The 72089-nt window shown below is 36.7% G+C and overlaps 4 protein-coding genes and 1 pseudogene across 4 annotated transcripts; 4 read left to right on the top strand and 1 right to left on the bottom strand.

The window, feature by feature from the left end:
- The first annotated feature begins 4469 nt into the window (after nt 1-4469).
- LOC111013503 (uncharacterized) lies at nt 4470-11121 on the top strand (annotated as a pseudogene).
- A 19933-nt stretch (nt 11122-31054) lies between these two features.
- LOC111013515 (D-isomer specific 2-hydroxyacid dehydrogenase family protein) lies at nt 31055-43393 on the top strand. The gene is made up of 11 exons (XM_022287969.2): nt 31055-31191; nt 31279-31427; nt 38630-38757; nt 39998-40142; nt 40235-40362; nt 41011-41082; nt 41564-41678; nt 41770-41876; nt 42522-42563; nt 42678-42890; nt 43090-43393. Exons 2-11 carry the CDS (start codon nt 31316-31318, stop codon nt 43162-43164), a joined length of 1137 nt encoding a protein of 378 aa, XP_022143661.2. The 5' UTR covers nt 31055-31191; nt 31279-31315; the 3' UTR covers nt 43165-43393.
- A 9296-nt stretch (nt 43394-52689) lies between these two features.
- EMB1644 (Small nuclear ribonucleoprotein family protein) lies at nt 52690-55758 on the bottom strand. Its single transcript, XM_022287925.2, has 8 exons — nt 55422-55758; nt 55214-55255; nt 54964-55005; nt 54552-54650; nt 54356-54433; nt 53860-53899; nt 53581-53745; nt 52690-53019 (listed from the first exon to the last, which is right to left on the bottom strand). The coding sequence occupies exons 2-8, from the start codon at nt 55214-55216 to the stop codon at nt 52997-52999; spliced, it is 450 nt and encodes a 149-aa protein (XP_022143617.1). The 5' UTR covers nt 55217-55255; nt 55422-55758; the 3' UTR covers nt 52690-52996.
- Nucleotides 55759-61707: 5949 nt separating this feature from the next.
- On the top strand, nt 61708-63195 carry LOC148208119 (uncharacterized). The gene has a single exon (XM_088120111.1). The coding sequence runs from the start codon at nt 61708-61710 to the stop codon at nt 63193-63195; it is 1488 nt and encodes a 495-aa protein (XP_087976237.1).
- A 3003-nt stretch (nt 63196-66198) lies between these two features.
- Nucleotides 66199-66591, top strand: LOC148208118 (uncharacterized). Its single transcript, XM_088120110.1, has one exon. The coding sequence runs from the start codon at nt 66199-66201 to the stop codon at nt 66589-66591; it is 393 nt and encodes a 130-aa protein (XP_087976236.1).
- Nucleotides 66592-72089: the final 5498 nt, after the last annotated feature.

The following is a 72089-nucleotide window of genomic DNA, read 5'->3' as shown; positions in this document are numbered from 1 at the left end:
TGATTTGATTATTTTTAAAATAAGTTTGTTTTAAATATGATTTGATTTTTTTTTTTAAAAAAAACAAGTTTGTTTTAAATATGATATTTTTTTTTCTTTAAAACAAGTTTGTTTTAAATGTTTTCTTTTAGTTTTAAGGAAGTTTGTTAGAGGAATTTCAAATCTAAAACAAAATAATTTTTTATTTTATTATTATTATTATTATTATTATTATTATTATTATTATTATTATTATTATTATTATTATTATTCTGTTTTAGTTTTATTTTATTTTATTTTTTTTAAACAATTTTTTTAAAATAAAAATTTGTATGATAAGAATTAAAACTAAGTTGTATCATGTGGTGTTGGCATAGTGGTAGGTTACTTAGGAGTAATTTACATGTCTTAGGTTCAAGTCTTTGCTTGCCTAAATAAATTTTTTTTATATCACTATTTTACCAAACAGCTATTTTAGATAAATTTTTTTTTAATATAAAAAAAACTTTCGTTTTTATAAGATTTCAAATCTTAAAACATTTATATAAAATATTAAGTAATATCTTAGGATGTTGGCAGATTGTTAAGAAGTTTGTATAAGGACTATCATGTCACAAATTCAAGTCTTGATGGGCCCTGCACTAAAATTATTTTTTATTTATTAATTTTTCTTTTCTACTAAATAATTATTTCGAAAATCCCAATGACAGAAATTGGATCTTTCTAATATTCTCGAGGTGATAATTTGTTTTTCTAATGGTCTTTGCGACACTCATGCTTCTTGGTTCATATTTTATCGTAAAATATTAACCAATAAATTTGGGACATTTAAAAATCAAACACAAAAATATTTTTCTTTTTGGACCAAAGTATAATAGGATAATTTTTGACAAAATATGGTACCGTTTTCGAACGGGTATCGTAGGGTGCTAACACCTTCCCTACGCTCAGTCGACTCCCGAACCAAAAATCTGTTTTCGTAGACCAAATTTTTAAAATAGGTGACCAATCACACCTCATAGATGATTGGTGGCGACTCCAAACCCTAATCTTGAAAGAGACCCGTCAGGGGATGACGTCGGTCGCTCCGCGTTGCGATGACGTTGCGACAGCTTGGCGACTCCGCTGGGACTTTTAGAGAGTCAAGCCATTATTTTTGTCATTTATTATCTTATTATATTTCCTTTTTTTTGTCTTTTCTTATTCACTTTGTTTTTTTTTTGTATTATTAATTTGGTTTGGCATCATATGCATCTCGCACAAATACACAAGCTTCCTACGGGGGCTTTACCTTTAAGATTAGATCGGAGACTGAGTAGTGTGACCTTCGTGGAATTTCGATTCCCGTGCAGGCGCATGAAATTCTCCACTTAAGTTGTTCATACCGCGCAAGCATATGGAAGATTTGGAGGCCGCTTCCCTCTAAGTTGTGTAGGCATTAACTTTACCCTCATTTTAACATCAGATTTCTGCTATTTATTTATTTGTTTGTTTAGTTCGTTTCCGTTGGTGTTAATAAAGTGATTTGTTTAAAAGAGTCTCATGCATTCTCTCACTTAATAATCGTTTTTTTTACAACAATAAAAAAAACAGTTTCGCAACTTTCCCTTTAAATTTATTTTCTGCCAATTTTACCAAAATTGACCTAAGTCTTAAATCATTAACATTGACAGTAAATTAAAGCATGAGTTCCAGTAAGGCTCCTACCCAAGAGTGGAGAGAGCAAGACCAAGAAATTGTCCGTCAATGGTCAGAGAACATGTAGCATACTCATGGTGACGCATTATCACAGAATGTAATCATGCCATTTCAAAATGTAACATTTCCAGAAAATCAGTTGGATATCTTGAAACGTTTAAGGGAAGGTTTAAGACCAGATAGAAAGACTCAGTTCATAAAAAAATATGGCCACATAGCGCAACTCCTGTATGTGCGAGTAAACTTCTCAGTGTTGAGAGCATTAGTTTGACATTGGGATCCGACCTATAGATGCTTTACTTTTTGCTCAATGGATACAACTCCAACTATCGAGGAATACCACACCCTCTTACAAATACCACTGCAAGAGAAAATTGAGGTTTATTCCTATGATGGTGGGTTTACGTTGAAAAGGGCAATATCGCTGCTTGTAGGGAAGATATATGCTGGTGAGATTGAAAAACATGTGAAAAGGAAGGGAGAAAACACATGCTTGCCGATAGAATATATCTTGAGTCTTCAGCAGAGATTCGTTAATGAAGAAAGGGAGTTATCGCTATTAGCTCTGTGCTTATTCAACTTGGTTTTATTCCCTAAAGTTAGTGGGTACGTTGAAGAGCGGGTGGTCAAGCTATTCGGCAAGGTAGAGATGAGGATTAATCTCGTAATACCCATCCTTGCATAAACTTTTCGAGCACTAAATTTTTGCAGATCGCGAGGAGTAGGGAAATTTATAGGTTGTGCTCAGCTGCTATACATTTGGATCCTCAGCCATATAAATTGTCCACCAGAGTTCAAGTGTCCTCAGGTCAAATTTTCAAAATCATGGAGTAGATTACAAAATCCTAACCTTGAATTCAACCAAGCAGATTAGAGTCAAATCCACACAGGAAAAGAAGAGTGGAGCATTTTCTGTGCAGGACTAAGGCCAGAAGACGTGGAGTGGAGGGCCTGATGGATGTCAACCAAACCTATGATGTATAGGTGTGGTAAATTTCATAGTCTACCGTTATTGGGTCCATGGGGATGTGTATCTTATGCCCCATTGATGGTACTGCGCCAGATATGGGTACGTCAGTTTATCCCAGCCACACATGACTTAACAAACTCTGAATTTGCCTATGATGTTGGGTTTTGCAAAAACAAAATTCAGGAGGTCGTAAAGGCGTGGAAGATGATTGTCAGAATCCAAAGTGGCAATTACCACAATAATATATTTGAAGGATACGAACAGTGACATTCGAGTAGAGGAAAAACTGTGGTTCTCCTACCAACTGACAAGGGCAAAGGGAAGCTAGAGGTTCCCACTAGGAGAATTCTTTCTGAAATGAGCTCAAATCAGTCCACTCAGCGGAAGGTTCGCAGGATAGAATAAGAGCTGCGAGAAGGGAACCCCATACCAGCTAAAGAAAGACTACAACTAGGGTTTAATCAAAATCTACCTCGAAGCATTGAATTGGAATTACAGCAGGCAAGAAGGGAGGTCGGTTTCCAAGGGAAAGAAAACAGATCACTAGAAGTAGAGGTTTGGGACCCTAACAGAAGAATGTACGAAGAGAGCTCATAGACAGTCTTGGAGGCGCGAGACAATCAAATATCACAACAAATGTCTTCTCTACAAACAGAAATCATTTCCCTTCGTGAAAAAGTCATTGTGTTGGAGGAGAAAGAAGTACAGTTTGCTCAGTATGCTCAAGAAAATCAAAGATTAAGGGAAACTGTTCAGGCGCTTTCAAGCCAGCTCGACAAAACCCAGAATAATGTTGATTGGTTAATGCATAATTATGCCCATATCAAGGAACAATACAACCAAGTGGGGTATGAATTAGACCATGTGAGGCGCGATAACACATTGTTGCGCCATAATTTAGAACATGTACTAACCCAAGTCAGACAGGCAGCCCGTAGGGCAGATGGTTTAGTTGAAGAGGCACGAGCTCTCACGTCTGCCATTGCCCCAACACAGTCGAATGGCAAAAGCACACTCAACTTCTTGAGCAAACTTCGGCGAGATCTAGAGCATTGGGGACAGTTTTATTGACACTCTACTTTAATGTACTTTCAATTACATGATTTAAGCATGTGGTTCAAATTTGGCATAATTGTTATTTTCTTGTAATCTTCATTTATTTATTTATCCAATTTATAATAAAGTCACGAACTTATTTATTTATGGTTTTCTTTCTCTTTCTTTTTGTCTTCTATTTTTCTAAAAAAAACAAAAGGGATTGTTGAAGATAGCTCGCTCAATGGCACCACATCGCACTTACCGTACCAGACATAGGGCAAGATTAATGATGGAAGATCAAAAAGCCGAGTAGGAGAAAACAAGAAAAGATATTGAGGAGTTGCGAGAAAAGTTAGATGTCATCCTCCTCGCGTTGTAAAAAGGCAAAGCAGCTGCAGATCCTGCTACATCTAGCAACCCTGTCCATGAGCCGCAAGAAACCCCGCCTTATCCACCTGGGTACGGTCCACCTTTTAGGCCAGTGGCAGAGGGTTTCATGCCACAATATACAACGTACAACCCTCTGTATGACGTCCCTGTTGGTCAGTATCTGCATCCCTTTGTTAAGGGAGCTTAGCAAATCCCAACCAACATCATTTTTTAAGAGCCCGAGCAAATGATGTCAACCCTTATAGTCCTTAACCTAGGTGGTCTCCCAGCCAAGACAGACCCAGTCTGACAAAATGCCCTCAGTAACGAGAAGTTCGAAGTTCTGGAGGAAAGATTAAGAGTAATAGAGGGGACGGACGTTTTTAGCAACATCGATGCCTCACAATTGTGTTTGATGTCTGGATTAGTCATCCCTCCAAAATTCAAGGTGCCAGAGTTTGAGAAGTACGATGGTTCTTCTTGTCCTAAGAATCATCTTATAATGTATTGTATGAAGATGACAGCGTACGTCCAAAATGACAAATTGTTGATACACTGCTTTCAAGATAGTTTATCTGGTCCGGCCTCTCGTTGGTACATGCAGTTAGATAGCTCTCATGTTGGCTCGTGGAAGAATCTGGTCGACTCCTTTTTAAAACAATATAAGCATAACATAGACATGGCTCCAGATCGCTTAGATTTACAGAAGATGGAGAAGAAGAGTACAGAAAGCTTTAAAGAGTATGCTCAAAGGTGGAGGGACACAGCAGCTCAAGTCCAACCTCTTTTAACAGATAAGGAGCTATTTGCCATGTTCATCAATACCCTAAAACATCCTTTCTATGATCGGATGATAGGAAGCGCTTCCACAAATTTCTCTGATATTATGACCATGGGAGAAATGATCGAATACGAGGTTAAACACGGGCGAATAACCAGTACTGTCGAGGAGCCATTAGCCGCAAAGAAGGCAAGTCATTCCAAGAAGAAGGAAGGTGAGATGCAAATGGTGGGAGCAGAACGACACTCATGGAAACAACAACCGTACGGTCGGACACCGCGATACACTTCGTATTATTACCCAACGCCATACGGGTATAATCAACCATTTGTGAATAATGCAACTTCACATTATTCCCCTTATGCCTCTCAAAATTTTCGACCCCCAGCCAGTCAAAATTTCCAACCTAGGGGTCAGCAACATAATACATTTTATACTCAAAGGCAACAGGCTAATAGAGGGGCACGTAAACAAACCCAGTTTGACCCAATCCTCATGACTTATACTGAGCTTCTGCCTCAGTTATTTCAAAATAATCAGCTGGCACCTGTACCTGTAAATCTGATCCAGCCTCCATACCCAATATGGTATGATGCAAATGCTCGTTGTGACTATCACGCAGGAGCCATAGGGCATTCAACAGAGAACTGCACTGTATTGAAATATAGAGTTCAAGCTTTGATCAAGGCAGGTTGGTTGAACTTTAAAAAAGAAAATGTGCCTGATGTAAGTAAGAATCTGCTGCCAAATCATCAGAATGTCTAAATAAATGCAATCTAATGCCAAGAGATCAAGTCGAAGAGTAAGGTTGCAAATATTACAACCCCTATGGAAGAACTATTTGAAATTCTTTTGGGCAGTGGATATGTATCAGTGGAGTACCTATGCCCAAACCACAAGTATAATGGGTATGATGAAAGTATGGCGTGCCCGTTCCACGCTGGGGCGAAAGGACACTCTCTAGAGCAATGCAACCGTTTTCAAAAGAGAGTTCAAGAGTTGTTAGACTCAAAAGTCCTTACTATTACAAAATCTTACCTGAAGAAAGGGATAAATGTCGTGGAGGATATCTCGGTTGCTGAGGGCTCAAGTGATTCTCTTAAGCCAAAACCTCTCACCATCTTTTATCGTGAAAAGCAAGATGCCCCCAGCTGCAATCGGAAACCAATCACTATCACGGTTCCAGCTCCTTTCGAGTATAAAAGTTCCAAAGCAGTGCCTTGGAGATATGAGTGCAAGGTAACTGTAAGGCAAGAGGTATCATCTCCTTCACTCCCAGTTTACAATATCACCGGAGTAGGAGGTTTGACACGAACTGGGAGATGTTATACACTGGATAGCTTGCTAAAGCGCGTGAATGAACCCACTAGTGAAAAAAATAAAGAGAAAGCAAGTGAGAAGGAGAAGGAGAAGGTAGAGGAAGATAAGAAAGGGAAGGCCAAACTCAATGATGATATTTATGATGAACTGGTGGAGGCAATTGTTGTAAAGGATGTAAGTCCTAAACAACCCGTGTTCGAGGAAGAGACTCAAGAGTTTCTAAAGCTAGTGAAGCAAAGTGAATACAAAGTTATTGAACAATTAGGTCGGACACCTGCAAAGATCTCTATATTATCTTTACTGTTATCCTCTGAAGTGCATCGGAATACACTGTTGGAGGCCTTGAAGCAGGCTTTCGTTTCACAAGACATCACAGTGGATAATTTAAGCAATGTTGTGGGGAATATAACGGCATCTAGCTCCATCACTTTTACAAATGAGGAGATACCACCAGAAGGTACAGGACATACCAAAGCTCTCCACATCTCAGTTAAGTGTAAGAACTTTCTAATAGCAAAAGTCCTTGTGGACAATGGATCTTCTTTAAACATAATGCCAAGATCCTCGCTAGAAAAGTTACCGGTTGATATGTCTCATATGAGACCTAGTACAGTGATAATAAGAGCTTTCGATGGAGCTCGCAGCGTTGTTGTTGGGGATATTGAGATCCCGATCAAGATAGGTCCTTGCACCTTTGACATAACATTTCAGGTTATGGACATTACATCAGCTTATAGTTTTTTGTTGGGCGACCCTGGATACATTCGGTAGGGGCAGTTTCGTTTACTCTACATCAGAAAATTAAATTTGCAGTTAACCATAAGTTGGTAATCATATCGGGACAAGAAGACATTCTAGTCTCAAGGCTTGCTTCGATATCATACGTTGAAGCAGCAGAAGAAGCTTTTGAGTCTTCATTTCAATCATTCGAGATTGCAAATGCTACAACTTTACATGGGAAGTTTGGAAGACCTAAGCCACGACTTTTAGAGGCCGCCTTTAAAGGAGACAACGAGAGTTTAGACAAGCTGCTGAGGATGGCTAAAAACACAAGGAGGTTCGGGCTAGGGTATAAGCTAGATAGAGGTGACATCACCAGAGTGCAGAACCGTGAAAAAGCAAAACGTTTAGCAAGATTTGAGAATAGGGAGCATGATAACCCAAAGAGGACTGTTCCACCTCTCAGCCACTCCTTTAGAAGTGTCGGCATAATCCATCAGGAGTACGATGATAGTTCTACAGTGGCAGCAACGATAGAAGAAAGAGAGCAAGTCGGACTTTTTATCTTCTCGTGCCCAGACGATTTCGAGCTGACCAATTGGAGCGTGTTAGAGCTACCGTCTTTTATAAATAATAAGTCAAAGTAATTATTTTTTTCCCTCATTTTCTTAATTAATAAATTAATTTTCTATTTCCCTATGTATTCTATCCAGACATATCATTTGTCTATAATTCTTCCCATCAATAAAGATTAATTCACTTTGTTTCTTTCCTTTGTTATTTCTCTGGGCCATTTTATTCATTTGTTTCCTTTTCCTTTCTTTTCTCCCTTATTATATCTTAAGCAGTAATACTGAGATTGAATGTGATAATGATTCGAAATACAAGTTCGATACACCTATATACAAGGTCGAGTCTGGTGGGGAAATGGATGATGAGCCCTCTGTTGAGTTATTAAGAATGTTAGAAGAAGAAGAAAAGATGATGGGACTACAAGCCGAAGCCAAAGAGGTTAAAATAGGCACTAATATGTCTTCAGAGAGTCGGAAAAAGTTGATAGAGTGACTTCATGAATATGCTGATGTTTTTGCTTGGTCCTATCAAGATATGTCTGGTTTAGATACAGACATCGTAGTGCACAAATTACCGATCAACCCAGAGTTCAAGCCGGTGAGACAGAAGTTACGGAAGATGAGGACGGATATGTTGATCAAGATAAAAGATGAAGTAAGGAAGCAAATTGATGCAGGATTCCTTACAGTATCTAATTACCCTGAGTGGGTGGCAAACATTGTCCCTGTACCAAAGAAAAATGGACAAGTAAGAATGTGTGTGGATTATAGAGACTTGAATCGTGCAAGTCCAAAAGACAACTTCCCGCTTCCTAATATCGATGTGTTGGTTGATAATACTGCTGGGTTCTCAACCTTCTCCTTTATGGATGGGTTCTCGGGCTACAATCAGATCAAGATGGCACCTGAGGATCATGAAAAAACCACATTCATTATGCTATGGGGAACTTTCTGCTACAAAGTTATGCCATTTGGGCTAAAAAATGCTGGGGCAACCTACCAACGTGCAATAGTTACTCTCTTCCATGACTTGATGCACAAAGAAATTGAAGTTTACGTGGATGATATGATTGCCAAGTCAAAAAAGGGCGAGGAGCACACAACTATTTTAAAGAAGTTGTTTGATCGATTGAGGAAGTTCAAATTGAAACTCAATCCTAACAAATGCATATTTGGGGCAACCACTGGAAAACTCCTGGGTTTTGTAGTAAGCCAATAAGGCATTAAAGTTGACCTGGATAAAGTCAAAGCAATCTTAGAGATGCCACCTCCACGAACGCAGAAAGAAGTCAGAGGATTTCTAGGGCGACTCAACTACATCGCAAGGTTCATATCTCACTTAACAGCAACTTGCGAACCCATCTTTAAATTGCTCCGCAAGGACAACGAAGGGGTATGGAGTGAAGATTGTCAAGCAGCATTTGATAAGATTAAGCAGTATTTGCAAGACCCTCCAATTCTTGTGCCACCAACTCCAGGACGACCCCTTATTTTATATCTCACAGTCACAGAAGACTCAATGGGATGTGTATTGGGGCGGCATGATGATTCAGGCAGGAAAGAACGTGCAATATATTATTTAAGTAAGAAGTTCACCGATTGCGAGACTAGATACTCTAAAGTATAAAAAACTTGTTGTGCTCTAGCTTGGGCTGCTCGACGTCTAAGACAATACATGTTGTATTATACCACATGGCTCATTTCAAAGATGGACCCCATAAAGTACATTTTTGAAAAGCCGTCTCTCTCGGGTCGAATTGCAAGGTGGCAGGTTCTCTTATCAGAATATGATAGTGTTTATGTGACTCAAAAGGCCATTAAGGGGAGTGCTTTGGCCGACTACCTAGCTCAACAACCCATAAATGACTACGTCCGGTGAAGTTCGATTTTCCAGATGAGTATACCTCCACCATAACCACAAGTGAGGAAGGTTTAGACCCACAAACTTGGACCATGATGTTTGATGGTGCCTCTAACGAGTTAGGTCATGGGATAGGGGCTATTTTGATATCGCCCAAAGGGGAACTATACCCTCTTACCGCTAGATTATGTTTTGACTGCACACATAATATGGCCGAGTATGAAGCATGCTCGATGGGCATCCAAGCTGCTATTGATATGAAGGTTAAGAAACTTAAAGTTTTTGGGGATTCTATGCTAGTAATTTATCAACTAAGAGGAGAATGGGAAACAAGAGACGTTAAGGTTTTGCCTTATAAACAACTCATAACAGAATTGTCACAAGAATTTGATGAAATCTCATTTGATTATTTGCCAAGAGAAAATAATCAAGTAGCAGATGCATTGGCCACATTAGCGGTGATGTTCAATTTAGAACTCAATGAGGATGTCCGTCCGATTAAAGTTGGAAGGAGAGATGTCTCAGCTTCTTGTATGAGCATTGAGGAAGAACCCGACGGTAACCCCTGGTTTCATGACATCAAGCAATATATAAAGAGTAAAAAATATCCACCAAATGCTTTAGAAAATGATAAGCGCACCCTTCGCAAGTTGGCAATGAAGTTTTTCTTAAATGGAGAGATATTTTACAAGAGGAACCATGACATGGTTCTCCTAAGGTGCGTCGAAGGAAGAGAGGCCAATAGGATTATAGAGGAAATTCATGAAGGAGTTTGTGGCACTCATGCAAATGGGCACATGATGGCTAGACAAATTTTAAGAGCTGGCTATTACTGGCTGACTATAGAGACAGATTGTATTAAATATGCAAGAAAATGTCACAAATGTCAAATTTACTTGGACAAGACTCATGCTCCTGCTTCTCATTTGCATACTATGACAACTCCTTGGTCTTTCTCTATGTGGGGCATGGATGTGATAGGACCTATGGAACCTAAAGCATCAAATGGGCATCGATTCATTTTGGTAGCCATAGATTATTTTACTAAATGGGTAGAAGCAGCTTTTTACCGAGATGTGACAAAAGGAGTTGTAGTCAAATTCATCAAGAAGCAAATTATTTGTCGTTACGGTCTTCCTGAAACCATAATTTTCGATAATGCAAGGAATTTGAACAACAAATTGATGAGTGGGCTCTGTGAGCAGTTTAAGATCAAGCATCTCAACTCAACCTCTTATCGACCTAAGATGAATGGTGCAGTGGAAGCCGCCAACAAAAACATAAAAAGAATAATTGAAAAGATGATTGTAACTTATAGAGACTGGCATGAAATGCTTCCGTTTGCCTTACATGGTTACTGCACCTCAGTCCGTACTTCAACTGGGGCAACACCATTTTCATTAGTTTATGGTATGGAAGTTGTTCTCCCTGTTGAAGTAGAAATTCCATCATTGAGAGTTATCATGGAAGCTAAGTTACAAGAGGCTGAGTGGGTCCAAAGGCGTTATGAGCAGTTAAACTTTGTAGAAGAAAAGAGGTTGACGACATTATGCAGAGGACAACTTTATCAAAGAAGAATGATGAAAGCCTATGACAAGAAGGTGCGCCCAAGAAGGTTTAGAGAGGGAGATTTAGTTCTAAAAAGAATTCTTCCATTACAAAAGATCATCGAGGCAAATGGACCTCGAATTATGAAGGACCATTTGTGGTGAAAAAGGCTTTCTCCGGAGGAGCACTAGTTCTGGCCAACATGGATGGCAGTGAATTTTTAAATCCAGTCAACTCAGATCATGTTCGAAAATATTATGCATAGTTTCTGATGTATTTTGAAAAATTTCACTTTGATCTCAGTATTATGCTTGAAAGGCAGTTTTGTGTATCCATTCTCTATTACAGCCTACAAATTTGAACCACATCTTGGAGACGTGTGTCCTTGTCATTTATAAAGTCTGGTCTCCATTCGTCTCTTTTTATATACGAAGGACGGTAGCTTTTATATTCACGTCTTCAAGGCTATGTGTTACTCAAAATCAAACATAAGGTCACATGAAGCCTTAGGGGCATTTTGTTCTCTAGAACATTGGGGCAAATACGACATTACAAAGTTATCAGGGCAAAGTCGTCGTCCCATTTGTTCTGGTTACTCTCGATCAAGTTAAAAGAATTTATGAAGGAAAGCAAAATACGGTGATCGGGCTATCTGAACAATCCCAAGTTTTTATAAAAGCAAGTGATTTCACTCTATTTTTGCATCCAAGACAAATTTTCCTATTATCATCATGCGTCAAACGCACATTTCATGCACCGTTTCATGCGTCATTTCATGCAGTTGCCTTGGAGAAGTCTCCAAAAAGCCCTATGGCAGAGAATTTCATGACGACTCATTTTTGCTCAAGCAAGCTTGTTTAGTTTTTATTGGTTAAATCGAACCCGATAGATCGTGGTCAAAGCCTGTGTCAAGCCAGGTCCATTGCCTTTTAGTTTTCTGTTGGTTAAATCGAACCCGATAGATCATGGTCGAAGCCTGTGTCAAGCCAGGTCCGTTGCCTTTTAGTTTTCTGTTGGTTAAATCGAACCCGATCTATCGTTCGGACACCGTATTTGGTCCGACTCGCTTTCGTTTTTTTAAAAAAAAATTATTACTGATTTATTTATTATTTTTTTATGTTTATTTAGTTTAAAATAACATAATTTACTTTATTATAAAATTTAATGTAAAGTTTTAACTAAATCCAATTAAGTTTTAAAATTAGATTTTATTTGAAAATAATTGGTTTTTTTAAATCGATTTAAAGATTTAAAAATAACAGTTTTTTTCTCCCATTTGATTTTTTCCTTCATACGTGTATCCCCTCCCCTTCTTCTCCTCCCTCTTTTTCTCTCTTGCCCCTTTTTCTTTTTTATCGTTATTTTTAGGTGTATTTAAGGAGGGCTGCAGTGGGGAGGAGAGGACAGACAGAACACCCATACAGAGAACACCAAGAAAAATTCATTTCCTTCTTTCTCTCTACCATTACTTTCTCTTCTTCTTCACCCAGGTCGGCGACCCCGACGATACACAGACTACACACGTCCCTCTGTGATCACAAGTTCAGACAGCCTGCACCACAGTAGTCCGGTGCAAAGCTCTATAATCCCGACCAACAACAATAATATAACGAACAACTTCTACAACCGACGCACGGATCACCGACCACCTGACTCCGACCTCGAGTGCTCCTTCACGGTTTCAGACCCGCGGGCACACCAAGAATTTCCTCACTGCAATACGTAGTATAGAAAAAAGTTGTTTTAGAAATGATTTGATTTTTTTATTTGTTTTAAATAAGTTTGTTTTAAATTTGATATATATATATATATATATATATATATATATATATATATTTTTAAATAAATTTGTTTAAATATGATTTCATTATTTTTAAAATAAGTTTGTTTTAAATATGATTTGATTAATTTTAAAATAAGTTTGTTTTAAATATGATATTTTTTTCTTTAAAACAAGTTTGTTTTAAATGTTTTTTTTTAGTTTTAAGGAAGTTTGTTAGAGGAATTTCAAATCTAAAACAAAATAAATTTTTTTATTTTATTATTATTATTATTATTATTCGGTTTTTATTTTATTTTATTTTATTTTTTTAAAATAAAGATTTGTATGATAAGAATTAAAACTAAGTTGTATCATGTGGTGTTGGCATAGTGTTAGGTTACTTAGGAGTAATTCAAATTAGGAGTAATTTTATATCATTATTTTACGAAACAGCTATTTTAGATAAAAAAAAATTAATATAAAAAAAACTTTCGTTTTTATAAGATTTTAAATCTTAAAATATTTATATTAAATGTTAAATAATATCTTAGGATGTTGGCACATTGGTAAGAAGTTTGTATATAGACTCTCATGTCACAAGTTTAAGTTTTGATGGGCCTTACACTAAAATTATTTTTATTTATTAATTTTTCTTTTCTACTAAATAATTATTTCGAACATCCCAATGACAGAAATTGGATCTTTCCTATATTCTCAAAGTGATAATTTGTTTTTCTAATGGTCTTTCCGCCACTCATGCTTCTTGGTTCATATTTTACGATAAAATATGAACCAATAAATTTGGAACATTTAAAAATCAAACACAAAAATATTTTCTTTTTGGACTAAAGTATAATAGGATAATTTTTGACAAAATATGGTACCATTTTCGAACGGGTATCGTAGGGTGCTAACACCTTCCCTACGCTCAGTCGACTCCCGGACCAAAAATCTATTTTCGCAAACCAAAATTTTAAAATAGGTGATCAATCACACCTCATAGATGATTGGTGGCGACTCCAAACCCTAATCTCGAAAGAGACCCGTCAGGGGATGACGTCAGTCGCTCCGCGTCGCGATGACGTTGCGACAATATCCTTCAAGGGATAAAACCATGCACATTTGAAGAACTAGCAACTCACGCTCATGACATGGAGATAAGTATTGCTCGTAAAGGTAATGAAGAGCCTCTAGTCTCAGATGTGAAGAAAGAGAAGAAGGAAATGAGCACAGAGAAGATCTCCAAGGGTTCTGCGAAGGAATCTATGGTCGTTAACACGACCCCTCTCAAATTTTCCTCGAAAGGAAAAGAAAAAGGAAAGAAGATAGAAAAGCGACAAGATGGAAATGTTAGACCTTACAGATATGTCTCTTTCAGATATGTTAGAGCAACTACTGGAAAAAGAACTCATAGAACTCCCTGAATGCAAACGATCTGAACAGATGGGAAAAACAAATGATCCCAACTATTGTGTATATCATCAAGTCATTAGTCATCCAATAGAAAAATTCTTCGTTTTGAAAGAACAAATCTTGAAGCTCGCTCGAGAAAAGAAGATTGAGCTGGATCTTGATGAAATGACCCAAACAAATCATGCTGCAATAATCCCAAGTTCTAGCAGCCAGTCGTCCAGAATCTCATTTCATGACGACGAAGTGGTTTGGATCCAATTTGGGACCCTCGAACCTATGGCCATTTTATCCCAATATACGGCTCATAATAAGAACTCCCAAGAAAAAGATGAATTTACAGAGGACAGAGAAGAAGAATGAACTCTTGTAACTTGTCGGAAGAAGCAAAAACAAAATTTTGTCAAGAAAGAGTCTCGCATATATCGAGACCATAAAAGAAGAAGCAGAACTCAGACGAAAAAGAAAAATAAAAGTTTGAAGAAACCTAAGCTGGTCGTGGAAGAAAATGAATATATTTCTCGACCTCGACAAATGATAACTTCAGAACATTTCTTTCCAATGAGTTTCCTTAATGATAATCAAGAGGAAATCTTTGAAATAGTTGTCTGTCACACTATCACTGTAACTGACAATGACAATGCTTCTACAAGTTCAACAGAAGCAATGACAAAGTTAGAAGATATGTCATCTTTCAATATAAGTGATTTGTTGTCGCTTCCTCGAGAGGTAAAAAATGTTCTTGTTAAGGCATTGAAAGATTTTGACATTCCAGTCTCTCAAGCAAACACATGTGCTTCATGTTGTATGTTTATAGACTTCACAGATGAAGATTTGTTGCTTGGGTCAAAACCCCATAACAGACCACTATTTGTCTCAGAATATATTCGAGAACAAAAGGTCAGCCGAATTCTTATTGATGATGGCTCAGCTGTCAATATAATGCCCAAGTCAACCATGAAACAGCTAGGCATTTCGATGGAAGAGTTATCAAATAGTAAATTGGTGATTCAAGGCTTCAATCAAGGCGGTCAGCGGGCGATTAGCATGATTTGTCTTGAACTCAGCATTGAGGACATAAAGGCTAGCAGTCTGTTCCACGTTATAGATTCCAATACCACCTACAAGCTACTATTAGGGCGCCCTTGGATTCATGGAAATGGCGTAATATAGTCCACGATGCACCAATGTTTCAAATTTTATCATGATGGCATCAAGAAGGTTGAGGCTGATACGAACCCATTCTCAAAAGCTGAGTCTCATCTTGTAGATACGAAATTCTATATGAAGACTGAGATTATAAGGGAAACTATACCGACGAAAATCCCCTTGATCAAGAGCTGTGATAAACCTAAGTTACAGCAGCATGAAGACTCAGATAAAGGGTTAATCAAAGAAGTAAACATTTCTGATGTTCAAAAGAATGAAACATCTTTCAGCACCAAAAAGTTATGGGCCTTGAAGGTTGAGAAAGCGCCAAGTGCTCCTATCCTTCACTATGTCCCTTTATCTCGGCGAAAGAACGGTGAATCACCATTTACGGAATGCTCGGGAAACTTAAAGGTTGGTTATGCAGAAATCTTGAAAGAGAACTTCACCACACCTCTTACAAAGATAACAAAGCAAGAGGCTAAAAAGCCTAAGGACGACCAGATAAAGGTGATCTTGCCAGAGAAGCGAATGAAAGATGGATTTGACCTAAAGGCATATAAGCTTTTGGCAAAAGCAGGATATAATTTTACAACTCATACTGAGTTTAAAAGCCTAAGGATCTTCGATGAAATACCTAAACTTTCTTTAACCTAGAAGAAGCTACAAAAAGAGGGTTACGTCATACCTACCTCAACAGCAGACTTTGGATATAAATCACCAGAGCTTGTTCGCATTACCAGGAAAGGGAAAGCAAAAGTCGGAGACACGAACCATATTACGATAGAAGAAGCTGACGACCTTGAAGAAAATAAAGAAAGTACTAACCAAAGGGTTTCTGCCTTAGATCACATCAGACCGTCAGTGGCACGCTTTTTGATCTTCGAAAGATTAAGTGCGGATACCACAGAAGAAAAAGCTTTAAGTTCTACGTGCACTTCGACTTTTCAGAGGTTAGCTGCGGTCACAAGAGAAGAAGGAAGCTCATGTGTACCTAGTCCTTCTAAACGACCTTCATTTTTTCGAAGACTAAGCTTTACACTAGCAAAAAATAAGGACAAACATTCCGCGTCAGTTTTTGAATGCCTGAGACATGAAGGGATAGGAGAAGCTTCAAAAACAGGCAACTTACTGAGACGAAAGGTGATAAAGAAATCTGTAGTAATGTTGCCTTTAGAATGAGAAGAAGAACTCGTATTTTGTAAGTATGGAGGGCTCCTTGAAGGTAAAGCCGCATACTATCATCCTCACTAAATCGGCGGATGAGAGTGGAGAATACGAGGAAGATAAGGTCGAATGTTGTCATTGAAGAGGCCTCAGACACTGAAACATCTGAAGAAGATGTCGAAGAAGCCCCATAATCATTAGAAGATGGCAACCAGACAACAGTTGACGAACTTAAGGAAGTAAATCTTAGCACGATAGAAGATCCGCGTCCAATCTTCATAAATGCGTCACTTACTCGTGATGAAGAAGGTGAATATATGAACCTACTCACCACATACAGAGATATTTTTGCTTGGTCATACAAAGAAATGTCAGGACTTGATCCAAAAACGACATTCCATCACCTTGCAATTAAACAAGGATATCGGCCAGTGAAACATGCACAACGACGATTTCGACCAGAACTTATACATCAAATCAAAGTTGAAGTCAATAAATTGGTAGAGGCAGGTTTCATCTGTGAAGTGAAATATCTAACATGGATAGCAAACATTGTTCTTGTGAGAAAGAAGAACGGCCAGCTTCGTGTGTGCGTTAATTTTCGTGACTTTAACAATGCATGTCCCACTGATTATTTTCCATTACCAATCACCGAAATCATGGTTGATGCAACTACAAGACATGAATCCTTATCTTTCATGGATGTATCATCAGGATACAACCAAATTCGGATGGCACTCGAAGACGAAGAAATGACAGCATTTCGAACTCCGAAAGGGATATATTGTTATAAAGTAATACCCTTCGGACTAAAAAATGCAGGCGCCACTTATCAACGCGTCATGCAAAAGGTCTTTGATGACATGCTACATAAACATGTCGAATGTTACGTTGACGATCTCGTGGTTAAGTCCAAAAAGCGGCAAGATCACCTGAGAGATCTAAAAGTTGTCTTTGATCGTTTGAGAAAGTATCAATCAAAGATGAATCCTCTCAAGTGTGCATTCAGAGTTACCTCGAGTAAGTTCCTTGGTTTCATTGTAAGACATCGGGGAATCGAAATTGATCAGTCAAAGATTGACGTTATTAAAAAAATGCCAAGACCTAGGAACTTACATGAGCTGAGAAGCCTTTAGGGTCGTCTGGCCTATATCAGGAGATTCATCTCCAACCTAGTTGGCCGATGCCAACCTTTCCAGAGATTGATGATGAAGGATACAAGTTTCGAGTGGGATCAAGCATGTGAAAATGCTTTTGAAAGCATAAAAAAATACTTGCTGAATCCACCTGTCTTAGGTGCACCCATAGCAGGAAAGCCGTTAATATTATATATCACGGCGTAAGAAAGATCGCTCGGAGCATTGTTGGCGCAAGAAGGAGAAAAAGGGAAATAACGAGCCCTTTATTACTTGAGTAGAACCTTGATCGGAGCTGAGTTAAACCACTCTCCAATTGAGAAGATTTCTTTCTCTCTTCTCGCCGTCGATAAATTAAGACACTACATACAAGTCTTTACGGTGCATATAGTTGCTAAGGTAGATCCAATAAAATATATCCTGTCTAGGCCGATCATTTCGGGACGTTTGGCAAAATGGGTAATTTTGCTCCAGCAGTACGATATCGTTTACGTACCGCAAAAGGCAATGAAAGGGCAAGCATTGGCAGACTTCCTAGCTAATCCTCCGGTCCCATCAGATTGGAAATTGTGTGAGGACTTGCCTGATGAAGAAGTATTCTATGTTGAAATAAAGGAACCTTGGACCATGTACTTTGATGGTGCAGCACGAAGGAATAGAGCGGGGGCAGGTGTTGTCTTTGTTTCACCTAAGAAACATATGTTACCCTATAGCTTCACACTTGGTGAATTGTGTTCAAACAACGTTGCTGAATATGAAACGTTCATCATAGGACTTCAAATTGTCATAGAAATCGGAATAACATACATTGAGATCTACAGCGATTCGAAGTTGATAATCAACCAACTTCTGTTGGAGTATGATGTGAAGCACGAAGACCTTAAGCCTTATTTCGTTTATGCTAGACGACTACTGAAGAGGTTTGATGGTGTAACACTAGATCATGTTCCTCGTTCGGAGAACAAAAAGACAGATGCCCTAGCAAATTTGGTTACTGCTCTTACAATTCAGAAGATGGGACGTTGCACATTTCACTCTACCAAAAATGGGTCACCCCACCAATCGAAAGTGAGCATCAAGAAGCAAATGCTATATCAGTTTGCATCATTGAAGAAGAAAATTGGCGATAATCCATTATAGATTATCTTCAACATGGAAAGCTTCCGATAGATCTCCGACATAAGACTGAAATACGTAGAAGAGCTGCTCGATTTATCTACTACAAAGATACTCTTTACCGACGCTCATTTGAAGGCCTATTCCTTCAATGTTTGGGAAAGGAAGAATCTGCTAAGGCATTAGAAGAAGCACACTCAGGAGTTTATGGTGCTCACCAATCTGGACCAAAGCTTCATTTCCAATTAAAGAAAATGGGTTATTATTGGCCCATAATGGTTCAAGATTCTATGGAATATGCGAAGAAGTGTGAAGCTTGTTAGATTCACGCTAATTTCATACATCAGCCACCAAAGCCTCTGCACCCCACTGTAGCTTCGTAGCCATTTGAATCTTGGGGACTTGACCTTGTCGGTCCTACAACGCCCAAATTTTCAGCTGGACATTCCTACATACTCACAGGTTCTGATTATTTTTCAAGATGGGCTGAAGCGATTGCACTAAAAGAGGCAAAGAAAGAGAACATTGCAAATTTAGTCCAAATTCATATAATTTTTCGGTACGGAATACCTCAACGAATTGTCACTGACAATGGCAGACAATTCTTCAATAGTCTGATGGACAAACTATGCGAAAAGTTTAGCTTCAAGCAATATAAATCGTCCATGTATAATACTGTAGCGAATGTGTTGGCAGAAGCATTCAACAAGACATTATGCAATTTGTTGAAGAAAGTGATCTCCAAGACAAAAAGAGACTGGAAAGAGAAGATCGGTGAAGTGTTATGGGCTTATCGAACTACTCATCGTACTTCTACAGGAGCTACGTCTTACTCTTTAGTTTATGATGTAGAAGCTATCCTTCCATTGGAAAGAGAAATTCTATCACTACAAATGACCGTGCTAGAAGGTTTAACCACTGAAGATAATGCAAAATTATGGCTTCAAGAGTTAGAAGCACTTGACGAAAAGAGACTTGATGTGCAACAAACATTGTAAAGCTATCAGGCTCGAATGACCAAAGCTTTCAATAAAAATGTTCGGCCTCAGGCATTTCAGGTTGGTGATGTGGTGCTTGTTGTTCGAAGACCTATCATCACGACGCGTCACACAGGGAATAAGTTCACACCTAAATGGGACGGACCCTACATCATCAAAGAAGTCTACACAAATGGAGCATATAAGATCATTGATAAAGATGGATTGAGAATTGGTCCAATTAACGGCAAATTTCTTAAAATATTTTATGTGTGAAATGTAAACACTCTTTATCGTAATAGTCTAAACTACATGATACTCCTGGCCCGCTTGAGTTAAAAAGGTGAACGGCCTAAAAAAACGTTAAAAAAATATATCTTGTATTTGAACTACGTTATGACTTGATCCCTTTCATTGATGGGTACGTAGGCAGCTTAAAGGAAATTTTAAGTTCAGTCTATAATAAAAAAAAATCTCAAATCATGAATCAAGGCAATTTTATTCTTTTATGATTAAAAAAGAAGAAGTATTATTATCATGAAATCATAGAATCCATACATGAAATGATAAATAAAATATATATATATACACAAAAAAGATCCTCTAAAATCGCGGCATCCACTTGAAGTCCTTCAACTCTTGTTGCGCATCTTCCAATATGCAACGATAGGCGTCAAGCGATCTGACGTCCGCATCATTCACAATCGGAGCACCTTCAATATCATTCATCTTCTCTCGCACTTTACAGGCTTCAAGTTTTTGTTGGTCTATGTATCCATCTTGCTCGAGAATCAGCTTAAAAACTTCACCTCGCTGAGCTTGGGAAACTTTGAGTTTGGCTTTTAGCTCTTCTTCCTCTTGCAGTAGTTGTGCATGTTGTTGTTGAAGTTTGTTCTTCTCTACAAGGGCATGTTCCTAATTGTATGATATCTTCTCTAAGCTAAATTTGCACTCATCTAATTGACGATCTTTGCTCCTAAAGTCAGTTGAGAAGAAATTTACGATTGTAGGTTGTTATAAGTTTCAACCTTTCGAAAATAGTCACCTATAAATTCTTCAAGATAAGCAAGGTTAGCTACTCCAGTTTCCGAAATCGCATAGATAATTTTTCAAGCCTCTGGTTCGAATTTCACAATTGTATCAAGTGGAATACGCGTAATCTTCTTATATAAAGTTTCCCACATAATTAAGGCAATTTGTCATCGACTGTCGAAAATTACGTTAGCTGTACAAAGGTCAGAGACCTCTGGCATGACAACATGTACCGCCTTCTTAGCTGGTGTAGAATCCTCAACAATTTCAGGCAAAGGATCAGAAGAAGTTACAACCCTGTCAGTTGGCACCTTGAAATTTTCGACGCTAGCGACAATTGGATCTTGAACACAGGGACTTGTCAAAGATGGGACACTACTTTGCTCGTCAATTCCTTCGAGGAAATCATCCAGAGGTGACTAGAAATTTAAAAAAAAAAGATCATAAAAGAATAATCATTAAAGAAAATATAAAAAGAAAGAAAAGAAATTCACTAACCAAAAGTGTAGAAGGAAGAGGAGAACATTCTGAAGAACTCGTTATACCTTTAAAGAATTTGTCATCGTCACAAACCGATAGTGGTTTGGATTTCTTTGACCTTTTCCAGTGATGATCACTATTACTACTATGACTTTCCTCATCATTCTCAGAATTGAACTTCTTCATCTCTAACAGACGAATTTTTCCCCCTATTATCATCACCAACCTTTTTGGGAAATTTGGGTTTGGAAGGAGGAGAGACGCTACTTATTAACTTGCGTAAGTTCTTTTTGAGATAATCTCCATTTTCGCTAGCCACCAATCATTGTATTGAGGAGTAACTTGGCTATCTAGATTTAGCGGACCGGCATGGAGGTGTACTTGAGATGATTTTCTAGTTAGAATACAAAGCCTCCAATAACGTAATACATTATCTAAGTTGATTGGAGGAACCTCTTTCCCCAAATCCTTCGGTATATCTTGATAAAACCCGAACTGTCGACCAAATCGATAAGGACTATAAGCCTCAATGACCATCGAACTTGAACATCGTGATGATATGAAGTAGGACTTCGAGGCTTGAGAAGAGTGACCAATCTCAAAATGAAAGTTTGTCATTACCTTTCAGATCTTCATCTCTATTTCTGAACTGTAAAGTTGAATGACATGATATACTTCCTGTGAATTATGTCACGAGCAGCAGCCTCCTTGAAGTATTTAGCTCCACCTTCTCCAGAATAATCAACCATCATCGGACCTCTAACCGGCATGGGAGTTTTGTAATGTGTATGGAAATAATGAGCAAGCCAACCATGAACATAATGTATGGGAAAGCAAGCACCTGAGTTCCCAACTGAAGTTGCGCATCGTGGATCTGGCCGAGCCCATGATAAATGTTGGCCAAAACAGGAATGGCAAGGCTAAATACAATACCTTCAGCCATGTAACTAGCAGTTTTAAAACTTCTGGACAAAGAAGAGAATTCTTGCTGGGAAAAACGAATATGCATAACCAACATGATAGGAAAGCGGCTAAATATGTTTGACGAATATACATAACCAACAGGATAGGAAAGCGGCTAAATATGTTTTTCCCCTACATTCATCTTCTATGCCCAGCTGGTCAAATAACCCAATTTCTTCCATTGACCAACTGCGACATACTGTAGGAGTCTCATCCGGGTTATGGGTTGAGCGAGGTCGAGCAGTTTTTCATGCCCTTCGAGAAGGCGGCTATGCATATTTTTTATCTCCTTTAAACCATAAAGAGATTCACAACTTGACAGGGACTCGATTTCCTTATGCCATAAAGTGGCAAAAAGATACTTACAACTCTTTGGGAGATTTCCCTCTTTTTGTGTAGATGACGCTAATAATTCCGAGTAGCTTGGAATAACTTCATTATGACACCAGCCTTTGATGGGAAGTCCCGATAATCTCCACATATCCCACAAAGAGAGGGATAACTCGCCAAATGAAGTATGAAGAGTATTAGTGGAAGGACACAAAGCTTCACAAAACGCTCGAATTATATCGTTGTTACGATCATAGGTGTACAAAGAAGCCAGCATAGCATCTAACAAACGATTAGACTGCAGTGTATCCTTATTTCAGGCAACGGTGACTTCTAAACATTCCCAATAACAAGGAATATAAAATAATTATCCATGTAGCTTTAATATAAAGCCCCAACGAGATGAGCCTTCAATGATCTTGCGACCTAGTGTTGATAATGGATTTGAATTTGGTTCCTTGTTATGAAGAGGAGAGTCTAAAAACCATGTCGTTGAGGAAGTATCATGAGTCAACGCTCTCTCTTTGGACCATTTAGATAAATAGCCAAAGTTTTCTAGGTAGGGCCAACCTTTAGGATTTTGTATTGGCTCATCTACTGGGAGAATAAGTCCGTTGTTCAGCGATTGATCATTGTCCTTTAAAATAACCAAATACCTCTTCTTGGGATCAGGGTGTTCCGCAAAGTATACCATAATGCTGCAAAAAATATATATATACTATTATGGTTGTGGAATATATGTATATATATTTTACAAAAGAAAACAGCAAAGTAGTCACTATCGGGTAGATAAAGGTGACTGTTGCTGGTATAGGAACACCTTAACTGATCGAAAATGTGTTAACCTACTCAGCAAAGATGTCACGCTAAGGTAGATAGACGTGAGCATTGCTATTATAAGGTGTGACTACTGCTGGTATAGGAACACCTTAACCGATCGAAAAAGTGTTAACCCACTCAGCAAAGATGTCACGCTAAGGTAGATGGACGTCAGCATTGCTAGTATAGGGGCGTGACTACTGCTGGTATAGGAACACCTTAACCGATCGAAAAGGTGTTAACCCACTCAGCAAAGATGTCACGCTAAGGCAGATGGACGTCAGCATTGTTAGTATAGGGGCGTGACTACTGCTGGTATAGGAACACCTTAACCGATCGAAAAGGTGTTAACCTACTCAGCAAGGATGTCATGCTAAGGCAGATAGACGTGAACATTGCTAGTATAGAGCGTGACTACTACTGGTATAGGAAAACCTTAACCAATCGAAAAGGTGTTAACCTACTCAGCAAAGATAACATGCTAAGGCAGATGGACGTGATCATTGCTAGTATAGGGGCGTGACCACTGCTGGTATAGGAACACCTTAACCGATCGAAAAGACATTAACCTACCCAGCAATGTCATCACCGAAAGATAAATGAAGGTGACCACTGCTGCTAGAATACCAAGATCACAAATAAATAAGTGATCAGCCAAAGGAGGAGTGACACCACTGTAAAGAATGATTTCAAGACTCAACTACTAAATTTTGGATTGGTTTATAGACTTTATCACAAAATCTAAGTGTTAGTCTTTATATAGAGCAACTTCAATAAAATAATATGAGGGGCATCATATTTGCAATTAAATAATGTGAGTATGTTCAAGTTTTACAAGAAAAATAAAAAATAAAAAAAAATCAGAGAGAGATTTTCAATTGAAAATGAAGCTTGATAAAATAAATTTCAATTTTTTTTAAGTTTGATTAAAACTCCCTGACGCATGGTAGGGAGGTTTTGTTTAAAAAAAAAAGTTCTTGAAAATCCTTCTTGCAAAGAGATGTTAACTTAATTTTTTTTTGAAAGCTCTCCAGTAGAAAAAAGTTAAAAAAAAATTATTTTGGCAAGTATTTAATAAGAATTAAAAAAATTTGCAGAAATAGTAAGGAGAAATTTCTTACTCTTTGTCGATTGAATACTAGAAGCCAAGAATTTAAGAAAAAAAGAAAGGAATTTTGAAGCCAACCTTTTCACTGGACTTCTGTGCTTCTACAGATGTACATGAAGACTCAATTTATAGGCAAAAAGTTAGGGTTCAAACCAGAATAATAATTCAAATCTCAATTCAAATATGATTACTTTTTCAAATTATGGTTGGAAATTTGCTTGGATTCTTAAATTAAATTTGACCCAAATCAAATCCCAACTCAAATATGATTTTTTTTTCAAATTATGGTTGGAAATTTGATTGGATGCTTAAATTAAATTTGACCCAAATCAAATCTCAACTATACTTTTTTTCAAATTATGGTTGGAAATTTGATTAAATTCTTAAATTAAATTTGACACAAATCAAATCCCAACTCAAATATGATTCTTTTTTTCAAATTATGGTTGGAACTTTGATTGGATTTTTAAATTAAATTTGACCCAAATCAAATCCCAACTGATTTCTATTCAAATTCGAAATTGAAATCTGATGGGATTTTAACTCAAATCAGCCCCAAGTATGATTCTTCATTCAAATTTAAATTTTAAATTTGATTGGATATCAAATTTAAATCCAAACTTTCAAATTCATCTCAAATTTGAATTTAAATTATATTCCAAACTTTTAAATTACGTTGGATAAATTCCATATTTTTCAAATTTGATCGAAAATTCAAATTTGAACCATAATCCAACATTCAATTTAAAGTTGGATAAATTCCAAATTTTCAAATTCATCTCAAATTTGAATTTGAATTATATTTCCAACTTTTAAGTTAGGTTGGATAGATTCCATATTTTCAAATTTGAACCATAAATCTCGCGTTTAATTTAATGTGGGACAAATTAAATTTTTTTTGAATTCATCCCAAATTTGAATTCAAATTATATTCCGACTTTTAAATTGGGTTGGATAAATTCTATATTTTCAAATTTGATCTAAAATTAAAATTTGAACCATAATTCAGCTTAATTTTCTGGTAAATTAAAAAAAAATCTCGAATTCATACCAAATTTGAATTTGAATTATATTCTGATTTTTGTTGAAAAAATTTTCATGTTTTCGAATTTGAGCCAAAATTCAAATTTGAACTAAAATTCAATGTTCGATTTAAAGTTGAATAAATTCCAAATTTTCAAATTCATCCCAAATTCGAATTTGAATCATATTTTGACTTTTAAATTAAATTCAAAGTTAAAAAAACTTATGAAAATAATTTAAATTTTAATGGATAAATTTCATGTCTCATTTTAAATTGTGCAAATTTATTGTCAATTGGACCTACAACGATATCTTGGTCCACGATTAATATTTTTTCAAAATTATGACTTAAATTCATCTTTTTAATTGCACAATATTTTCGAAAGTCAGCCACAATTATATTTGGCATAAATTTCGAAAATGGGCATTTGTAGAACCATAAAATTTGGGCCAATCATAAACGACCACATCATTATCTATTTTATTTATGGATTAATTATATATTAACGCTAAATTAAAATTAAAGATAATTTGACAATTAAAATATGTAATTGAGTCATATGAGTATTGGGTTAGAATCAATTTGGTTCACAAATTTGGCCCAAAACCCAATTTACCATGAAATAAGGTGGATTAATATTTAAATTTAAATAAATCCATTCGAAGAATTGGGCTTGGCCCAAAAGTATTCAAGTCCAATGACCCACCAAAGCCTATGGAAACCTCTATAAATAGAGGGGATCAAATTCATTTTCAAGGGTTCAAAATTGGAGAATTGAGAGAACTCATACCAAGTTAAAGACTCTCCAAAGACTTTCGAAGAACATATAACTTCAAGGATAAATATTAGAGATTGAATCCACTATACAATATATACAAATAATATAAAAGTTCAACTCCACGAAATATAATTTCTCTCGAAATTTTGTGCGAACAGTAATTAATAATGTAGTTATAAAGGTGTTGGAATTTCAAAAGTTTTCCAACTTATTCATCTCCTATAAGTATATATATGAAGTTCCTTTTTTTTATACTACAGTTTAGCTCTCTTAATTTGCTTCTTTTCATTTCTTGATTTCTTCTTCTATTCTTTTATAGATTTAGCAAGGTCATATTGCACAGTGACCTAACATATTAAGTATCGGAGTTTCAAAGTGGTTTTGTTTATAGTTTGGTCACATACATCAATCAAAGATAGACAATCTGTGAGAAATGTTTCTTGAAATATCAAAGATAGACAATCTATGATTATTTTTTCATAAATAATGATACTTTTTAAATATTTTATTGGTAAAAAAAGGAATTAGGTGTCATTTGCACGTGATAATCAAGGTTTCAAATGTCTGGAAATGTCGAAATCTCAATTTCATAGAAATATTGATGGAAATATCGATAAAATGTCGATGTCGATGAATATTTCTGTAAAAGTTATAGAATTTAAAAAATCGTAAAAAATATTTAAATTGATATTATGTATATGGTAGTGACATTTTGTTGATATTTTCCATATTTTGTCGATTTTTTTTTACTACGATCGTTTTATATCATCAAATCCATGAAAACATGGATATGAAATAACGACGTGTCAATGAATATTTAGAACCATGGTAGTAATATGCTAGCAACGAGGATAGGAAAATTTACCAAGAGACCCTTGTTCAGAGGGCTTATAAAGAAAAGCACTACTGAGTTGCTTTTAATGAAATGTTTCCTTCTTGGGAAAAGAAATCACTTAGGGAATTTGACCGATTTGATCTAAAAATGTTTTAGGTTTGCTCAAATGACCCAAATTCAGATTTTTCACTTATATGAACCAATTTCTCTTTTTCTGACATGTCAGAGAATGTGGTTTGACGAAATTGCCTCTGTTGTATATGAAAAAAATAGACACATCTATTCTTAAAAAACTCGACCGAGATCGCACAAAACTCGACGGAGTTTTTACAAAATTCCCCATAATTTTACTAACCGTTGGTCTTCGATTTCCCCTTTCTTCTTCCCTTCTTCTTTCTTCTTTCCTCTTTTTCCTTCTTTCTTATTTCTCGTATTTCCTCTTCTTTGGTTGAACGAGTACCGTCCAGTCTTCCTCCTTCATCGAAAGTGATCTCAAACAAACTGAAAGGTTAGTATTTGGGATATTTGTAGTCTTTATACTTTCTTCATCGAGTTTTGGTCATTGATAATAGAGCTGTTTTCAAACGATTTTTTTTTATTGTGTTTCTCTGTTAAAGTTGATTGTTGAGGTCTGTGTCTAAATATTTTCTGTTAAATGTGGAAAAAATAAAAGAAGTGTATGGGTTTTCTGAACTGGGAAGGAATCTGGGTTTTCGTTGCATCCCAGTGGAGTTTTGATGAATCTTTATCGAGTTCTTCAAATTTTTTCAAGAAAAGTATGTTCGCAAACTCCGAACTAGGGGATCTGAAATTAGGTTCCATTTAGAACATAGGTAGGGGGATTTCAGATTAGGGTTCTATTTAGAAGTTTCAAACTATGATCTAATGCAGGGGAGTTCAAATTAGGGTTTAATTAGGGCGATTTCATATGGGTTTTTCAAATTAGGGTTGAAGGTGAAAAAGCCCCAATTTTATCTATCCATCTCGACGGAGTTTTGTTAAAACTCTAGGAAGTTCCTTCGTGTAAGCTCACTCAATTGGTTAAATCCTGGTCGCGAACTCCTTCGGGATTTTGAGAGAAAAATTGGAAAATTGTTCATTTTTGGTTAAAACTCTGGGGAGTCTTCAAGTTTAAGCTTAGTCACTTGGTTAAATACTGGTCGCGAACTCCCTTGGGATTTTGGAGAGAAAAATTGAAAAACTGTTCATTTTTTGTTAAAACTCTGGGGAGTTTCTTCATGTTTAAGCTCACTCACCTGGTTAAATCCTGGTCGCGAACTCCCTCAGGATTTTGAGAGAAAATTTTGAAAATTCGTTAAAACCTTGTTAAAACTCGAGCATAAACTCCCTCGAGATGCGTGGGAAAATTTTCCATATTGTTATATTTCTATCATCTGCTTATTTGTTTCTGGTCCTATATGTTATAACCAATTTACAAAACTCGGCTGGGTTTCTACGCAACTCCCTCGAGATTCACACATCTCCATCGAGTTTCTTATGCAACTCACCCGAGATTAACCAAACTACATCATAAATACAACTCGTTCTCTTACTCTCAACGGATCAAAAACCAGCAAACAATGTTTTTAAACTTAAAAAGAAGGGAAAATGATGCCTTTACACTTAGAAAATATAAGTTATACTCTGAAAACAAAAAAACTAACCTGATCGTTTGAAGATGACGAAAGACACGTTTCAAACAATAGATCTTTCCGAGGTTAAAAAAAACAATGGATCTTGCACGAAAGCACGTTTCAAACACTGAAAGTAATTGTTCTCTGCGGATGAAGAGAAATACAAAAAAGAACTAATCCATTTTGAATGAAATTAATTGCATTAATGATCGTACAAGAGGTTGGTGACTAATAAAATCTAGGTTGGTGAAATATATTAAAAACTCCGTCGAGTTCTATGCGATCTCCGTCGAGTTTTTTTAGAGCTATACATTGTCAGGTTTTTTATATAAAGCAGGGGCAGTTTCGTCATTTCACGGACCTTGATTTGTAAGCAAAAGAGGAATTGGGTCATATAAGTGAAAAATCTGAATTTGGGTCATTTGAACCGACCTAAAACATTTTTAGGTCAAATCCGTCAAATTCCCGAGTTATCTTCTATTCATAGCAGAAAAGGGAAGGAAAAAAGCCACAATTATTGAGAAGGGAAAACGGGGGCACGATAGCAAAAGAGGAACAGTCTCAATTCAGGTACTACGCACCGATTTTCTGCAATTACCTCTTAATTCCCAATCCTAATGAGCTCCAATTTCTGTCTCGATTTCCTTATGCCATAAAGTATATTTTTGTGTGGAGAATTGTTGAATGGCTGTTCTCGTTTATGTTTTTAAAAATAATCTTAAAGTATTATGATGAGAATAGCTCATTTTCGAAAACATCCCAATGGTGTTTTCTGCGTTTTCGAGATTGTTTTAAAAGAGTGTTCTAATTCTGGATATTTAATTTTTTTTTTTATTAAAAACGGACAAACTCACTCTATATTTGATATGTTTTTTATGTTTAGTTCAACAATGGGTGCCTTCACTAGTGGTATTTTATATGTTTTAAAATTTCTTACAAACTTAGTTTTCTTATTCTAAATTCCAAGTTTATGTGTTCCAGTTTTAGGAAGTGAGAGTAAGAAAAGAAAAGATTGATATTCTTATGGATTTTTCCTGTCCAAGAGCTGCCAGTTATCTCTTCTTATTCATGGGGTGCTGGACTTGCTATTAACTTGAATTAATGGGGCTTTCAAAGAGGAATCTTTCGTATGTTGCCTGTGATTCACGACCCCATTTTTGGGTCTTTGAAGAATGACTTGCTTCAATACTTTAAATGAGACATATGATAGTTTTCATAATGGTTTTTTTTTTTTTTAATAAACTGTTTTCAAGATTTAGTAATGTATATTATTTAACAGAAGTTTATATGGAAGATTCTAAATGTTTTATGGATAAGATAGTACAAATGCATTCTTGTTTGGTGGAATATTTCTTTTCCACATAGACTAGCCAAAATAGATTGTAGGAATGCATTTTTGGAGGGAAGGTTAAGTTTATGATTATCTACATATCTTCTAAACCAAGATGATGATGTTGTGAAATTCTTAGCAGAATGCAAGAATGTATGAACATTTTGGCAGAATTAGTGGATTGTCAGTGATCCCTTCCGTAATCTATTCTCTTGCCTTTTTAATATTTTTATGTACAAATATGACTCGGGTCCTTTTCCCATAGCTTTGCATCCCAGGAGATTCATGTATGATCTGGACTTATCCATGCTGCTCTCATTTTGGTTTTTTTTTTTTTTTTTCCATGGAAAAGGAAAGAAAATTTTTCATTGACGAAACAAAACATTAGTGTGAGTAGCAGCAACTTACGTAGGAAAAAGATCATCAAACAGCTAAATGCATGAAACTACCATCAAACCAAAACATTAAGAATGAATACTCGGCCATCTAAAAGTCTCTACAATAGCTAGAACAACGATATCTTCAGCTCCAAAGATTAAAAATGATCTATTGGACCACCAGAAACTTCTTATAGCCAAGCACCCACATTAGTTGAAGCAAAAACGAACCAAAAGCTTGGAAAAAGAAAACAAATGCAAAATATCACAAACAACAACAAAACTCAAATGAATATCCCGATAGAACACAAACAAATAAAATATTATTGAAATATAAAAGAGTAAAGCAGTACAATAAAACTCCAAAGTATTCGAGGTACTTGGACCCTCCCTCTCTTGAGATAACTTAAAAACCCTACAAAGAACAATTGTCTACCGTCATCCTTTCCCACTCACTCTATCTATAACAATTCCCTAATAACAAATACTTTTAGCTAGTTACTTATATACCCTTAATACCTAAATAACATTCCTAACTACTCTAATAAAATAACATTCCTATCATAACCATGACTTTTAAAGCCCACAATAGCTTCTACGAACTAAAGATCTAAAGCATCATCAAAATCTTCCCACACAACAACAACATCATATTTATGGTTGTTTCTGTTGGCTTAGTTCTTTGGATTTGTTTCCGTTGGCCATATATTTTGTCTGTTTCGTAAAAGGAAAGAAAGGATGAAATTAAATTTCAAGTCCATAATTCAACAGGTCTTGGTGAGTTTGCTCTGTCAAACTTTATACTTCAATGCTCAAGACTCTCACCAAGTATTGTGGTACACTTGCTTTGCAATGTCTCAAATATAAAGTTCACGTTAATCATCAAAACTTGCGAGGAGCTTCTAATTGTAAGTCACCCAAGTTAAGTTATATTTTGTCTGTTTCGTAAAAGGAAAGAAAGGATGAAATTAAATTTCAAGTCCATAATTCAACAGGTCTTGGTGAGTTTGCTCGGTCAAACTTTATACTTCAATGCTCAAGACTCTCACCAAGTATTGTGGTACACTTGCTTTGCGATGTCTCAAATATAAAGTTCACGTTAATCATCAAAACTTGCGAGGAGCTTCTAATTGTAATCATCCAAGTTAAGTTATCTTTGCAGGTCTCAACTCAATGTGGGTTAGCTCATGAAGAACGTGTTGAATATTAAATCCCATATCAATTAGAAAAGAATTTAATATTTGGTTCAAACTAGGGCTCTAAATAGTAATTACAATCGATATTTAAACACATTCATGATGTTTTGGAATAAATATGTTGGAGATGATTGACAAGTTTTGCTTTATGACGAGGCTTTGGATAATTATCATGGTTATATTTGAGCAAAATATTATGCATGCATGAATTGTGAAAGAAATTCTTTACCATATTAATACTATCAAGGTTGAAATAGAAATTGGTCATGGATGGATGGAGCTTGCTACCTCCCTATTTCCTGATTCATTGGTGATTTCAACCTTCACTGGATGGATGGAGTCAGTTTCCTCCCTAACCCCTCAGGGCAGTTTACTATATGAAAGCTCTAGAAAAAAATGACGGGCTTCTTATTTGTTTCTGCCCAGCATCCATGGGATGTTTCACTTCCCTTAAGATTACAAAAGAATGATCTAGTACAATTCCATTCGTGGACTACACATGAAGTCTACTCACACGTTTCATGGCATCATCTCAGGCGACACCAAAAAGCGAACCCCTTAAAGGGGGTTTCCAAAGATAAGTTCTTCCTTTGAGTTTTTTCCCAAGACCAGTTAAGTACGTGCAACAAACTTCAAGAAAGGCTTTTGAACTACATTCTATCTCCAAGATCATGCTATTTTTGCCTAAACTTTCAGACTAGACCCACCTCGACTTCCTTCATTTCCTTGTAGCTAAGTGCTGGAGGAGGCTTCTTAATAGATTCAACCTTTACTGGTGCCTCCCTAATAACAATGGCTTAGCTCTTACTCAACTTCTTTGCCGTCATCTTTTAAAAGGGCAAGCAAGAATTATTTGGTCCAATACTATTACAACAATCCTTTTGTGGCTTTGAAGAATCGAAGGTCACTCTAAGGAGCCTACACTAGTTTTGAAGACTTCTGGGACTTGGATTTTTCTCTTCTGCTGGTGTACGTTGTCCAAAGACTTTTGTAACTACGATAATTTGATGATGTATGCCAACTGAGATCCTCTTTCTTATTTTATACCTTTTTTTTTTTGAGAAAAGACCAAACTTTAATCGAGAAGAGTGAAATAATAGAAAAGGGCATATAAAAACAAAACCCAACAAAAGGGAGTCAAACTAAAATAAAAGGCTCCAATCAAGCAAGATCAAACCTAAAGAATAATTACATAAGGTTTTGGATATTGAAGTCCAAAGAGAAACATGAAACTGAGCAATGGCTGAAACATCCTCCGAAAATCTCTTAAACCCTCTCAAAATCTTGTTATTCCTCTCCAATCCACAAACCCCATAGAATTGCTAAGAAACCCACATGCCACAATAACCGACCCCTGTCAAGAAACAGAGAGTGGTGAAGAACTTCCTCCAACATCAAACTACACTCACTGACATGAGAAAGCAAACAAGAATAAGTTGATGAAGCAAACTGGCAAGACCGAAGGAGATGATCAAGGTCCTTGTAAGCTCTCCTACAAAGAATACAACACTGGGGCCGCTTAGAGTAGAAGAGTGCTTCATGATGCTATTCAAAGTATTAACCCTGCCACTTAAGACCCGCTAGGCAAAAAATCTAATCTTCTTTGGAATCTTAACCTTCCAAAGCGAAGAAAAAACAGCGCGATGAGAGGGATGGGGATCCACCATACACAAGAATAAGTAAAACAGCGCGATGAGAGGGATGGGGATCCACCATACACAAGAATAAGTACTTACAGGAAAACTCTTTTATAAGGTTAGGGGACCAAAGATGAGAATCCTTCCTCCTCGGATTAACAACAAAATCCCCAAGCAAGGTTAACAAGGCCATAGACTCCATCGTCTCTCTATAGGACAAAGGACGAAGAAAACCAAGAAACAGAGAAGAGTCATTACCTAACAAAGGCAAGATTGAAGCTAGCGAACAATCTCTTGTGGAGGAAAGGTGAGGGAAAAGAGAACACAAAATTCAAAAAGAATGCATTGGATGGATGTCCGGGCATTGTGAAGAAAGGACGCTTACAGAGGTGAAAGGCCTTTTGGGGATCCCCAGGCCCCCTATCCTCCCAAAAGTAAGTATCAATCCCATCCTTTTTTTTTTATAATTACCTTCGGCTTGTGGGAATTTTGTCTCCCTTGTATTTTCCTTTGCTCTTTTATACAAGTTTTATTTGATTTCATATATTAAAAGAAAAAAAAAATTATCAAACCTTGGAGATAGAACTCTACTTTTTTTTTTTTTTTTTTTTTCCTTTTGATACAAACAAAGCTTATGTGATTGATGAGGAAAGGAGAGCAAAAATTGAGGAGTTACAAGAAGGCTGTTGAGGAAATGAAGTCAAACCAAGAAGGAAATTGATTTTTCCTGTTCGTAGATAGAATATCGTGGGCTTTCTTATTTTCTTTGTCCTCTTTAGTTTGGTTTGGGCCTTTTGATTTCCATTTTCCTCTTTAATTTTTTGGTTGTCATTTATTATAAATAAAGATAGATGAATTGACTAACACAAACATAGAGTCATGAGAAATTATTCAAGAAGAGAGTTTGGAAGCTCCATACTTGTATATCCTTAGAGAGTTTGAAATACTTGTACAGTAATTCATGAGCGTTTTTTTATGTGAGGGAAAACTAAGAGAAATTATTATAAAGGGCTTTTAAACTCTTGGGAGATTCTCCCTGACATTTTAGTGGAACTTGCAACGGTAGTAAAGAACTAAACGTAGCTTACATCGGCTGAACCAATATAAATCTGGTGTTAATTTTCTTTCTCCCTAATCTTTATTTATCCCTCTTGTTGCTTAGAAGTTTTAGGTTGGTTTATTTATTCTTTTAAGCTGGAAGTTCCAATTTTAATTTGAATTCTGCATTAATTGGAACAAGAACCTGCGGATTAGCTAACAAATATTTTTTTCTGTTGTGATTGAGATAATTTTAATTGACTGTCTTTATTCCCTAATAACTGGTCTCAGAGCCCAAGCTTGAAGAACGATGACTGGAGAAGATAAATTGCTTGTTTTTAATGGATCAAATTGTTTGTTTTGGAAGAATAAGAAGGTTGAGGAGAAAGAAGTTGGTGCAAATGTTGTCAATGAACAAGTACATGATGCTCTAGTTCTTGCAGTTGAGAGCACTCATGATACATGGGTGATGGATTCAGGTGCATCATTTCATACTACTGGACAACATGACATCCTTGAGAATTATGTTGCAGGAAATCATGGAAAGGTGTATCTTGCTGATGGAGAGCCTTTGGACATCATTGGAATCGGTGACGTAAATTTGAAAATGGCGAACGATTCTGTTTGGAAGATTCACAAGGTACGTCACGTTTAATCTGATTTCTGTAAGGCAATTGGATAATGAAGGATGTGAAATATTTTTCGGTCAAGGACACTGGAAAGTTTCAAAGGGTGACATAGTAATTGCTCGAGGAAGAAAGTCAGGAACATGTATGTCAACAGCAATAACAAAGATATGGTGGCTGTTGTAGATTCTTTGAGCCAGACCCAATTATGGCCCAACAGACTGGGACATATGAGTGAAAAAGGTACGAAAGTTCTTCCCTCTGCAAGGAAGTTACATGAACTTAAGGCAGTTGAACACAAGTTATGTGAAAGTTGTGTATTTGGGAAGCAGAGCCGTGTTAGTTTCTCAAAGACAGGTGCAACGTTAAAGTCTTTAAAATTGGAACTGGTTCACATTAATGTGCGGGGGCCTTCTGAAGTTTATTCCCTTGGAAGTTCTAGATACTATGTGACTTTCATAGACGACTCAAGCAGGAAGGTATGGACTTATTTTTTCAAACATAAGTTAGATATACTTTATGTTTTTAAAACTTGGAAGACTATGATAGAAAATGAGACAAGCCTGAAAATCAAGAGTTTGAAGTCGGACAACGACGATGAATATGTTGATGGGAAATTTAAGAAATATTGTACGGACAATGAAATATGATGGTAAAGACTATTCCAGGAACACCACAGCAGAACGGTGTGGCTGAGAGAATGAACAGGACACTGAACGAGCGTGCTAGGAGCATGAGATTACATGCGGGATTGCCTAAGATGTTCTGGGCAGAGGCAGTCAACTGTGCAACCTATCTAATCAATAGAAGTCCAATCATATCACTAGACTTCAAATTGCCTGGAGAAGTATGGGGCGGTAAACAGGTTAACCTTTCCCATCTAAAGGTTTTTGGCTGTGTATCTTACATTTACATTGATGTTGTAGATAGGAGTAAACTAAATGCTAAATCCAAGAAGTGTTTCTTTCTTGGATATGGCGGAGCTGAGATAGACTATAGATTTTGGGATGACCAAAACATGAAGATTATTAGAAGCAAGAATGTGATCTTCAATGAAGGAGTTTTGTACAAAGATAGAGCTAAAGTTGAATAAGGAAAGACGGAGTCAGATGAAAGTACAGAAGAGAAAACTCTGTACACAAGTTCTCCTGAGGTTGAGATCAAGGCAACAAGGATTGAAGATCGGAATATAATTACTCTTGAGAAAATAGTTGTGGAATCTGAGGAATCAATTGTAGAAACTGATGAGGTTTAGAGAATACCACCAACAATAATTAGGAGATCTAGCAAAAGGATCAGATCACCGCAGAGGTATTACCCTACTTTGAATTATATTTTACTGACTTACAGAGGTGAACCTGAATGTTACGAAGAGGTGGTTCACTTGGAAGATTCTGTCAAGTGGGAGTTAGCCATGAAAGACGAAATAGATTCTCTAATGACTAATCAGACATGGCAACTTACTGAGTTACCAAGAGGTAAGAAAGCTTTGCAGAATAAATGGGTATATAGAATCAAACAAGAGTGCGATGGCAGCAAAAGATACAAGGCAAGACTTGTAGTTAAAGGGTTTCAACAAAAGGAAGGTATTGATTTTAATGAAATTTTCTCACCCGTAGTTAAACCAACTACCATTAGAATTGTTTTATCAATAGTGGCAGAAAACGATTTGGTTTTAGAGCAAATGGACATAAAAACAACATTTCTTCATGGTGATTTGGAGGAAGAAATTTACATGGTACAACCAGAATGATTTGTAGTACAGGAAATGGCATGCAAACTTCAAAGAAGCTTGTATGGTCTCAAACAGGCACCTAGACAGTGGTATAAGAAGTTTGACAGTTTTATGTGCAGCAATGGATTCCAGAGTGAGGCAGATCATTGCTACTACATAAGAACTCAATGTAATTCATTTATCATTTTATTGCTATATGTTGACGATATGTTGATAGCAGGACCAAATAAAAAGGACATTCTGAAGATAAAAGCTGAATTATCTAAAGAATTTGACATGAAAGATTTTGGAGCTGCTAAACAAATTCTAGGGATGAGGATCGAGAGGAAAGATGGTATTTTGACATTGTCGCAAAAAGAGTATGTCAATAAAGTGTTAAACAAATCTAACATCGGGAATACAAAATCTGTAAGTACTCCTTTAGCTAATCATTTTAAATTATCTAAAGAGTACTCACCTACTGCCGAGCAGGAAAGAAATCATATAACCAGAGTGCCATATGCTTCAGTTATAGGCAGCCTGATGTATATCATGGTTTGCACAAGACCTGACATTGCACATGTAGTGAGAGTTGTCAGCAGGTATTTGAGTAATCCAGGAAAGCAACACTGGGAGGCTGCAAAGTGGATCTTCAGATACTTGAAAAAGACAATTGATTATGCTCTGCACTTTAAAGGATCAGATTTTAAACTGCAGGGATATGTAGATGCAAATATGGCAGGTGATACAGATGGCAGAAGGAGACTACGGGGTATGTTTTTACTTTAGGTAATACTGCAATTAGTTGGGCTTCTAAACTGCAGAAGATAGTGGCACTTTCTACGAAGCTGAGTATGTTGCAGTTACTGAAGCAAGCAAAGAGATTATATGGCTTCAATCTTTAGAAAGAACTTGGCTTGAAATTGGGAAAAGGGCTTTTGCATTGTGACAATCAGAGCGCTATTCATTTGGCAAAGAATCAAGTGTTTCATTCGAGAACGAAATACATACAGGTGATATACCATTTTATTAGATCAATTTTGGAAGATGGAGTGCTTGTGCTTCAAAAGGTTCCAGATTGTCAGAATCCAGCCGGTATATTTACCAAGGTTGTTCCTAGTGATAAACTGAAGTTGTGTGCAACTTCAATTGGACTTCTTCACCAATAGGGAGAAGCTGTTACTGTTGCAAAGGATACATGTTTCTTGTTTTTTCTTCAAGTGGGAGATTGTTAAGGAAATGGAGTCAAACCTTGAAGGAAATTGATTTTTTCGGTTTGTAAATAGAATACCGCGGATCTTTTTATTTTCCTTGTCTTCTTTAGTTTTAGTTTTAGTTTGGGCCTTTTTACTTTTCCTCTTTAATTTTTAGCTTTGTCATATATTATAAATAGACATAAGTGAATCTTTGAGAGATGAAAATACATAGAGAGTCGTGAAAAATTCTTCAAAAAGAGAGAGTTTGAAAGCTTACTACTTGTGTATCACTTAGAGAGTTTGAAATACTTGTAGAACGATTGGTAAGCATTTTTTGTGTGAGAGAAACGGAGAGAAATCATTGTAAAGAGCTTGTAAACTCTTGGGAGATTCTCCTTGACATTTTAGTGGAACCTACAACGATAGTAGAGAACTGGATGTAGCTCACATTGGGTGAACCAGTATAAATTCAGCGTTAATTTATTCTCTCTAATTTTTATTTATCGTTTTTGTTGCTTAGAAGTTTTAAGTTGGTTTATGTATTCTTTTAAGGTGTAAGTTTCAATTTGAAATTTGAATGATGTATTAATTGGAACCAGAACATGATCTCGGATTAGCTAACAAATATTGTCTGCGTTTGTGATTAAGATAATTTTAGTTGAGTATCTTTATTTCCTAACACAGACTCTTCAACCAGTTTGGATCATACAAAGGGAGTTATCTCAAAAACTATTTTTGTTGTGGAGATTACTAACAAATCCAAGGATAAAAGTCTAGTAACTTTAATATGTTCATGTCTCGTCTGTTCTTGCTGATCATGAAGCTCAATTGTCATAAAGTCTGGCATTGTCCTTTCCATTTCTTTTGAAGTGACCTTCTACTGATAATTGTTTTCTTTCTCCATTAACACTTAGCTTAACAGTGATGTATTTATTCTAGTGACGAAGATGGAAAAAACTCACAAGGATAGCAGCACAAGTATAACCCGTGTTCTCTTTTGTGGGTTTCAATTTTCTGGTTCTCATAATTATACCAAAGAATATTTGCAACCTTATCCCTTCATTCAGGTACAATGGAGAATTTCCATTTAATATTCTTTCATTCTCTTTTAATAGAATATGAGGTGCCAAGCCAATATCTTTTCTACACAGGTTATTGTGCAGCTATATTTTAGAATTGGAACTCTGTTTTGGGTAAATTATTTGTAACCATCTTTATAGGATTGGATAATCATAGTGTTTGGTACTCTGTTTCATATTTGTTTTTTTCATGAACCTCTTTTTTGTTCTTTTTGCAAGAAGATTTTGGCTTGTTTCAGAAGCTATTTTCCAAATGCTTTTTCTGGTTTTATATTAACTTGTTTTTAAGAATTGTGATTGGATCACTAGTTGAGGTTAACATTATTATATGCATATTTCTGTCGTTGTCCACAAATATGTGATTTTGGAAGAATAAAATTTTTTTTATTTATTTTGAAAAACGTCTCATTTTGAGAATGCTTGAAAAAACTAAAGAAATGGTAACTTTTAGAATATAGTTATTCAAATATGTTTCCATAGTTAGTCAAATATTTTTAGTTTGTGTGCAGTGTGTGTTTTCTTATTTCTTATTTTTATTTTTGAAGTACTTGAGATAGTTTGCATAGACTACAATGTGGACAACTTGTCATACATTTTGTGTTGATTATCATTTCGGTATGTAACTTCAACTGGTTTGTAAACCATATTATTGGCTTATCATAAAATATGAGGCAGAGTTTGAATAGGGCTTTCTTGTTTAGGGTAAGAAACGAGCTCTATTTGATTATAATTTCATTTTCTATTGTGTGTTTTTGAAAAGTATGCTTGTTTACTAACAATATCTTTAGTAAGTTCACCTAGTTTGTAAACCATATTATTGGTTTATCATGCAATATGAGGTTGAGTTTGAAATGTAGGGCTTTCTTTTTTGGGGGTAAAGAAACCAATTTAGGCTCTATTTGATGATCATTTTGTTTTTTTTTTTTTTTTTCAATTATGCTCGTTTGCTGACATTTTCTTTGGTATGTTTTTCACTTTTCTTAAAAACACGTTTGAATTCTTAACCAAATTTCAAAAACAAAAACTGTTTTTAAGAAAAGTCCTCTCCTCCCTCGCGAATTACCTCCAAGTTCAAACCATTCTTACTTTTTAGAATCGAAAAGACCTAATTGCACCAACATTTAGATAATTAATTTTTGTTTTAATCACTAGATTTATTACAATTTGTAAATTTGTGAATGCTGCCCAAATCTTTTGTTAAACAGCTTCATTTATTTGAAAAATGTAGGTTGATGTCGTTCCATTGGAGGATGTACCTAAAGTTATAAGCAACTACCACATTTGTATTCCTAAAATGATGAAATTAGATTCTAATGTCATCTCCCGAGCTAGCCAGATGAAGCTCATAGTGCAGTTCGGTGTCGGCCTTGAAGGTTGTTACTATGTCCATTTTTTTAGATGTATAATTCTTCCTTTTTGTCTGGTTTTTTATTTGAAATATATTTATTGAATTTCATAATTGAAGGTGTTGACATTGATTCTGCCACAAAGTTTGGAATCAAAGTTGCCAGGATACCAAGTGGAGTAACTGGAAATGCAATGTCATGTGCAGAAATGGCTATATACCTAACTTTAGGACTTCTTCGCAAGCAGGTAAATTTATATCACTGAATATATGTTTTAATCCTTAATCTTTGGATGTTTTTTCAATTTAGTCCCTATTGTTTAAAAAGTTTCAATTTAGTCCCTTACATTTTAACATTCTTTCAATTATAATTTATGGATGTTCAAATCGGTTGAGGATATGTTTGCATTACGTAATGGTTGGTTAGTGAGTTGGCAAAATTTTAGAGGATAAATTAGGTCAATGGAGGAAAGTTTGGAGGATGAAATTGGCTGAGTATACTCTGAATTGGGTTTTTTCTTTCTATTTGTTAAGAAAATGAATAGAAGATTAAATTTTCCGTAACCCGTTGGCTTAAGCTTTTGAATCTAGTGGTGATTTAATATGATATTAGAGCTGCTGTGTTCGAAGCTTTGTACTGTCATTTTCTCCTAAATTAATATTGATTATCACTGGTTACCATGTGCTAATTTGTAAGCCCATGAGGGGTAGGGTTAATAGTGTGAATAAAAGATTCAAATTTACTGTAACCTAGTAGCTTAAGTTTTGGGTCCAGTGGTAATTTCACAATTTGATGTTAGCTATTATTGTTTTCCACTGCACGTTTCTTTTCTTAAAAAGAAAAAAGAATTTCTCATTTATTCCATTTTATTTCTTTATATTATGTATTTTTTCAGAAAGAGATGCAGATTATGGTTGACCAAAGAAGACTTGGAGAGCCAACTGGGGTTACACTCCATGGAAAAACAGTAACTCTCTCTCACCCTTGTCTTTGTACATTTTAGAGAAGCTGAGTTTCAGAAAATTTCTGAATAATCTAGAATGACCACTGGTAGGGCCTTTACATTGTTACCATCAGGAAACCCAATCCTTTATAATATAGGCTAGGTTTAGGATATCGAGAATTAGTTACAATGACTACTCAAACAACAAACTGAACTAATTAAATAACGAACTAACTAAAACAGTTTGATAACTATTTTGTTTTTTATTTTTTATTTTTGAAAATTATGCTTTGAAACACACCTATGTGTCCTATTTTGTTATTTACCTTTTTACATTTCCAAAAGCTAGAAAAAGTAGTTTGTGAAAACTTGTCCTTGTTTTTTAAGTTTTGGCTAAGAATTCAATTTAGCAACGTGAAAGACATACCATAGAAATTGTGAACAAGCAAGAATAATTTTTTAAAATCAAAATTATTATCAAATGGGACCCTTATACCTTTTGTAGGTTTTCATCTTGGGCTACGGAAACATTGGTCTTGAATTGGCGAAGCGCTTGTGCCCGTTTGGGGTAAGAATTATTGCCACAAAGCGGAGTTGGACTGCATCTAGCCAGTTGAATGGTAATGAAAACAAACCAGAAGATGATACTTTCATTGTTTAATCTCTTACTGATCAGTGTCAATACAATTTCATCGTTTTCGTTTTTGAAAGGTGCGAATGACGATCTTGTTGACGAAAAAGGTGTTCACAAGGACATTAACAAGTTTGCGAGCATCGCGGACATTGTTGTTTGTTGCTTGAGTCTTAATAGCGAAACAGTAAGACTGCTTCTTTGGTTACTTCATGCCTTTGTAGAAATTATTATTATGGAAATTACGTTACATTACTAAAAGTAGATTGTAAATCTTCTAAATTAGTTTCTGGTGCCCATCTCTGTTGATTGAATATTAATATATGCTTCAATTCTATATAAAATAACTTAGATCACACCTCCCTTTTCGCTAGATGACTTTTATCAAATGATATTTGCATCTTTGGCCTTCTAATATATTTCTGTTGGCAATGCCACTGGACTTAAAAGTCCAGGTTCGATATATCAAAGGGTCGTTATTTTTCTCAATTTGGTTTTTAATATTTAAAAATTTTCACTTTTACCTTTAATGTATTAAAAATTCTCAATTAAGTCATTCCATAGAAAAAATATGTTAAAATTTGTTAATAGAAAGCTGTGTTATTAAATTAATTTGTTAATATATTTGGATACGTAAGCCTGGCATCCAGACATGCCACTTGGAAGAAATAGACTTCAATGTTGATTAGTGGTAGATTATTTTAATGTGTGAAGTAGTATTTGTTTACTGTATGGGAAGTCAAGTAGGTTACAATGTTAGTTACAATGTTAGTTCAGTCCATTACCTTTCAGACTCATCACCAACTAACACTTTTGGTAATTTTAATTTCAGGCCGGTACTGTGAACGAGTCGTTCTTATCTTCAATGAGAAAGGTTTGTGGTTCCAGTAGTAAATTGAATGAAGTATTAAAAACTATCATTGGAATTTTGCTTCATACTTCTTTTTCCCTTATGCACTATGTGGTTTAATTAAGTGTGTAATTACAGGGTTCACTTTTGGTAAATATTGCTAGAGGTGGTCTCCTAGACTATCAATCCACTTTACATTCCCTTGAGTCTGGTCACTTGGGAGGCTTGGGCATTGATGTTGCTTGGACTGAGCCATTTGACCCCAATGACCCCATTTTGAAGTTCAATAATGTCATCATCACTCCCCATGTTGCTGGAGTTACCGAACACTCTTATCGGGCAATGGCCAAGGTATTCCATCGGTATCGTTCTACGATGGTCTGTTTATTGTGATACATTATTTAAACCTTTCCACGACATCCTTATCGAAGACTTCTAACATAAATAGAATATGGGCGAAATGTATAATCTAATCCAGTATGTCTCATTTTTAATTTGTCTCTAATCTTTTAAAAAATTTAATCTTATGTACAATATGCTTTCTATGCAGGTTATTGGAGATGTTGCCCTTCAACTTCATGCTGGATCTCCCTTGACCTCGACGGGTATCGAGTTCGCTAACTAATTTAGATAGTTTGGAATGAAAGTTCTCATCCTTCGAAACAATTTGCTTTTTAATAAGAATTATAGCAAAATGTTTCTGAAGCTCCATTCCCATTGAATGCTCATACATTGATATCGATACCGTGGAGCTATAAATCGCCTCTGTGACTGACTGCAGCTCCCAGCCCTGTGATCAAACAATGGCTGCCAAGATTTGCATTCTCATTTAAAAACATAGTTCTATTATTGTCTATGTGGTTTTTCCATTTCTTTCTTTTCTATGCTCTCCATGGAGAATTCTACTTTATATGTTCGTTTCATGTTCTCGTGAGATTATGCAGGAATAATGGGAAATTCGTGGTTCGTCAGAGATGGGATTCAGAAGGAAAAAAATAGAACTGGATTAGACAAAAATCTAACTTTGAATTACAAGAAGGTAACAAATTTGAAGTTTTTTCTTCTTCTTTTTTTTTTTTGGCTAAATTACATAAAATGTCTGTTATATGTAGTTGGTTGAAAACTGGCCTTTCAACATTTTAAGACCTTCACTAATAACTGATAAAGGCAAAAATTTAGTGAAAAGGACACGTCATCGACAGTTCAACCACTCAATTGTTTATATTACGCACAAGAATTTTTGAACTTGATTCCAACGTTTGAATGGATAACCGTGCGTATTCACCCTTAATGCGCATTTCACGCCTAAAATCTTGGGAATAACCGTGAATTTAAATTCTTTACACCAACAGGTATCTAGACTCTCTATAAATACCTTTAAATTAAAAGGGGGAGGTGCGTAAACATTTTCTATTGAAAAATTTGAACAGATTAAAATCTTGTACTGACAAAATCTTCGGAGTGCTAATTCCTTTCTTGCAAGATCTTATTTTCGAGTGTTCTTGAAGATCGTATTGGTTTAATCGAATTTTTTTCGGTTAAAATAATTGACGTCATCTGTGGCAATGCTAGCTCTCTTATTCGTATTAACGATTGTTACTTGATTTGATCACTCTCCCTTTCAAGCTATGGCGGATAACATTTCCCAGTAATCTAGCGTTGATGGTAAATGTTCCTCAAGTCGTACCGCCATTTGAGGGTGGGAGTGGGTCGAAGGAATCCGCCTTGTCCGAACTCATCAAATTTTGCGAGGAGGATGGATCTAGAATTAACTAGATTGTGGGCGGAACTGAACGAAGTACAGGTAGAGTTGGGCACTTGTGCGTGAAGATATCAGAACTAACCATGGCATTGCATCGAACTCAAGTCCTTACCGAGCCTACTAGAGATATACCAGAGCCCTCGGCATGATGCAACAGAGGATGATTGAGGAAGACGTAAGTACAAATTCACCTATTTGCCGAGACCCTACTAGGGGAAAAGTGTTGGTGACTGACGAACAGGATAATCCTTGCTGAGGAACAATTACGACTGCAAGTGAACTACTAAACCTGGGTCCAACTAGTAAGTGCCTCTAAGGTAGAGCGTATAGAACCACTATCGATCTTAACGGGGATCTACGCGACTATTTGAACTCAAACATGGAGGGTTTGCAGTAGACCTTGAATGGTCAACCTAAAGACCAACAGACTGAGCAGCAAACTCCTCTACATCAAACGAGCTGCATCTAATCCATGCATAGTGGGAGTGAGTCAAACTGCCCAATAGTAGGGCAAACACCTACACAGACTTAGATGACGGTTGAAATTCTGATTGTCCAGGACATCGTGAAAGAAGTCATAAACAAGTTGCAGAATGACTTTGATACTCTGATACAGAATTGTAATTTGGGCGATACTACTTGGGTTGAGACAGGAGAAAGGGGATACCAATCATTTACCGCACCAAATATGGCATATGAAATGCTACCAAAAGTAAGGAAATCGGATATAAAATCGTATGATGGAATGGCAGATTTGATAGATCACGTCAAGCTCTACGAAGGACTGATGGAGCTCAACCCTGCAAGTGACGAGATTAAGTTTCGAGCATTCCCAGTAACTTTGAAACGACAGTTGAGATCACGGTATCGACAATTGTGGTCAAACTCTATCTCATCATGGAGGTAGTTGAGAAAAGCCTTCATCAGTTAATTCTCAGCCCAACACGGACGAAAGAGGCCAGACAAACATCTGGTGACTATCCGGCAAGAGGAAGGAGAAACTTTCGAGATTTTGTCAGTAGATTCATGGCAAAAAAAAAAATAAAAGGGATGGATTGTTCGGACGATGTGGCCAGAATGACATTTATCACTGTCATGACTAATCCCGACTTAACGAGGTCCTCCGGATTGCAATCAGCACAAACCTAAAACGAAGCAATTCAGCAGGTAAAGAAGTATATGCATGTAGAAGATGTTCTCAAAGTGAAGCAACTACTTCTATCTAGTACTCAGATAGTTGGGATTGGTAGAGTTCGCAACCGAGTAGGGATCAACCGAGTAAAGATCATAGAGATAGAAAGTCGCACTACGATAATCAATGTTGACAACATCAAAACAGAAAGGAGAATTATTAACGGCCACGTTGTTATGATCGGTACACGCTAGTGAATGTACCGTTAGTGGAGATCTTGTTAAGTATCTAGAGTAGTGATTTGCATACTATGCTCATAAGGCTTGAGAAAACTAAGTCCGAACAAACAAAACTGGAACAAGTATTGTCGATTTCACAGAGATCATGACCATGATATTTCGCAGTGTTATGACCTTATTGAGACATTGATCCAACAGGGTCGTCTAAAGAAATATGTGGGGCAGAGAGAATTCATGTTCCACACAATGTAGAAGAAAATATGACCGACCAGATTGAGATGATAGAGATCGGTCACCATCCCTCAAGAAATGTGACCAAAGCGATGAAAGGCACAACGTCATAATTACAATCTTTGGCTGACCAAGTAGAGGACAGTCGAGAAACAATCGTAAAGCTCTGATCCGTGAAGTTCAACATGAGGTCAATACCTCATACACCTGACCCACAATAGCAGTAACTTTTATTAGAGAAGACTTTGGAAGGAGTCCCACCTGACACATAATGAGGCTCTGATCATTTCCCCAATTATCGACTACGTCTGAGTGAAAAGGGTGTTGATTGACGGGGGAGCATCAACGAATATCTCTCTCTAAACCTATTTGGTTCTAGGTTGAGACAGAAGCCAGTTGAATAAATGCCTGACACCGTTAGTTGGAATTTTTTAGAGAATATGTGGCAATCCAAGGATGTACCGAACTTTCTGTTCTAATCGGAGAAGGCGGCAATGAAGTTCGAAAGATTGTAGAATTCGTTGTAGTTGACGGGGCTTCAGCTTACAACGCAATTCTGGGCAGACCATACATCCACGACTTACAAGCTGTTCTTTCTACATTGCACTCAAGAATGAAATATCCGATAAAGAATGGAGTTGGGGTAGTAAGAAGAGTAGAAAGCATTAAGAAAGTGTTATGCAACTGCTTTGAATGGTGCCAAAACTTGTGTAATTGCTAGGACATCGACTGCGGCCGAACAAGCTTAATCAACTCTTCAAACGACACCTATTGAGTTAGAGGAGGAAGATGAAAGATGGGGCACTCCTATGGAATGGCTTGAACAAATTTCTCTTGATATTGCAAAGAGATAGGTGAGCGTCAGAAGAAGACTGCAAACTTCCTTAAAGCTGATTTAATAACTTTTTTACGTGCAAATTCTCATGTATTCACGTAGTTCCATGAGGACATTCTGAGCATTGACCCAAATGTAATAGTCCATAGGTTAAATATAGATCTCGACTATAAGCTGGTCAAGAAAAAGCACCAACTTGTGGACGCTGCACGTAGTCTTGTAATTTCTGAAGAGGTTAATAAACTCTTGAAAGCTGAATTTTTCAAGGAAATTTATTCCCTGCGTGGCTCTCTGACGCAGTAATGGTCAAAAAAGGTAATGGAAATTGGCGTATGTGCATTGACATTACAAATCTAAATAACGCATGCCCAAAAGATAACTTTCCACTACCAAGAATTGATCAATTAGTAGATGCAATAGTGGGGCACGAACTATTAACCTTTATGAATGCTTATTCGGGTTACAATCAAATTAAGATGCATGTGCCTGATTAGGAGCATACAACTTTTGTAATTGACCAAGGGTTCTACTGTTATAAAGTAATGTCCTTTGGATTAAAAAATGTTGGAGCAACGTAACATCGGTTAGTCAACATGATGTTCAATAAGTAAATAGGTCAGAATATGGAATTATTATGTTGACGTTATGCTTGTTAAAAGGAAAACTTCATAATAACAAATTGTAGACCTCACATAAGCTTTCAAAGTTCTGCTCATTATAAAATGAAGCTCAATCCCACTAAATGGGATCTCATCAGGAAAGTTCCTAGAATTCATGGTTAATCAAAGAGGGATTGAGGCGAATCCAGATAAAATCAAGGCAATCCTAGAAATGAAATCACCGAAGAATCTAAAGTAACTTCAATGACTTAATGGAATAGTTGCAGCTTTAAACCGTTTTGTTTCCCGATTTACTGATAAATGTTTACCGTTAAATTCGAATGGATAGAAGAATGTGAAAGAGCGTTTCTTCAAATGAAAAAATACCTTGGAACTACTCCTCTATTATCAAAACTAGAGGACGGTGATGATCTACTTCTTTATTTGGTAGTTTCCGACACTGCAGTCAATTCAGTTTTAATCAAAAACAGTGATGGTCATCAAAGCCTAGTATACTATACTAGTAGATCAATGACAGATGCGGAGACACAATATCCGAACATAAAATAGCTTGCCTTGGCTTTAGTCACGTCTGCTCGGAGATTACAATCGTAATTCCAAGCCCATAAAATCATCATCCTGATGAACTTCCCCCTCAAAGAGGTGTTTCAAAAGCCAAAAACATATGAGAGATTAATGAAATGGGCAATAGAATTGAGCGAATACAACATCTGTTTTGAATCGTGTGTCTCGTTAAAAATGCAAACGGTCACAGATTTTGTGGTCAAACTGACACCTTGGCTAAATGCGGGAGATTCAAAGCAGCAATGTACCTTATGCATTGATGGATCTTCAAACGAAAAAGGATGTGGGGCTGGAATATTGTTACAGTCTCTGGAAGGAAATCGCTTTGAGTATGCTCGAACTTCAAACAATGAGGTAGAGTATGAAGCTTTTTTGGCAGGCTTGTGAATGGCTCAAAGCATGGAAGTCACTTAATTGTTAATTTTAAGTGATTCACAACTAATTGTTAATCAAATCACGAAAGAATTTCAGGCCAAAGATAGTAGCAAAGGCGAAGATTACGAATTTTGTATGGCGGAATATAATGTGTCACTTTGGAGTTCCATATGCAATTATCACTGACAATGGCAAACAATTCGATAATACTAAATACAAAGATTTTTGCTCATACCTTGGAATTAAGCATTTGAGTTCATCACCTACTCATCCCAGGCAACCAGACAAGTTGAAGCAGTCAATAAAATCCTGAAATTGGGGCTCAAGTTAAGACGTGAGGAATTGAAAGCTCGTTGGGGGAAGAATTACCAACTATCCTCTGGTCCCTAGGGGCTCCACAAATCAAACTCTGTATGCTCTGACTTTTGGTTCAGAAGATGTGGTCCCTGTTAAGATCGGATTACCTACTGAATGGACTGAAAGGTTGCTCGACGAGCAACAAAATTCAAATGTTTTATGTATGAATTTGGACCTACTTGAAGAACAACGAAACGCTTCTCAATTACGAAATGTAGAATATCAAAATCGGATGAAGCGATATTATAATTCAAGGGTAAAGCTTCATTAGTTTTAAAGTGGGAAGTTGGTTATGAAGAAAGTTTTACAAAAGATAGAGGCTTTAGAACCGGACTGGAAAGATCCGTACAAGATTAAAGAAGTTGTTCGAGCAGGAACATATCAGTTAATTGATTTGAATGGAAAACAACTCACACATTCATGGAACGCAAAACATTTGAAAATCTATTATGAGTAACTTTGTAATTTGAACATTATTCAATGAAAGAATGCTCAAATTAGGGGCTATCTATATTATGATTATGTACTTGTTCATTTTACATTTGTTCGACTCGTTTTTGTTTGACTTTCCAATTTCCTATATGAATTTTCATTTGTTCGACCTTACAAAGTAAAAGAAATAATAATGATTATGATGAAAGAAAATGACAAGAGACAAGTGATTGACAAAAAATGAAAGGGTCCATTTTCATTAAAAGCCCGTCCAGGTTACAGAAACTACAAAAAAAACAACGAAAAGTAACGGGCAAAGAGCAGAAGATGAAATGTCGAAGCATGCCAAAGCCACAGCCACGACCATGGCAAAAGCGTAACTGTATGCAGCGACCTTCTCCTCTAGGATGCGCTTCTCTTCTTCCAAAACTCTTTTTTCCTCCTTTAGTCGATTACACTCAAACTCGTACATCATCCTCTCAATGGTTGAGATTTTTTCCGTGTCATGTGACGCATGTCACGACGTTTGGAGAAGGGGCCAAAGAACGCATATAATCATAAGAAGGTCCCTAAAATGTGGAAGGGTATGCAGAAAGATCATGAATATCTTCCTATCGTCTAGTTCGCTGTCGCGGTGGTGAAGGAGAAGGCGACGAAGATGGTAATTTGTTTGATGTCCATGAAATTGGTCGAAGGACTGCCAACATCTTCAGACATTTTTTCTGAAAGAAGAGGAGAAGTGAAGAAGAAAATGATGTGCTAAAATTGAACTAGATGCCACCCTTACATACAATGACTTTGTATGAGACTGCAAAATAGTTAATCTTTAGCTATGACCATGTAACTCGATCTCAATTCTGAGTGAGTTATGGATTTCTGCCTGTTAGGGCTCATCCTTTGATTTTTATAGGTGAGACTGGCCCGAGTCGCCGACTCAATATTCCTACCATTTTGAGGACAAGACTGAGTGGGGGGCTGGAAAGATAACTACACAAGATGGAATTCACTCTTTCTCGACTTTAGGGTAGATAGATGTTCTCTTAAGTACTGACTCCGTGACTTGAACAAGAGGTCTCACTCTCTCACTGGCTATATACAGCATATATTATCCAACAAAAAATATTATAAATTTCAAACTTATGCCAAAAGTAATACTTCAAAAAATCCTCCACCACTAGGTCGTCTCCATATGTCAGACAAATCGTGGGTCACCTATTGCAGGTCATCTCTTCTTGTAACGCATTTTTTTAGAACGCCTTATACCAACCTGGTAGTTGAAGATTTTTTTTTTTAACAAACCATTAAAAAAATCTAACTAAACCTTAAAACAAAGCAATTAAAAAGAAATCCATTTAACTATTTTAAATTTTAAATTTTAAATTAAATCTAACTTTAAAGATATAGATCAAATGTTTTAGTTGCTTCTTAATTTCGCCACTCAAATTTTTTTTTAAATTGAAAGATTATATATTAAAAAGTTAGAACGTAAAATTTTGCTTTTCTTTGAAAATTTCTATCAAGCTGTCATTTATAGATATTATCTTCATTAATTGTCAACACATCAACTTTATTTAAGAGTGATATCGAGTCCTAAAATATTAAAAATGATTTATGAAAGACAAATTCATATTGTAGACAGAAAATTTTGCTTTATATATTCTAGTCCTTACCATTAATTTGACGTCAATAATTTTAAAGATATCTTGTAACTCAAAATTAAAATAATGTGTCCAAATGATATCCACCTATAAGATAAATGAAGAAAAGACATATCACGCTAAGTTCCTACAAAATGGAAAATCGAGGACAATTAACTAAAACAATTTCTTACCTAAAGATTGTGAACAAAAACATAAAATACATCTGAAAATATACTAATCAAAACAGAACAAATATAAAACCCTAAGGATCATAGTAGGATTTAAACCATTTGTTCAAATTAAAAATGGGTAGAAACAAACCAAACCAAAACGAATAGGTAAGTTTGATTGGGAGTATCATGAATATTGATATTGTTTTTTACATCTACACTATGTAAGGTGGAAAAATTCGAACTCAACTCATGACCTTCTGATCGAATATAAGTACTTTAACCATTGAACTATGTTCGAGATGCCATAGGGACATGCACATTGTCCTCATATCTGTACATACAAATCGTTGTTTGGTAGACGTTGCATCTCATGTGACTTGAACTCAAGAGCTCAAGGAAATTTCTTGAGACCCAAGCCACCCAAACTATCATTTTAGGACTTTTTTTATATATTTTAGTTATATAAATTTTCAACCCATCTATAATTTCAATTTTTGAAAAAATAAAAAAAGAGCTCCTTTTACTTCTTGATATTAAATTTTTTATTTATAACTCAGGCATGAATCTAAATCAATTTTCAAATTCAAAATTTTTATCCATACTCCTAAATAGTTTTTGGGTGGGAATTAGGCTTAGTTTCAATTGAGTTCACTTCACATCCACCAATATCTTTATTAATTTCTACTTGGTATTAAACCATATCATCCAATTCACACATCAATTCACCGTCGTGTAAATACAAAACTCAAGACGTGCTATGTATTTAATATCTCATTTCTTTTAACTACAATTTCATCACGTTACTCACTAAATTTTTTAAAATGTAGTCATAAGTTTGTCTTAAAGGCTTTATATTGTGTATAAAATTTTTGTTAAAATTTTATAAATAGGGACAAAAAGGGATCACTTTCTAAAAATATAAAGACCAAAATAGACGTTTTGAAAACACAATGACTAAAATGAACAAAATTTTAAAGTACAGGACTAAAACGGACAATTTAATAGCACAGGAACAAAAATTAAGTAAACGTACATGAACCAAAAATAGTATTTAAAATCTTTAAATTTTTTGAAAGTGTGATATTTAGAAGTATATTTATTAAAAGAATGCTATATTTGAATAGAGGGAAATGGAGGAAGATGCATGAGAGTGATGGACCCAAAAGCGTGCGACTTGTCGTCTTGCAAACAACAATGCGTTGAGCATAAGAATGGAATTGGATTTTGTTTAAGAAACTTCAAACTTGGTTACCAATGTGCTTCTTACATTAATTGCTTTTTAACTTACAATCAAATCAACCATTTCCTTTCTTTCTTGTTGCCAAATTTATCCATTAACATTGTTTCTCCTTTCCTGGCAATCCTGATTCTTAAATAATTGAATTAAACTTTGAGAATTATGCTACTACAAAGCTCAAATAGGGACAAGGAGTAGTGATTATCATGAGCTCCACATCATTCTTAAATGTTGCTAATGAGACAAACAATGACTTGTTTTACCGGGACATTTCCCATTTCCATTTGGTTTTGGTCCATTTTTTTACATTGGTCAATGGACAACTTTGAAATGTGCTACCGATGAACTTTGCATGCGTTTGTTATTTAACGTGTTATGTTGGAATTGTTAGTTCATTTTTTCTCGTTTAGTCTCCATTCCTAAGATTTTCTTTTGCTGCCCCTTAATCTTTCATTTCAAATTCAATATTCAATGTTGTTTTCAGCTCCTTTTAGTATGCCATAATATATTTTAGGCATGTTCATCAACCTACAATTAAAGACTATAATACCAATTTCCCAAAGCTATGAACCAATTTGCATTCACTTACACCAACAAACTAGATAGTCTATCTCGTGTACAACTACAACTAAGGCAGAGGAATGCCTAAAAATCGCATAAATATTCACTTCAGAATCCAAAGTTTCAAACCAAAAGAAAAGTGATGCATGGAAATGGAAAAGGAAACTACATAGGCCACTGACGAGAAAACCTGGCAGCGCTTGGGATTGGCTTTGCATTGCATACGTAGTAGTTAGTTAGGCGAAGAATTGCCTCTAATATTTATCGAACTCCTCCATCTCATGCATTGCTTCGATCATTCATCCTCGGCCTCTCCCTCCAACTATATATCAAAAAAAGACCACAGGTTAACATGGCATTCTTCTTTGTGCAAATATTTATCAGCAAAGGAGGAAGTGGTAGTCCTTTTAATTCTCCACCTCATCTAATGACAACGTTTTTGTTTCTGGTTTTCTTCTTTTTAAAAGTAATGCAAACATTTTTCTTTGTTTTCTTTCAAAATCAATTTTGAAATCCAGATAAAAAATTAACCGCCATGGATTGGCCTAGTGGTTATCAAGGCTATTGAAAAAATAAGAGAACTTTCGGCTTCTTATCCAAAAAAGAAAAAAGAAAAAAAAGGTTGGGCCTAGACACTCACGGATATTTTTTTTTAAATTATAGTTTTCAAAACTCCTATATTTTGTTTTTTGAAATTTGGCTCAAAGTCTCTAAAAGATGAAAAATTAAACAAGGCATGGGTATATCTAATTTTAATTTTCAAAATCAAAAGACAAAAAACAATATGGACCGAATATAATAGACTTTCACTGCCTAGGTCATACCTAATAATAAAAATCAAGTAAATTTATTCATCAACCATAATAGATTGAATTCAATTTACCTCTGTTGGCACCGGGTTTTCCACCTGGGCCACCCTTTCCACGGCCTCCAGATGAAGCTTTAGAACCATCATCAAAGCCTCGCCCCATTCCTTTGGCTGGTCTTCCACCAGGACCATCTTCACGGCCTCTTCCTCTACCACGCCCTATGCCCAGTGGTTTCCTATCTGAACATTCAATCTCCAACCATCAGTTTCCTTGACACTAAAGCTCTAACTTATCAAAACCAAGGGCAAAAAATGACATTAATCACTGTCTTCTAAATTTCGTAAACAGCATACCTGCACGGCTTTTGGTTTCTTCCTGAACTTTATCAATAACCTGGAAAAAGAATACATAATAGTGAAACAGAATGCTTCGTGTGTGAGTACTGAGAGGAGCTAACAGTATTGCAACGGTTCACACAAAAATTTAGTATGCATTTACCACATTGGATAGGTCAAATAAAAGAAGCAAACAATAACTTCAATCAATAGAAAAACAAAGAACAATGCTAACAAGTTCTTTTCCGGTGGATAAGGAATGATAACATAATATTAATATGTTAAAAGATGATTACAGAGGTGTAAAAAGGATAAGTAAAAGAAGAGAAAAAAATGATAGTAACTAGAAATCAAAATAAGATGTGGCAAAGTGGTAAACGTGTTATAGAAGTTGAAGAAGAACTAAATTTAAAGGCATGCGTTTTCTTTCTACAAGCATGTAATGTAACTGATTCTCCAATGCATCAAAAGTCACAATAAGACTTTCAATAATTGCAACAACTTCCATGAATACCTCATCAGGAACTCTCAAATACTTGATTGTATTACCGCGGATATAACATTCAGGCATTCGCCAAAACCGGTCACCATCCTACATTTGATAATTGGAAAATTTATTTATTATCAATTCAGTCTCCAGAAAAAAATAAATAAAAGTAAATGCAAAAGAGAAAAGTTCATCCATAAAATTAAAAAAATGAATGCATTACTTTAGAAGTGCAGATGACTTCCCGGAGATGAATGTTCATCCATGTATCACAATTAACCAAGTGGCCATTGTAAGTCTCCCCGTTTTTCAGTTCCACTAACTGTTGCAAAACAGAAACCAAACATTCTTAAAATAAGTTTTAAAAACAAATTCTTACTATAGAAGTTCTTGACATAGCAGCCCAAATATCTCAATCAAAATGAGCCCAAAGAACCACCAGAATTGGCACAATGGCATCAACTCATGTGGAAAAACAAAAAAGTAAGTGGACCTTGGGAGAACAAATTCAAATCACATCACGGCCACCTATCTGGGATTTTAAATCCAATGAGTTTCTCTACAATCAAATGTGATTCTCGCGCATAATTTTACTGGTACACTTATGGAAAAAAAGAAATGAAGGAGCCTCTTACCATTGGATGCCCTTGAGCAGTCTTTAGGAGCGAAAGGGGAAGCTGCAGTGGGAAATTTCAATCAGAGTTTACCCAAAAACAGAACAAAGACAAAAACAAACAAGCCATGATGACGCCTTCGAAGGAAGTAGTTCAAATTATCCGAGACATTTAAGGAATAAACACATCCACCATCAGACACAGCCAGCAAAATTTGCAACTGAGTTCAAAACAAAAGGGCACAAAAAAGAATGTTTCAAGGGGAACATACCATCTTCTAGGACACGGAGCAGATTCTAGAAGCAGAAAAAACCTGTTAAAAACAAAATTACAAAAACAAAGAACTATTAGTTTATCGCGCACAAACCCTAAAAAGAATTTATCGGATGATCATCCCCAAGGCGACATTCGAACAAACAGATTCGTACAACGAAAGATTAAACTGAAAATTAAGAAAGTGAAGAGCGAAACGGAATTACCAGCCCCTGGAGCGCTCGATCCCGAAGTGAATGGTGGATTTTGAGGACTTTCAAAAGCGCTCGCAGGAAATCTTTGAAAATAGGTTTAAATACCAAACTTTTCTTCTACATCTAATGTCCCGAGACTACAACAATGTTTTGGGTTTTCGAAGAACAAACAACCGGACCAATGTCCAATTTTGAAAAAAACCGATCTTTAATCTGAAATGGAATCGATCGGTTCGGTTTTTGGGTTTGGGCTTTATTGGGCCAACGGCGGCGCAAGAGAAAAACAAGACGACGGGTGGCGACGGCGACGGCGTAGAAAAGGAATCGTGACTCGTCGCCGGAGAAGGGCGGCGGACCTAAGGCTTTGCTTTGGACGAATGTGAATGAAAGAAAGTGGTAATTATTCTTGTATATATATTAAAAATAAAGTGGTAATTCTAAAATATTTGCTTTTTGCTTTTTCCGTTCTAAATATTTGCATTTTTGGGTTATATGATACTGAGAAAAAAAATAAAAAGAAAAAATCCCTGCAGCATGACTACTTGGACATCAACTAGTTTTGTTACATTTTAAACATAGTTTATATATTAATTCTATATTGTCTAAAGGTGAGGGGTTCGAATTTACCCAACGTACATCTATCGCAGCGAGCATGAGAACCTTTAGTAAAGGGTTGATGAACAAATTCTGTCAGCATAGGACTCACCCATGCTATTTTTAGAAATAGCGTGAAGATTGTCGGAAAAAATTAAGTTCCTCGTGGTAAAATTGAGGAAAAATTGTTCTCAATCTTAAACACAATTATAATTTCACTTTGAATGAGGAAGGAGAAAATTTTACGTTTTAATTTCATGAATTGTCACGAAAACTACTGTTCTCTTCCCCCACCCTAATCATTCTCTTCTTTTATATATACTAGTGTATTACCACTTGCAATGCACGTAAAAATTTTTTTTAATTATAAGGTAACTTAAATTTTATATAATTTCACGTAAAATATTTTAAGTATAATTATTTTTAAAAATAATTAAGATTAATTTTTATATATATTTATTATTATTGACAGCTCATTACTAATAATAAAATGTACTATTTATAATTAATTGTTAATGACATATTTTGTAAATAAATAAATTAAAAGTAAAGGAAAAAATTATATATTAATAAAAAAGTAAATAGGTATTTTAATATTTTTATTTTTAAATTATTTCACCCTAATACGGGTCCTTTATTTTATTTTTTTAATATTTTGTTTGTTTATTAAATATTTGTTTAGAGCTGACATTTTGTTATATATGTTGAATTTTTTAACTAAATATAAATTATTTTATTGATTTAATTTTATATTATAATTAAAATTATTAAAGAAAAATTCTTCAAATTATATTATTAGAAAATAAAATACCAAAAGTTTATATTCCACCTTTTAAGATTCTATACAAATTATTGTTTATAATTAATTTATTAATTAAAATTTTTTTTATGTATTGACTTCTATGATTGTTTTTTTTTTCAACAATAAGAACATGCGCTTGTAATTATCTATATTTTAAACAAATATTCTAAATAAAATTGCTCAAAAAAGAAACATTCCAAATAAAAAAAAGTACACTGAACAATAAAAAAACATTAGTAACAAAAAGAAAAATCCAAATCCTAAACTAAATAAAATTGCTAAAAAAAACATTCCAAATAAAAAACACACTAATTAGAAAAATAACAATAGTAACAAAAAAAAATCCAAATACTTACTATACACTCATCTTTTAGAGTAAATATGTTCATTCTTGAAGATTGCTTGACATATACTATTATTCAACTTTGTAAAATTGTGGAATGGTAATGTCACAAACCTAGTATTCGAGATATGTACATTCAACATATACCTCCCTTGCAACTTGATGAATATGTCACAAATATCTTGAGATATTTTCATGATTGAATCATCTTTGAGAGATGTTTGAAGTAACTAAGAATAAAAAAGTATTGAAACTTGTTAAAAACATGTAGAAGAAAGCCTATTTTTATAGTAGTAGAGGATAAAACGTTACAAAAGCCTTTCAAATTCTAAAACTCTTGAAATTCTAGTATGAATTTTAATTAAAGAAAAAATTAATTTTATGTTGTTGGAAAACTTTTTGCATTCTAACCTTTTATATTCCATGCATTTATAGTATGGATAATTAATAATTAATAATTAATTTAATATTTGTAATAATATTTAGTAAAGGGCAAACGTGTCCAAAAATGTTTTTCCTAGCTCCTATCTTTTTAATATAGTATAGATATAAATATAGATATAGATATAGATATATATATATATATAGCTTTAACTTTTTTTAATTCTCCTAAAGAAATTATAATTGTACGGTGGATCTAGAAATCTTTTTAGGAGCTTTATATAAAATTAAGTAAATATGCTCTAGAATTTTGGTGTCAAATATTACATTTCAAATATTACATTATAGATGGTAGATCCACAACTTTATGTTAGGAGATTACATAAAAATAATTTAAGCGCATTGATATGTATTTAGTTTATATATTTTTATACTAAATTGGTTAATTTATAAATTTTCTCCCCAAAATTTCCATATGATGTATAATTAACAGGTCTTTGAACTTGTAAAAAAAAAAAAGAAGTAAAACAGGTTTTTGAACTTTAAAAAAAATTATGTATAATAAAGTTCTTAAACTAATAGATTGTTGAACTCATAAAATTGAGAACTCGAAAACCTATTCGATGTAGAATTAAAAATTTGGAGACCTATTAAATATTTTTTTAAAGTTCAAATGTCTATTAGACACAACTCTCAATATTTATGAATCAAACTTTATACGATAAAATCAGTTCAATAGGACTTAGAACAGTATTTTTTCTATAGTAAAAAAAAAAATATTTTGTATAGTAAAAATAAATAATTATCTGTTTAAATATAGATTTGATGAAACTTGAAATAATAAACCAAATTTTCTTATTTTATAAGAATTATATATAATTTTTATTGAATCAATTACTTTTAGAATAATTTAATGAAATATAAATTGTTTTTTTAATTAATTTCTATTTAATTTAACACCAAGAAAAAAATCAAACTTAAAAAGAAACTAAAGATCTATAACAATATTTTTTCTTAAATAAAATTTGTTTCTTAAAATAAAAACCAATTATAGATATAAAAAAATTCGTTATTCATGCAGAGGATAGAATTTGTACTTTTCCTTCAACTAGTATTTCAATACTTGCACATGATACTTAATTTCATTTAATCATATATTAATGATCATTTGAATTTTTAAAACGTTGAACATATATCAAATGCTATAGTCATTTGTCAAGATGAACTTAGCTCAATACTAATTGGCACCTAAAATAATAATAATAATTAAATTATTATTCATTAAAAGTATTAACCGTCTTTATTAAAAATAAATAATAAATAAATATTTAAAAATCCAAAGTTTATGTGGGATGTATGAGTTTGTAACGATGATTTAGTACATTTTTTTAATTAAGAACTACTTTTATCGAAAAAATCTATTTTTAATAATATTCCATATTAAAATGATTACATTTATTTAAAAAATTTACTTATTAGTTATTTTATAATGAAAAGTTATGAATTTTAAAAATAAATATTTTGAGTGAAGAATTATAGAATTATATAGTTGATTATAAAAAAGATATATACATTTATTTCTAAAAATTAATTATAAGACCTATGACTTTGTTTTATTGTAATTAATGATGAAATTTTAAAAGTTTTATAAGTTATTAGAATGAAATAAATGAATGGGTGAGATGGTGATAGTGGTTCGGTTTATTACTGCTCATTTTATTTTACCTAAATACAAAAATTTGAATTCATTTACTAATTCAATTTTATAAATATTAAAAAATGTAAAAAGAAATATTAATTTAATTTTGATGTAAATATGCTAGTTAAGTGAAAGGTCCTAAAGACTTCAATTTACCTTTCCTTAAATTAAAAATTAAAAATATGATCATTTAAGTATTATCTAAAACTTAAAGGTTTACCTCCAAAAAAATATGTCGTACCTCTAGACTTTTTATAATTAAATTTAGAATTAAATTGATAGAAACTTTTTATAATAAATATTCTCGTATTTTAATTTTTTACATTTTTTTTCAAGTCTATAAATATATTTAAATTATTAATTTTAATGTACTGTTATACTTTATATTTAAAAATGACTTTAACTGTTAGATTTTTAAAATTTTGAAATTTCAAAGTCATAAATTATAAAATTAATTTTAAGAAAGCATTATTTACAATTTTTTAATATTCGTTGCAACCCTTCACATTCTTATCGTGGATCAATTTTATGATTTATGGATACATTTAAATGAGTAGTTTCAATATATATTTTTACACTCATGCTTTCTTTTAATAACTATTTTTCTAAGGAATAACTATTAAAATTGTAAAACTTCTGTTTTTCCATTATTAATAATTATTAAAGGCAATGTAATAAAAATTAAAATAACATTCATAACATAAATTGTTTCATAAAATTTTATATTATATGATAAGCTTTCAAATTATCATATAACATATTTTATTTTTTAAAATTATTGTTTTATTACAAAATAATATTAAATTTAGGGTAAATTGCAAAACCACCATGAAGTATGATTGTTGTTACAATTGAACCCTTAAACTTTCAAACGTAGAAATTAAACCCTCAAACTTTCATAAATGAAAAAATTAGACCCCTAAATTTTAAAGTGTAAAAATTAAACCCTACAATTTAAAGAAGGAAAAAAAAAAAGGACGTCCCTTGTTCACATCTCTTCTCCACATCTCACAGAATGCTCAACCAATGCCACCACCAAGCCCAACAACTTTCTTCGCCTTCTTCATCACCAAATCCGGCAACCTCATTCTCCTCTCCCATAACTCCCTCTTCATCGCTGGCTTCCCTTTCTTATTTCAACACCTCACACAACTTTTGGGTATCATTTTTGGAAAATTCAATGTTGGAAATTTTTTTATCTTTGTCCGGTTTGTTTAACTGGGATCAGAGTTTTACACTTGGAATTCGGTTTTTCGATTATGTTTAGGGATAAAATATCCTTCGCTACGTGGAGAACGAGGATTCGCCGCTGATCGAAGAATCAAAGGAGCAAGTTTACGGAGCTCTCCGAGATGAAGCGCCCGCCACTTTTTAGTAAAGGTTGATTTGGTATTTCTAAGAATGTGTCTGAGTTCGACCTGCTCAAACTCGACACATCCGACCTCAAATCCGACCAAGGTAACCGCCTGTCGTAACCCCTGTCGGAACCTAAACCTATAAATAGAGGGTCTTATTTCACCATCAGGTAGGGAATTTCTCCTCGAACTTAATATTGAGTCCGAGCTGCTTACTGACTTGAGCGTCAGAGATTTTGCCCTCTTGTGCAGGTCTTCCCTTCGCTTTTCGAGTCGGAGCAAGGACCAGGTTCGAGCTAGATAGACGTTGTGCAAATCCTTGCATAAACATTTGGCGCCGTCTGTGGGAATTACAGTACAAGTCGTCCGAACAACGAAAATATTTTCTCCGAGATGGTTCATCCAGCAGATTCTGCAAATACCGCAGAACGGCAGGTCTAGAATGCGAACAATGGTGCTCAACGTGAAGTTGACGCCAAGATGACTGAAGAACATGCTAGGACAGGGCAAGAGGTGGAGCCACCTCGGAGGTCCACCCGCAATGCCAATACTGTCCTACCACCGACACATCCGAGGCCCAGCAAGACCAACCGAGGTCGAGGTGGGACCTCAAGAAAGACCTCTTGAAGGGCCACGCCAGCCGCGGACCCTGAAGTTCTTGCAATCCTCCAGCGGGAATTAGATGACATGCACAGTCGAGTGCGCACCATGGAGGAGATGTATAATGAGATGACGCGGGCGAACCGAATTGGATCTCATTCAAAAGTTCCAGGCGGAGATGACCTACCCGAGGGAGGGGAAGATCAACATCCACCCCTCCATCACGACGATCACGAGCCCATCGCTGATAATGTGGGAGTTGACTATATCCTGAGAGATCATGATCTCAGGAAGCACCTCATCGACAAGAAGAGGAAGGCCTCACGAGGCCCAGGGATCTCCCCATCGTGCTTCAAAAAATACTCAAACTCCGACCTCAAAGCCCAGTCGAAGTATACTCCGTTGACGTCGGAGGCCGTCATAACGAAGGAGGAGTCGACCTAATGAAAAATAAGTTTGACGAACAGGTCGAGGCACTTAGGGCAAAGTGCTAAAGGAAAGAAAGTCCTTTTGATAACGGCGAGATGGGCAAATCGCCGTTCACCTCGGACATTTTGGAGGCCCTTATTTCTCCAAAGTTCAAGACGCTCGCCATGAAGCCCTATGACGGGTCTAAGGACCCAAAGGACTATGTGGAAGTCTTTAAGGGCATCATGGACTTTCAAGCGGCCTCAGATGCCATAAAGTGCCGAGCCTTTCAGATCGCTCTCACGGGGAGTGCTCAACTCTGGTACCAACGATTGCTAGCAAGGTCAATTTCGACCTATAGTCAGCTGAGGAAAGAGTTCATCAGCCAGTTTTCTTCTCGGCACTATGACAAGAAGACAGCCACTCACCTCGCCACCATTCGACAGAAAGAAGGCGAGACTTTGAGAGAGTACGTGACCTGCTTCCAAGAGGAGCAACTTTGCTCTGACGACTTAGTCATGTGCTACTTCCTCACTGGCCCGGCCGACGAGACTTTGACAGTCAAGCTAGGTGAGAAGGCGTCATCAACCTTCGTTGAGGTCCTACAGAAGGCCAAGAATGTTATAGACGGGCAAGAACTGCTCAGAACTAAGCTAGGTCGGATAGACAAGAGGTCCGGCCAGAGGAAGTCAGGCGACCAAGAGAAGGGGAAGTCTAGTTCTAAATCTAAGGACAAGGGATCGTCTTCCCATGGTCGATCTGACTATAAAAGATCCGATTCGGACTCCAACCGAAGGGGGCCTTATGAGAGGTATACCCCAACCACCATTCCGATCTCCGAGATTCTTACCAATATCGAGGAGAACGACTTCGAAAAGCTCCTCAAGCGACTTGATAAGCTTAAAGGAGACCCAGAGAAACGCATCAAGGACATGTACTGCCATTTCCAGCGCGACCACGACCATGATACCTCAAGCTGCTGGAAATTGAAGCGCCAGATTGAAGACTTAATTCAATATGACTACTTCAAGAAGTATGTTGGTAAGCCGGGCTCGAGCTCGGCAGAAAAGAAAGAAGAGAGGAAATGCTCAAGGACGCAACCTCGAAGGGATGACCGGCCTGCGGTCATCAACACCATTTTTGGCGGCCCTAGTAGGGGCCAGTCGAGGAATAAGAGGAAAGAGCTTGCTAGGGAGGCTAGGCGTGAGGTCTGTGTCATCCAGGAACACAAGCTGACCTGCCCCATCTCTTTCTCCGACTCTGATATGGAGGGGATGCACTTGTCCCACAACGATGCCCTGGTGATCTCACCACTCATAGTCCATATCCAGGTCAGAAGGGTGCTGGTAGATGGGGGCGCTTCTGCCAACATTCTATCCCTCACTACTTACCTAGCACCACAGCTGAAGAAGAGTCCAACCCCCTTAGTTGGATTTGCGGGAGAGTCTGTCACCCTGGAGGGTTGCATTGATCTTCCCATCACTATCGGCCAAAGGGACACTCAAGTCACTCAGATGGTCGAGTTCGTGGTGATAGATGGCAGGTCGGCCTACAATGCCATTTTCGGGCGACCTATTATCCACTCACTTCGGGCCATCCCATAGACTCTGCACCAAGTTAGGAAGTACACTACAATCAACGGAGTCGGCATGATCCGGGAGAGTAGAAAACGTCCCGAGAGTGCTATACCTCTGCACTTAAAGGGTCGGCAGTTTGCGCTTTGGAAAAGCAGTCAAATCTTCTAAGTCCAGCAGCTCAGACTTCCAAGGACGAGCTGCCCAAAACCAACTAACGAGAGGTGGCGACACACACTGAAGAGTTGGAGCTTGTCCCTTTGCTTAGCCTAGAAAAACAGGTGAGCATAGGCACTAAGTTGGGGGCCGTGGACAGGGAAGAACTCATCTCCTTCCTCAGGGTGAACTCAGACGTGTTCACATGGTCTCATGAGGACATCCCGGGCATAGATCCAAAGATCATGGTTCATCGCCTCAACATCAATCCATCATTCCGACCTGGTAAGCAAAAAAGAAGACCTATAAATAGGGAGAGGAGTGATGTAATTGTTGAGGAAGTGAAAAAATTGCTAAAAGTCGAATATATAAAGGAAATTATGTATCCCAAGTGGCTCTCTAATATTGTCCTGGTTAAAAAAGTCTAACGGAAAGTGGAGAATGTGTATAGACTTCACCAATCCTAACAAAACATGCCCAAAAGATTGTTTTCCACTGCCGAGGATCGACCAGCTCGTGAACGCTACGGCCGGACACGAGCTACTCACCTTCATGGATGCCTACTCTGGATACAACCAGATAAAAATGCATGAACCAGATCAAGGCCACACCTCTTTCATAACCGATAAAGACCTGTATTGCTACAAGGTCATGCCCTTCGGTCTAAAGAACGTAGGGGCGACTTATCAAAGGATGGTGAACAAAATGTTCACTAACCAGATCAGACGCAATATGGAAGTCTATGTGGATGACATGCTTGTCAAAAGCAGGCAGTCCAGGTCGCACCTGGCTGACCTGATTGAAACCTTCGAGGTACTCCGAAAGTACCAAATGAAGTTAAATCCTACCAAGTGCACCTTTGGAGTCTCATCTGGCAAGTTCCTAGGGTTCATGGTTAATAATCGTGGCATTGAGGCTAACCCAGAGAAGATAAAGGCTGTTCTCGAGATGCAAGCACCGAGGACCCTTAAGCAGCTACAGTACCTTGATGGGAGAATTGCCGCCCTCAACAGGTTCATCTCTAGGTCTACCGACAAGTGCATCCCCTTCTTCAAAGTGTTAAGAACGAAGGGGCCATTCGAGTGGACAGATGAGTGTGAGGCAACTTTAGAAGAACTCAAAAGCAACCTCTGTTCGGCACCATTGCTCGCAAAGCCCATGACAGGAGATAAACTACATTTATACTTGGTCGTATCAGACAACGTAGTTAGCTCGGCTCTAATCAAGTAGGATGGAGTACGACAAAGTCCTGTCTACTACACAAGCAAGGCCGTGACTGAGACCGAGACCAGATATCCTCAAATGGAGAAACTGGCCCTCGCCTTAGTCACTGTAGCACGAAGACTAAGGTCATACTTCCAAGCCCATACCGTGACCGTGCTCACGAATTTGCCCTTAAAACAGGTTTTCCATAAGCCAGAGACGTCTGGCCGTCTGATGAAATGGGTTGCACTGGAGCTAAGTGAGTATGACATCCAGTTCGAATCTCGAACAACTGTGACGGGGCAGGTCGTCCCTGACTTCATAACTGAGCTCACCCCTCCACCAGCACAAACCTTCGCGCCCGACCAGCCGTGGACAATGTATGTGGATGAGTCTTCGAATGAAAAAGGGTGTGGTGCGGGTGTGCTTCTCCTCGCCCCGGATGGCATGTTTTTTGAGTACGCCCTGCTTTCAACTTCCATACCTCAAACAATGAGGCCGAGTAAGAAGCCCTGTTGGCCGGACTACACATGGCAAGGGGTCTAGAGGCCACCCACCTTCAAATTTTTAGCGATTCACAACTGATAGTGAATTAGATCAAAGAGGAGTATCAGACAAAAGACTCTCGGATGGATAAGTACTTAGGAAAGGTCAGATCGAACCTTGCTCACTTCTAGGCTTACGAAATCAGTCAAATCCCGAGGTCACAAAATTCCAACGTTGACGCCTTAGCCAAATTGGCGTTCGCTTACGAGACCGACCTGGCGAGATCGGTCCCAGTGGAAATTCTTGACAACCCCTCTATTTTGGAGCCAGACATGATGGAAGTTGACTCACAGCCTCCGTAATGGATGGATCCGATCAGAAACTTTCTAGAAGGCGATATTCTAATAGACCCGAGGGAAGCTAAAAAATTGACAAGGAAAGTAGCTCGGTACTTGCTCCGAGATGGAACATTGTACCAGCGCGGTTTCTCCTTGCCTCTCCTTAAGTGCATTTCCAAGGAAGATGGGAATTATGTTCTTAGGGAAGTTCACAAAGGTGTCTGTAACAATCACTCGGGGGCTAGATCACTGTCGGCGAAGGTCATTCATCAAGGCTACTACTGGCCCACGGTAGAGCGAGACACGAGGGAATTTGTGAAAGCGTGTGACAATTGCCAGCACTTTGCGAACTTCATCCACCAACCTCGCGAGCTGCTGACTCTAATCTAAGCACCATGGCCCTTTTCACAATGGGGAGTTGACCTTATCAGACCTTTCCCATTGGCCAAGGGGCAGGCTAAGTACGCAGTGGTCGCCGTGGATTACTTCACCAAGTGGGTCGAGGCCGAGACACTCTCGACAATCACAGAGGTTAGAGCCACGACCTTTATCTGGACAAACGTGGTCTGCCATTTCGGCATACCCAGCGCTATTGTGACTGACAACGGCAAACAGCTTGACAACGCCAAGTTTAAAGACTTTTGCTGCAAGCTCGGAATCAGCCACCTCTGCTCGTCCCCGGCTCACCCCAAGGCCAATGGACAAGTGGAGGCGGTGAATAAAATCATTAAGCGCGGACTAAAACTACATCTAGACGCAAGAGAAAGGACGGTGGGCCGAGAAGCTACCTGAGGTACTCTGGTCCTACCGAACTACCCCCAGAGAATCAACTAGCGAAACACCATTTGCTATGGCCTTTGGCTCAAGGGTCGTGGTGCCTGTCGAAATCGGAATGCCGACGAAGAGAATAGACCACTACGAGTATGCTAGGAGCGAGGAAGAGTTGCTTCTTAACCTCAATCTCATTGATGAAAAGAGGGAAATAGCCCAACTTCGTTTGGCGGAATATCAAAATCGAATGGCAAGGCACTATAACTCAAGAGTTCGACCTCGGAGTTTTCAGGTCGGACACTTGGTCCTACGTAAAGTGCAGAAGCATGTCGAGGCGTTGGAGCCGAGTCGGGAGGGGCCATTCGAAGTCAAGGGCATAGTCCGACCTGGGACGTATATGCTAGCCGATTTTGAAGGAAAGCTACTCTTGCACCCATGGGATGTAGAACATTTGAAGAGATATTACCCTTGAAATGTTAAAATGGTCTGAAAATGGATCAGACTTGTAAAATTTTCAAGGAATAATATCAGTATTAGACTCTGCGTTATTTAATTTCATGTCTCCTAAGGGCGTGAATTCGATGTGAAATTAAATGGGGGCAAAACTTATTAAGATTTGGAAAATTCGAACCTTTAGAACTTACAAGTTCGAGGTAAGATGTGAATTAAGACTTATTTAAGATTTCGAAAATTCGAACCTTCAGAACTTACGAGTTCGAGGTAAGATGTGAATTGAGAATTAGAGAAGTTAAAGCCTTTAAAGACAGATATAAAGTACAAGGTAAAATCAAGTAGGAGAATGCGGAAGCTGAAATGACAGACTTAAAAGGCAGTTTAAAAAGATGATCTTACATTAATAGGTGAAGTAGTGGCCGAGGTGTATAGACCTCGCGGCCAAGTACAAGAATTTGAAAAGACAGACAAAAGAACAACAAAATTGGGAGAAGGTGGAGAAGCCTCAGCTGCTTCCAAGGTGCGACCTGAGCTCGCCCTGAGACCTAAGGATGTCTATCTTTTGGGAGTCTATCATCCCAGCCTCTTGAGAGGAGTTTGCACCAGAAGTTGGGACGAGAGCCCTGTCAACTTATTGAGAAGATAGATCTGCATTATCGCCCTCATTGAGCTCGGCGTCGGATTCGAGCTCCTTCAGGCATTACTACACAAAGTCTTGGGGCCAGGGGTCCCATAGGGACCCGAAGCCCACTTCTCTGCGTACCGAAGTTTGATGGGGGTGAGATCGAGTTCGGGGGCCACTTCCTGGATTCCCTTCATCAGGAATCTGAATCCAGCATCACTAATATCCTTGGCGAACCCGTCAAAGTCAGGATCCTGGCAGAATGCTTCCTCCAAGAGAACCCCGTTGCTGAGCTTGGCCTCTGCCAGCTCAAGCTTGGCCTTCAGGTCCACCATCTCGGTGTCACGAGCCTTCAGTTTGCCCTCAAGGTCGTCTCGGAGGCGTTCGAGGCCGTCGTTCTGCTTCATCAGCGCGAACTTCTCCTTCTCAAGGCACTTGGCCACAGCATACGCACTCCTCAGATTCTCCAAGTGTCGAGTAGCTTCTGCTTGGGTGCTTTTGAGCTCGGTCTTATCAGCCTCCGAGGTGAATCTCCACACTTGAGCCTCCATGCGAGCCTCCCTAAGCTCCCCCTCCAAAATAGCTGAGGAGGCCTCCCGCTCATTCATGGTAAGAAGGTCGTGTCCCTCCAACTCGGCCTTCACCATAATGGTTGTTTGATAAGCTGCAGCATGAGCCTACGGGCATGGGCAAAGAAAAGCAAAATGATAATTTCAGATGTAAGTCCATAAATGCACAGGAAAGCAAGTAAGGTCTAACCTCGGCAGTAAAGTCCAACAGGCGTTGGATGGCTGACCCAGGAGCGCTGACGAACTAGGAAGCCCTCCTCCAGCAGAGGTCGAAGCATGAGCCTGACATCTCTATAGCTTTTTCCTTCACCCCGACACTAGACGGCTCTACCTTGAACCTCATCTCAATGTTAGAGGTGTCGCCTATCCTAGCCTCAAGGTCGTCAAATAAGTCCCCAAAAGAACTGACTTGCCGCCCAGTCCGCACTTCTCTCACCTCGTCCTCAGAGTGACGAGTTTTACACTTCTTCTTCTTGGACTTCTCGGGGGAAGTCTTCCCCCGAATCTCCCTAAAAGAAGAAACTTCATGGATCTCGTGATCCTGAGAGGCTCCGGCTGCGGTTGCCTCCCGCGTCGGAGTAGCTTCACGGCCGACCTCAACCACCTCGACCTCGGTGGGAGGGTCAGCGATAGTAGGGCCAGGTGGCCCCTTGTTCTTAGAAGTCTGCCCAGCGCGTGAGCGCTTGCATCAAATATCCTGGGAGAAGCCACAAACCAGGGCTGCAAGGAAAAACAGTTAAGTTAAACGCAAGGTATGAAAAGCGTCCGATATTGAGCATAAAAACATTCAAAGACAATTAACCTAGTTCGGAGTTCGGTCTTCGGGCTTCGGGTGGGGCAATAAGAGGATTGTAATCGAGCAGCCCAGATGAAAGAAGAAGCTTGTCTGTGATGAGCGTGCCGATCTGCCTACCACTCTTGAATTTGCACTTGAAAAATTTCAGAGCATTAAAGGTCGACTCAGAAAGTTGAGGGATCGACCTTATAGCAACTGAAATTGGTAAAAGTTTCGAGTTAAACAATGAAGAGAAATAGTTGGAAGCAAGTAAAGACTCTACGTCTTACCTAAGTTCCCAAACCTATAGGGGACGTTGAAGAAAGGCAGGTCGGACTCGTTCTTGGCCAACCACGTGTCAGAGGCGAAGAACCACTTTCCAACTCACTTCTTTATAAAGGTTGGACCCTTTAGAATGCGCCCTGCGCCTTTCCTGGCACAAAGGTAGTATCTCTCTGGTTTCTTAGAGATTCGCTTAACCTCGAAGCAAGCCAGAAGCGGGTCGACTCCGAGGAACTCCAGATCGTCTACTTACCTATACCTAAACCAGAATAAAACGGCTAGACCAAAGACGACTTCCCAACCATTGGGGGCCACCTGAGCAGGCGCCAATCCAGTTCGGGCTAGGAATTCCTGCATTAAAAGGTGAATGGGAAGGCGAAAACCATACTCTAACATTTTCAAGTAAAGGGTCACGTACCCTTCGAGCGGATTATCAGCTCGTTCCCCTTCTTTAGGAAGCTTAAGAAGGATGTCATCTGGAATGCTAAACCTCCTACGAAGAGGGCCGAGGTAGTTCTCAGGCATTTGGGAAGGATATTCTAAGCCTAAGCTCGAGGTCGAGGTGTCACTATCATCTCCCTCGTCTTCCGAAAACCTAAAATTATCTATTTCCTTTTCTAGTTCAGAGTCTAACCTACTGGCAAACTCCTCTATGGAATCGGCCCCTCCCAGGTGATGAGTCCTGATTCCGAGCTGCTCCACTAGATGAACTACTGGTATTTGAACTTGAGAAGCTATAAGACATCGACATGACTTCAAAAGCAAAACGAGGAAAAACAAAAAGTGAAGGAACGAGACTGACCTAAAGTGAAAGTTCCGATCTGATCAGGTCAGACTCCGAGATTTCAGAAAGCGTAAAAAACGGAGATCAAGATTTAGGGGTATTTATAGTATCCCGAGATTTAATCCCAACCGCACACGTGTCGAAAGACGGACGACTCAGATCGGAAGAAGCCCAAACGTCAGAGGTACTTAAGTGCGCGCCAAACGCTGGTTCCGCTTTCGAGGTTTCTCCCAACGGTAACATTAATTGTGTCGGCTTCAGAAGTTACCACGTGGATTCGTTTCCCCCAAGAATAATGGAAACTTCTCTGCCAGATCGAGATCTAACCCGGCAGAGAGGGGGCCAATGTTTTGGGATAAAATATCCTTCACCATGTAGAGAACGGGGATTCGCTTCGCTGATCGAAGAATCAAAGGAGCAAGTTTACGGAGCTCCATCTCGAAACTTTCCGAGATGGAGCGCCCGCCACTTTTTAGTAAAGGTTGATTTGGTATTTCTAAGAATGTGTCTACGTTCGACCTGCTCAAACTCGACACATCCGACCTCAAATCCGACCAAGGTAACCGCCTGTCGTAATCCCTGTTAGAACCTAAACCTTTAAATAGAGGGCATCATTTCACCATCAGGTAAGGAATTTCTCCTCTAACTTAATATTGAGTCCGAGCTGCTTACTGACTTGAACGTCAGAGATTTTGCCGTCTTGTGCAGGTCTTCCCTTCGCATTTCGGGTCGGAGCAAGGATCGAGTTCGAGCTAGATAGACGTTGTGCAAATCCTTGCATAAACAAATTAGATTCAAGCTCTTGGGCACCTTCAATCAATCCATCGACCCATTTTTTCGGACTAAAATTCTTTTACTTTTTCTATTTTACCTCTATTTTATCAATTAGTTACTTATTTTAAAATCAAAATTTTTTAGTTTTCTAATTGATTTTGGATTCTGGTGGTTTTTAGGCGTTTCAAGTTCTGGGTTTTGTTGGGCATTTCACCGTTGGAACTAAATTTTCTAATCTTAGACTCTCCGGCTCCCTAAGAAGATCGTTGCTTGTGCCCATACATTTCGTTCATGATCGTTGTTGTGTCCGAAATTTTGACTTGGATTTTTCTTTAAGCTTTTTATTTTTATTTTTATTATTTTTTAATAATTTTAGGGTTTAATTTTATCTCTGGTGGGAGTTCAGGGGTTTAATTTTTACTATTGAAAGTTTAGGGGTCTAATTTTTTCATTTATGAAAGTTTGAGGGTTTAGAGTTTGCAATTTAAAGCTTAAGGGTTAAATTGTAATAACTATCATACTTCAATGGTGGTTTTTGCAATTTGCCCTTAAATTTATTTAAACCTTTTGTGAATTTTAAAAATCAATATTTTGGTGGTAGAAGATTGAAAGTTTAATTTATTTTATATTTTAAATAAACATGCACAAACATTTTAAATAAAAAACATAATAATACTAATTATATTAACAAATATAAAACAAAATACATAATAATATAGTGTTATAAAAAAACAATATAAAAAAATAATAAATAATAAATAAAACTAAATCAATATACACATCCTTGAAGATAGACTAACACTATTTATTCAACTTTATCAAAGTAACCGTGGAATCACCTAAACTTACAAATTGAAATATAGTTTTGATATATGAATTTCATGTTGACTTGAAGGTATCATGTATATCTTGAGTTGCTTTCAGGATTAGAGAGACTTTGAGTGTAAGAAAATTAGAGAAAACTAAGAATAAGAAAAAAGAAATAGATCTCAACATTTTGGTGAAGAATGTTGAAATAAAATGCATTTTTATATGATTAGATTGATGAAAAAGTTACGAATCTTTTGAAATTCTATTATTAATTATTATTAGTAAAAATCATTAAATTATTCATGAGAGAACAACAATTTTCATATTCCAATTTAGAATTTATTGAATTATAACCCACCACTAAACTAATGTATTAATACATAAACTAAATAAAGGTTGTATTAGTAGGAGGAGAGAGAAACATATATTCATGGAGGGGATACTTTGAGTATTATTGAAATAGTCAAGATCAATATCGTCCATAAAATGTTTCTTCCACATCCGTACTTTTAACAATTTTCATATTTCAATTTAGAAGTTTATTGAATTATAACCCACCACTAAACCAATGTATTAATTTGATTTCATATTTATAATTATACTAATTATTTGAAATTTTGTAACTATGACTTTTTTAGATTACTTACCCTAAAAATAATAATGAATGGATCTTAGGTGTTGGTGAATAAAATTGTAGAAAAAATATTATATTTATATAGTAATAGATGAAGAGAAGTTACAAAACATTACAAATTCCACCATAAATTATAATTAAATTATAATTTTTTAATTGTAGGAAAAACTCTGCATTCCGACATTTTGCATTATCAAAATTATTATATTTTGATAACGGATTAATTTACTATTTATAATTAATTTTATTAAAAATTTTGTAAGGTAT

Source organism: Momordica charantia (assembly GCF_013281855.1).
Source record: "Momordica charantia cultivar OHB3-1 chromosome 11 unlocalized genomic scaffold, Mcharantia_2.0 BLBB01000011.1, whole genome shotgun sequence".
NCBI lineage: Eukaryota > Viridiplantae > Streptophyta > Magnoliopsida > Cucurbitales > Cucurbitaceae > Momordica > Momordica charantia.
The sequence above is the reverse complement of the archived record's forward strand: the minus strand, read 5'-3'. Positions and strand labels throughout refer to the sequence as shown.

Bases quoted from the DNA above. Each gene is read 5' to 3' on its own strand.
- LOC148208118 (XM_088120110.1), top strand. From the start codon at position 66,199: ATGGCCTTTGGCTCAAGGGTCGTGGTGCCTGTCGAAATCGGAATGCCG.
- EMB1644 (XM_022287925.2), bottom strand. The intron at 53,900-54,355 runs GTATTCATGGAA...TTCTTTTTCCAG, and splicing joins ATTTGAGAGTTCCTGATGAG to GTTATTGATAAAGTTCAGGA. The intron at 53,746-53,859 runs GTATGCTGTTTA...TTGAATGTTCAG, and splicing joins AGAAACCAAAAGCCGTGCAG to ATAGGAAACCACTGGGCATA.
- LOC148208119 (XM_088120111.1), top strand. From the start codon at position 61,708: ATGGGCAAATCGCCGTTCACCTCGGACATTTTGGAGGCCCTTATTTCT.
- LOC111013515 (XM_022287969.2), top strand. From the start codon at position 31,316: ATGCTCAAGACTCTCACCAAGTATTGTGGTACACTTGCTTTGCGATGT. The intron at 31,428-38,629 runs GTTAAGTTATCT...TATTTATTCTAG, and splicing joins TTCTAATTGTAATCATCCAA to TGACGAAGATGGAAAAAACT. The intron at 41,083-41,563 runs GTAACTCTCTCT...TACCTTTTGTAG, and splicing joins TTACACTCCATGGAAAAACA to GTTTTCATCTTGGGCTACGG.